The sequence below is a fragment of the Lissotriton vulgaris genome, chromosome 10, assembly GCF_964263255.1.
Source record: "Lissotriton vulgaris chromosome 10, aLisVul1.2, whole genome shotgun sequence".
Taxonomy (NCBI): Eukaryota; Metazoa; Chordata; class Amphibia; order Caudata; family Salamandridae; genus Lissotriton; species Lissotriton vulgaris.
The window spans coordinates 40,885,812-40,957,900 of NC_141698.1; the positions used below are offsets into that span (position 1 = coordinate 40,885,812).

At 41.9% G+C, this 72,089-nt stretch overlaps 1 protein-coding gene across 1 annotated transcript; it reads left to right on the forward strand.

Annotated features, from left to right (window-relative positions):
- Nucleotides 1–14,554: 14,554 nt before the first annotated feature.
- LOC147684488 (olfactory receptor 1F1-like) lies at nt 14,555–22,114 on the forward strand. The gene is made up of 3 exons (XM_086939656.1): nt 14,555–15,450; nt 19,391–19,462; nt 21,280–22,114. Exons 1-3 carry the CDS (start codon nt 14,555–14,557, stop codon nt 22,112–22,114), a joined length of 1,803 nt encoding a protein of 600 aa, XP_086795782.1.
- Nucleotides 22,115–72,089: the final 49,975 nt, after the last annotated feature.

A 72,089-nucleotide genomic window follows, 5' to 3' on the forward strand; every position in this document is an offset into this window, starting at 1 on the left:
TGCCTGTATTTCCTTTTGACCTTTATATTTTTCACCATAGTATCACCCAGAAGGCTGTAATTGTCTGATGCTTCTCAAAAGAGAACTCATGTATCCTAGTAATCAGGCAGCTTAATAATGAATCTGGATACAGATCTTTCGCAACCGCTCTTGCAGCCAAAGACCGAATATCATAAGTTCTGATATTTATTCACTGGGGGAAACTTTCCAACATAAGACACCGTTCCTTTTAGTTTACCTAAAGTTTTTCTCTTTTTTGAGGGAACAAGACTCATTTTATTGATAAAAAAAAATTACATTGAATATTTAGTGAACATCAATTCTTTACAATTACAATGTGGATATTACCACAGTTAAGACAGTCTAGCACTTCCTCGATTGTTGTAATTACTTGTCTCTCACTGATGTGTTCACCTCAAGCAGCCATGGACACCACTCTGATCTCCTCTCCTAGAAATTCAAAGGGAAATCAGTTCAGCACATTTCACCAAATTGCAGCAATCATTCTAAATTCAGTAAAATTATTTCAAAGGGGCTTGGTATTACCACTTCTAGGGTACTCCATTCTCTTTCCCTTGCTCACTGACAAGACTCATTTTGTCGATTAAAAAAGAAACACATTGAATATTTAGTGATGATTAATTCTTTACAATTACAATGTGGATATTACCACAGTTCAGATAGTCTAGCACTTCCTGGATTGTAATTGGTTGTCTCTCACTGATGTGTTCACCTCAAGTAGCCATGGACACCACTCCGATCTCCTCTTCTAGAAATTCAAAGGGAAGCCAATTCAGCACATTTCACCAAATTGCAGCAAACATTCCAAATTCAGTCAACCTATTGGTATTACCACTTCTAGGGTACGCCATTCTCTTTCCCTTGCCTACACAATTATTTTGTGAATAAATATTAATAGCATTTTCAATGGGCAGCCTTTATTTAAGATATACTGAACATGGTCTCTTTTTTATAAGATTTTTAGTAAGCTTTTACCCATTAGATTAGACCCCTGCGACACCCTAGCAGCCAGGGCCGAACTCGGAAACGAATCCTGCGCTGGCAAACTGCTCAGCCGCCCCCCAGTCCCCCCATGTTTGTGCAGCGGAGCTGTTGGCTAGGGCCGATTTCGGCTGATTTTGTTACCCCCGGTAACAAAAACGGCCCTATAGGGGCCCAAACCAGCCCCCAACCTGGTGGCCCAACAGGGAAACACCCAGTGCCCGCTATGGCCAGTCCGGCCTTGTAGCAGCCTACCCTCCTTCCCTTCCACTTGCAGTCAAGTAATCAGCCTTCTACTGGTAGGAAAACATCCAGTCTGATAGAGGCCACCATATCCTCCTCTAAATACGTTAAAAAAAAGCACTTCCTTCTAGTACTGGAATGTAGAAGGTACGAAATACAACCAATCAGATGCTACACACAGCCTAAAAACTGCCATTGCGATAAAAATTGGCTAAACACCCTTCCCTCTGATTGACTTATCTACTCCCAGCTGCATAATCTATGGTGACAGGGAGATATTCACATTAAGGATTTCCTTTAGAAATAGTGCAATTTCTGGCCCCAATATATTGAGGCGCGAACACAAACAGAACATTTGGACCAAGTCTCCACTTGGTTCCTGACAACAAGAGCATCATGTCCCAGCCACCCCACGCCATTTAGCTATTTTGGTGGGAGTAAAGTATAAGTCGAAATTGTCTTATAATGTTGGGTTTGTAGATTGGATGTACATGAAATTGATTCTCCCATTTCCAAAAGATTCCAAGAAGCAGGAGTTATCCATGTCCCCCCTGCCATTTAGTACCATGTTTTTCCAGTTCATCATAGACACATACATTTGTATTCTGAGTAATTGGTTCCCCTTGTTGAAATCTCCACCACGGGTAGCCAAGAAAAGCCTGCTAATCCCCCCACCTTTCTTAACAAAAAATCCCTTAGTTGTAGATAGTTAAAAAAATCTTGAGTCCCTATATTAAATTTAGCTCGAATCTTTTCAAATTATGCCATATGATTCCCAGAGATCAGATATCCTAACCTTCCCAGACCAACTTGTTGCAATTTAGATAAGCAACCGTCATGGAATAATTCGGCCAGTTGACTATTTAGATGCATAGGGGTATACCAACTACATCAATCTATTACCAGGTTCTTCCGAATTCCGGACCAGTGTCTGAACGCCGCCATCAAAGTCTTGAACTGTCTGAAAGTTTTCTAACAAGCATCCTTTAGCTGCGGTCCCGATCGCTACCTCAAATATTGCTGAGGCATACCCCTCATTCGCCTCCTTTCCTTCCTTGTTATCGAAGAGAGGGTGAAGATATGGAAAAGCTGCTGTTAGGTAATACAATTTAAAAACAAATCCTTCTTACTGGGTTTCTCAGTTTATGTGGACCTCCAAGGAGTTCATTAATCATAAAAATACATTTAATTGAATTGAAAATTGAATTGAATACCCTTAACAAAAGTTTTCAATTGCATGGGGACCAACAAATAGCCTTTAAACCCTGCATCCCAGAATTAATTAATTGGAGAATGCGCCATCGTGTGACAACAATCTGGGCGCACAAAAAAAGAGGACTCCTTATACTTTCATTTAGCCTCGAGCAGGCTTTCTCACACATGGCTTCCACTCTCACCTCAATCAATGTAGGTAGCTTTTGGGTTTATTCTTTAGTTCAGGTTGTGTTCGCTACTAACCTACCCTGGAGAGGGAAGTAGGGAAAGGGGAGAGGCCTGCTGTGCACCTACTTAGTTGCTGTTTTGTATCCCCTCCAATGATTGTTAACATGTTCTCATTGTTTTATCCTACTTATTTGTGACTACAGCAGTGGTTCTATGTAGACATCTAAATTTAACTATTGTTGATTAATAGTTCATGCTGACTTAGATTAAAATTATGTTTTCACTTAATAGTTTTGCTGGATAAGCCTGTTTCTTATGTCTATCCTTCCTAGGTTTCAAGACCAGATACGCACAAAGTGGATGAAAAGTAGTACTGCTCACATCTCACACCTCAGAGAGGCAGCCATGAAAAGTTCAAAACAGTAAATCACAACAAGGTGTGGGAGAGGGGATTAGAGAGGTTGATACCAGGGAGTAAATTCTGTGGAGACAGTGGATGTTATCACTATCGATACATTGTTGGGTTCCGGCTTTGCTGACTGAAAGTTGTAAAATTATCCCAAATCCTAGCTGAAAGATTGGCTGCATTGATCTGCAGCTAAGCAGACACTTGGGTTACAACATGCAAAATCTATACCTTCCTTTAATTGACTGCAAATGTCAACCACTTTTGCAATATTCATTCTTGCACACACTCTCTCCATTTAGAGTTGTAGTCTTAGTTAGCACCCTGGCAAGAGGGATTGCTTTGGAGAAAACATTTACACACAGCTAAGCCTTGACTAAATTCTGAAATACCTTTGCTTCTTTGTCTTGGAAGCTTAGGTTCTGTAAAGCACAACAGGTGTTGGCCTGCACAGGTGTTTGGCCTTCACTTTTGAATTTGCCCAAAGATTCATCCAAAATGTCCCATTGGGCTACATACTCTTATCTCAGAATTATACACTCTTGAATCAGGCTAGGGGTAAAAATTACTATTCCCACTCCAGTAAGTGCAACAGTAGGGAAAGTGCTGGATAGCGTAGGGGTTAAAATTATAATTCACATTCCAGAGAGTGCAACAGTAGGGAAAGCGTTTTATAGAGGTAAAAATTACTATTCCCACTCCAGTGAGTGCAACGGTATGTAAAGAGTTGGATTGCGGAGGGGTAACAATTACTATTCCCACTCCAGTGAATGCAGCAGTAGGGAAAGCGTTGGACAACTTAGATGTTAAAAATAACATACTTATAAATGAAATAAATATTGTAATTAAATAATGATTTATTAATACATTTAGAGAAAAAAACTACAAATAAATCAAAAAACTATATTTACTTTAATAATTTTAAATACTTCCCACCCTGTTCCCCAATAAACACACACCACATAACATTTCACAAAATTAAATAAATTTTCAATTAATCCATTAATAAACATGTATTTGCAATTAATAATTAAATAATAAACAAACATATTAATTATCAATACTAATAAATAATCTTTAATACAATGTTATGGCAAATTTATAATTAATTAACAAAAAAAATCAATGCCAATAAATGATATTAAATAAAAATTAATAACCAATTAATAATTAATTAACAAAAACATAATTATCAATACTCAATTTTTCTTAATTAATTACAAATAGTTTGCTTCCCTCCCTATTCCCCTATAAACCCACAACCCACTCTAATAATAAATGAATACACATAAAATAATTATCAATTAATAATAATTAATTACCTATTAATAATTAATTAACAATAAATTAATTAATAATAACAATAATTAAAGATGAATAATTACTTAATTAAAATTAAATTACTTTCCACCCTATTTCCCAATAAACCCACAACCTGCTACGGTACACAAACGCACAATTGACGTTTAAAAAATGTACTAATTTCTAAAAAATGTATACATATATTTAAAAAAACAGTATAATACTTAACAAAAAATATAGAACACATACACATTAAATACATACTAAAATACATGACACTCATATACATATTGATATTATTAACATCGATAATATAACTATCGATATTACTAACATCGATATTTGCAACATCGATATTTCTTAACTTTGATATTCTGGTTGTAGATATTTTGATTTCGATATTTGGTCCCTACGATATTTAAAACTCAACATAACTGTGATTCGATATTTAAAAATCGATAATTTGACTATTCACCAGACAAAAATCCTGTCAGGACCAGGGATCTCACTTTGTTTGTGCCCAAACAAAGTTTACAAGTCTTTCTCCATAAGAAGAAAGACTCCCCCGCCCAAAGAAGTTAATGGTAGACTTACCTGCTCTGAGATTAGACGTGGTCCTGTGAAACCACTGCTCAGGAGCAACAAGATTCTGCTGCTTTCTTTCAGCTAACTGGACTGACAAGTGGTGATTGCCTAGGCATGTCCCTATTCATAGAGAGAGCATGGCCAGGCTGACGCAGTACCTCGCAAGAAGTCGTAGGGTCCAAGTTAGCCACTAGAGCACCATCAAGGCACACCTTGAAGATCCTTCTCTGCCTAGTACAGAAGGTTTTAGGACTGTACTGTGGGCCCAGCAATAATGTCCTTAGGCCTATTTTAAGCCTTAATCATTGTCTTGCCATGCAGGCTTCCTGCTGCACAGATTCTTGGCACTCGGCATGAGGGTGGATGTTATTGTACCTATCTCATCTCCCACCAGTTCAAGGTGACTGCAACTTTGACCCAGTTACCATCCTTTTCATTTGTGAAAGTTTTTGAGAATTTACTTGTGACTTTACAATGTTATTGTACATTCCTACTTTACCAGTTAGACTGTGTGGTTAGGCAACATAAGTGTCAAAACTATGTGGGAATGAGTCCACTCAGAATATGTTGCCTTAGTACCTGGCTAGCTCACAGTATGCCATCTGGGCCCCTAAACTAACAGGCTACCATATGGAGTCTGCAAACTCAGAACATACCAACCCAAAGTCTCAGAAAGAATTAATTAAAACAGTTCTTACCCTTTCGTTAGTAACTTCGGCATGCCCAAAGAAATACACAAGTACAAAAATTGGCGTTTAAAATGCTAATTGAGGCAATTGAACTCTTTGTAAAATATATTTGCTGTAATGGTTAACAGAATGAAGCAAAACAATGTCACCTGCTCGACAAGAAAGGTGAACAGAATGAACAATTCAACCATTGTACATTTGCATTGGATTATATCAATACAAATAATTGTAATCCTACCTAGTGCTACCTATCCTAGAAAGTATAGGGTGCATGCATCTACCAGGAACCTTAGAGTGGTCTAACTTTCCATTATCTGTGTATGTATGTCAACAGACAGCCAGTCTTGGTATAAGGCAGGCCGCCGTCCTTTTCAGGATAAGGAAGGAATTCAGCTGAGCTTGAATTCAGGCACGGATGACCATGACAAGTCCATGGAAACATTCCTGTGCCTAAACAAAGGCTTGGTCCCGTTTACATATTAAACTGGCTACATGTGTTCAGTGCCTCAGCTCTGTACCGGTCGTATACCCAAACCTAGCAGTCGCCTAACAATAATCAACAAGGAGAGCCTGGCCAGTGTACCAGGACCTTGTACAGAATGTTCTAGAGATAATAATGTGCCTACGAGAGAATGGGTATATAAAGAAATACTTTCTGAGTACATATGCTGGTGTGCAAGCAAATGCACTCTAAAAGTCACAGTTTAAAAGATGTCAACTTAAAATGTGAGCATGTAAAATAAAAGTGTTTGTGTTCAAGGCCTCGTAACCATACAACAATGTAACTCTCTAAATTGCTTCTGAATCCCTGTTCAAAACAGGCCTCAACTCCCATACACCTGTCCTGCCTGATCTCTGAAAGATATGTCAAAACAAATTTGTAAGACAAATGTCCTAAATTAGAGTTTGGCATAGAGGGTACTCTGTTGCAACTGTGATGGAGAACCCACTCCGCCAAACCCTTGAACTGGCCACCTGGTTTGCAGGCATGAGGAACTTAGGTAGGTCAACGTCGGAGGCTACTCTGGATCCATTACTTACATACTCTTCTGATGGCCCAGCAAATAATGTGCTGTCAGAGGTTTATGTCAGTGTTCTAGGCTGCATCACTCACCTGAATTCCAGGTGGTTCCTATGGGGTTATGCTGGACCCATACTTCACCCAAGCATCGGTACCTGAGGGGAAGGGGGAATGGGAGTAGGTTCTTTTTTACCGTGTCACTGTGCTGCTGCTTTAAGCACTGATCACTGTCCATCTGCTTTAGCACCTCAGATTGTTGAAGAGCTACTACATTATCTGTCAATGGAAAATATACAATTATCTCTGTTTCCTCACAAGTGTACACATAGTACACATTGATCTAGAGTTGTTCTGAATCTCACCCTAAAATACACAGTATATCACTTAGGAACTACACCCTGTTCTTCTCAAGGTTAATGGAATAATGCGCCCTATATGGAGGAATGCACTGAACATGTGCTTGAGTTATGATGATCAGGGAACAGGCATCATGAGATCATCAAAATTTGTCCAATAACCGTATTAGATCTTTGATGATAAAAATGTCTTCAAAGGTCAAGATTTGTAGATGTAGCACTGCGTGCAACATGCCAAAAGCTCAAGGGGCAGATTTACAAGCCCTGTACGCCACATTTGCGCCGCCGTTGCATCACTTTGGTGACACAGCTGTGGCGCAAAGCCAGTGCCATGCTGCGGGGTGTTTACAACGTGACACATCTAGGGAAATGTGTCACGTTGTAAAGCCCTGCGCCACATGTGGGCATTCTGGCACCGGGGTGGCGTTCCAGCGCAGGAACCCCTCGGAAAAGCAGCTGAGTGAAATCTACAAGATTTCACTTAGTCTCTTTTACGGCCATGCTGTGCCAAAACCCTGCGCCTGCTTGAAGCAGGCGTAAGGGTTGACGCAGCATGTTAGGAATCGGGGCACCCTGAGCCTTGCTGGAGCTTCGTTGCGCTTGCGATGCTACTCCAGCAAATCGCCGCCTTTCCGCCGGGGGATGCGGCACGCATCTGCCTATCCGTGCGCCAGGGTGCGATGCATTGTAAATGCAGCACATCAATGGTGGCGCACGGGTGGTTTGGCGTGTCGCAACTGTTCTGGCGCATCCCTGCTGATTAGCAGAGATGCACCAGAAGTTGTAAATCTGCCCCCATGTCGTTAGTACGTATATGTGGGTCTCTGTCTTGAAATGCGAGTCTTAATAGCGCGTGCAACCGCAACAACCAAAACAAATTCGTCCTCTTTTTAAAAATGCGAGTCTCTGTAGTGCTAGCAATGTCAACAACCAAGGTCTTTGCATCTTTTTGTGAATAAGGGTCTCTATAGCGCTAATGATAGCAAATATGTGGACTGTGAGCCATGCTAAGGGTGTGTCATCAAACCTTGCTATTGCCTTTGTTTATTCTTGGCTTTTTTCTTGCAGGAAGACCAGCGAAGGCCAGAGTCCGAAGCTTCAGGTCGTTAGGAGGTGGAGCTGCTGTGAGGATGTCATAGCGGAAGTTGCATGGGATCTGGGAGCCTTTGAAACCAGGAGCAGGTACGTGGAGCAAATGCGAGGAGGCCACGCATCACCATGCATGTGGAAGCGGCTTTTACAGCCCCTTGTGCACATGGAAGGCAGAGGAACATGCTGCTGTTGGACACTGGTGTAACGGAAAGTGAGGGGGCCTTTCAGCATGGTACTTAGAGGGGCCCCTCTGGGCTCAATCGGGAGCTCGCCGGCCAGAGTGCAGTGCCAAGGGGGCCTCTTGGACCTAGGGGCCCCCTCAACGCGAGGGCTGCGGGGGCCTGTGTTACGCCCCTGCCGTTGGAGCAGGTTCTGGAGCGTCTAGGTGTGGCTGAGCTCCGCCATTGTATGTAACACGTTGATGAGCACTCGTGTGAGCCAAATGTAACCCAGCCGGGTGCTTCTAGAGTGTTCAGAGTTCTGTATTTCAGTGCACCAGGGATATTTCAAATAAACAATAAATCACAAGTACAGCATACATCATAAGTCCACCACTGCCACCGGAAATTTCATGTCAATATGGTGTACATACGCTGTAACCCAAAGAATGCACATCAAAAACTTTCAGTAAAGCACTTCATAAACCTCGGGGTGCTCTTTTAAAGAAAAAAGGACTCGGTTTTTGAGGAATCTTAGCGCATGAGTTGTAGATTATAGAGACATCCTGTAGTGAGTGCTGGAACCCTGACAGTTTAAATATATATGAATGGGCACCCAATTCAGAGTGGTCATGCTATATGTTATTTGCTGTTATATGTTTGTCCCCTCCAGTAAGCCCAGTCACCACCGAAAAAAACCTAGGGGTGAAACTGGACGCTGATATGTCCATGAAGTCCCAGGTCCAATCAGTGGCCGGCACTTGTTTTGGGCTATTAAAAAATATGAGGAATTTCCTCCCCTTGCTTCCAATTTTGCATAGGAGAACTGTGGTCCTAGCGCTGATTACGTCAAGGTTGGATAATGTCGGAAGAGGGAGAACATGGCGGCCAGCTATTGGCGGGTCACGGGAGCTCCTCCAGGCATGTGTGGGAAATGGATGTTTTCCTGCCAGCTACCAGGCAGAAAAACATGTAGAAAAGGTGCGAGAGTTGGATGAATTGAAATAACATACAGAGGATAGAGGATTATCATTACAAACTGTGAAATACATCCAGTGGCTCAGAAGTCAGAGGCCGGGAGTCGAGTGCAGCGGAGTCTGCGGATCGGTGGTGTAGTCTCGACAGGCGTTGTTCCAGGAGGCAGAGCTCTATGCCGAGGGCAGAGTTGAGTCGAGTGGAGAAAATAGCAGAAAATCTGATTTTGGCAATTGATACGGTAAACGGATTTGAGACCTTATCACTGTCTTATTCTGGCTCCCCCCCCCCCCCACACTCTTATTTGAGAGTTTTTTTAAGAGTGATAGGGTGTAAGGGCAAAGGCAGCCATGGCTGGCGGAGGGGGCAGTGAACAGCGTTGGTCTAGAGCCGCGCTGGAAGTAAAAAGAGGGAGAAAGGCAGCGACAAGACTCCCATACCATGGAGGAGGGGGTGGGGACAGCCCAAAAATACAACGTAGATCAATTGGAGAGCTGTACACAGATAGTCCCGAAAACGCCGGGGGAAGTATCGAAAAAAGACAGGTCTACAGCAGAGTTTCAAATTACAGGGAGAAAAGAAGCCCAAAAGGGGTCAGGAAGTCGAAAAAGCTACATTTAAAACAAAAAGTAGAGGTTACACACATTAGTAAGCCTAAGCAGGGCGGGCAAGGAAGATTCACATTAAGGAGTGCTAAGAGGGGTACGGCCTTGGCAGGACAGGGGCAAGTAAAAGTGGTGGTGGAGGTGGAGGGGAAGGACGTGAAGGAGAGGAGAGGAGGAAAGAGAAGTCTCTGAGTTCAAAACTCCAATAGCAAGAACCCCTGTAATAAGAGAACAGAGAGTGGCCAAGCAAAAGGAGCTGATAAAAGACTGTATGACTAAAACCCAGAAGGTGAAGGTGACTCCCTCTCTTAGGATCTTTTTAAAGGTGTTGTCAAGGACACTAACACTGATGGAAGGTAGGGCGATAAGTAGTGAGACAGATAAGAGTATGGAGGGACAGTTGGATCATGAAATGGAGAAATTACCAGGGGAGTGGAGTGATATGTGTAGTCCCAACAGGGTCACAATACTGCAAGAAGAAGGTCAAAAAGATCTGGAGAGCGTAGAAAAAGCAAAAGAGATAAGAAATAGGCCCACTACGCGCCCACCATTGGAGCAAGATGAGGGAACTTAGATAAGGGGGACAGAAGAACCTAATTGAAAGTCAGAAATTGAACACAAAAGAGGGAAATTATAAGACTCAAAGCGAACAGGGGGAAGAAGTCAACACGGGGAGCAGGCCTGCGTGACCTGATAGCAACACTTACGTCCGAGAATAGAAGTTGGTTTGAGCTGTCTGAAGGGAACCAAAAAGAGATTAAATCCGCTTTTGAGGCTCTAGAGAAAAAATTGGGTGCTCTTACAGAAAGAACAACAGTTTTAGAGGCAACAGTAGAGGAACTCAAGGGCAAGATACAGATAAATGAAGAAGAAATAAAAGCCTTGAGATTGAGAGAACATAGGTGTCATGATTGGGGGGAAAGGATAAAGAAAAACTAAAGGAGAAACAATCTATGAATTTTAAATGTGCCAGAAGGAGCGGAGGGAGATGACCTGAAAGGTATGGTAGTTAAATTGCTTAAAACATGGCTCAATCTAGAAGAGACAGGGCAACAGTTGGGTAGTCAGAGAGCTCATTGGGATCCTTTCAGGCTTAATCCAAACCGAAGTAAACCTAGGAGGATTTTGGTAAATTTCCTTACTTATCTATCTGAAAGAGAAGGCATTATCCTGCGCTCTGAAAATGAAAACTGTAAAGGTAGATGGGATATCTTGCGAAATTAGGTCAGATGTTTCCTACATTACCTCCAACAGGCAATGGGAGTTGGGCAAGAGAATTGACCAGTTGAGGGAGTTAGGAGCCTCCGTGCAGATGAAATTCCCGGCGGTGCTAAAAGTTATGACGAATATCAAGATGTACAATTTCAGAGACGTGAGTGAAGTGGATGACTTTATAGGATCCTGTAAATAGATTTAATAGATTTGTAAATAGACACATAAAAGAGATAGCGAGTTAGGAAGAGCAATTATTAGTGATTTGAAATGCAATAAAGGTAGAGACAAAAACACACATGGGGGGAAACCCATAGGCTTAGACTTAGGCTATTAGAAAGGGAAGGTTCTCTATGGAGGGGAGGGGAAAGGGTAGAGGTCACTGGGTGTGGAACATTAGGGAAAAAGAACAACATTCCTCTGAAGTGTCGGATGTACTAGTTGAGAAGATTACTAAAATAGAAAAATGGGAGAGGGACAGAGATTGAGCCTGAAGATGTTGTTTTGGAATGTTAATGGGTTAAGGGTGAGGCCAAGGAGAGAGCGTATCCTCCAGTAAATAAAAAATTGTAAAGCCCAGGTATGTGTGCTTCAGGAGACGCATTTGTCTGAGAAAGAGTGTAAGAAAATATTTAAGTCACAAAAGTGGGTGAAACACATGGTGTGTACTAAGCAAACTTTCATAACTAAAGGAGTGGTGATAATAATAAAACAAGACCCAAAAATTTCTATTAAACAAAGTAATTCAGACACATGTGGTAGATGGGTAGTAGCAAAATTAAAAGTTAGGGCGCATGGTTTTACGTTAGCAGGGTATTACGGGCCTAATCTGGACAATAATGCACCACTGCAAGAATTAGCAGTGGAGTTAGCCTGCTCCTCAGACCCAATTATTTGGGCGGGGGATTTTAATGTGACATTAGACAGTACCTTGGATAGTTCAGCTGGTAGTAGAGCAAGTGTAAACCAAAAAAGGAAGGGGCAGATAAAATCTATGATGAAGGAACTGGGATTATAAAATAGTTGGCGATGGAGGATGGGGGATAAAAGAGGATACACGTACGTAATCAAGAAATATCATCACCAGTCGAGGATAGATTATATTTTGTTGGACTTAGGTTTACGGGAACACGCCATTAATATTACACATGTCCGGATCCACCTGTCAGATCATTCCACAATGCTATTGGAGATTTTTCTCAAGGAAGATAGTTCCCCTCCACGATGGACGTTAGATCGTATCCTGCGATTGGATAAGGAAATTGTGAGGAGATTAAAGGGGGATACAGAAGAATTCTTCTACCTAAATTGGGGTACAGTGCCGGCAGGGTTGGTGTGGGACTCTTACAAATCATACTTGAGGGGGAAGCTAATAAATTATGTGGTTGGGAAGATGAGAGTCTTTCAGGAAGAGATAAGAGTAGTGGAGGATAGGATGAGAGTACTAGAGGGAGAGTTGGTAAACAACATTCAGAGAGAGTCTAGACAGTTTGAATTAACTGAGTTGAAAATTAAACTTGCTGGTATTCTAGATAAAAGGGCGAGGGAAAGGTGGGAGATAAGCAAGCTAACGCAATTTGAGTATGGGGAAAATTGCGGAAAATTGTTAGCTTGGCAGACAAGAAAAGATCAGGTGAAAATACGAATACAAGAAATTAAATGTCAGAATACAGGTAAGGTTTTAACTAATAAAAAAGAGTTTGAGGAGGCTTTCTTTAAATATTTTAGTACTGTGCATGAAGAGGATTTGGTGCCATCTAAAGAAGAGAGAAATAGGTGGTTTAGTGGGGGTGCGACAGTGGCATTGGCAGAGAAAAACAGCAGTGTTGTGATGGGGTTAGGGAAGCCTCTTTGCTTCCTACTTCCGTTCCAATCAATCACGAGAGAGGACGAAGGAGAGATGCAGTGACTGGTATGTTTATTTTTATTTTTCTATTCCACCGCCGATCTGTGCGAGCCACCACTGTATACCACATTATAATCAAACCTACTGACTGCCAAATTGTGTTAATCTCTAAAGATGTTGCCACCGTCCCATGTATTATTGATAGTTATAAAACCTACGGCCATAAGTCATATCTTTTTCTTTTTACAAGAATTTAGAACACGTTAGTGCCCTTATGTTGTACTTTTTTGCCCATTTGAGCTATAGGCGCATGCGTGTGAGTAGATGTAAAACAGCAATGGTGTAAATTCCGCTCTTAAATACATTGATCTCAGAGCTGCACCCACAGTAAGGGGAAGATCTTTTTCAATGTCAGGTATGTAGATTCCCATTTGCACCCAAGATTACACTTGCATTTTTTTTTAAATCAACTTATGTCCGACTGTTACAGATTTTACAAATCACGTAATTTATTTATTTATGGGTTTTTAAATTGCATGGTGATCCAAGTGTTCAGAGAAGAGGGTTTTAAGCTGGGACATTGGCCAAGGAGGCTGTAATGGTGAGAGGAGAGGAGACATAGAGTGTTAGGTGGAGTGAAAATAAAAGAAGTCTACGGCTGCCACCATCGGTAGAAGAAAAGACGGCCATACTGATAGCACAAGTTGCAGAACAGCACTACACCCTCTTCATTGTGGCAGCACACAGCAGTTTGAGACTGAAGAGTACACAACTGCTGCAGGGCTAAAAGCAGTCTGGAGCACACCATGTTCCAATGGTTTTCAAACATAATGTCCTAACAAGCTGCATGGAGAGCAGCCAGAAATCAAGCAGAGGAACCTGTTAAATATTCCAGTATTGACAAGTTTTCCTGACATAATGTTCTTTGGAATTTAGAATTTGCCATCATTTTTCAAATTTCCCTGGGAAAAAACAAATTCTTTGCCATAACAGGTTTTAGACCCAATCTGATTTTGGTTGTTGTCACTGGGTAATATATTGTGCCTTAAATTAACCCTATGCCAGTAAATGCCCAGCAAAATAATGTTGATTAGTAGAAATATGGGTGCATTCTTTCAGCATAATATGTTCATTGCCATATTTTTATGTTTCAATACTTTCATAGCACTTCAATGCATACATGTTATGTTGAGATTTAGATGTCACTCACCTTTTTGATTGGAACACAAAGTTTGCTAATTGGTCACAAAAGGTTGGGGCCCCTGCCATATTAGTTGATCTGGCCCCTTGGATCCTTTTATTAGGGTACTATTTACAATTAGTCTGATTTCATCTGGACTTGATAAATTACTGAAGGTGCCAATAGTATCTGTAAATAACATCACCAAATACCCTGACTGGCACTGCCAACCTCCATTAACACACGGAAAAGGTATCTGTTCCAATGTAGCAGATTGTTCTTCACCCCCTGTCTTTGCATGCACCACCCATGAACATAGGACTTGGCCAAAGACGGTAGCTTTTGTGTAGTTCAGCAGGCATTTGTAGTGAACTTCAATATTGTATTTCTTTCATTGAGTCAAAGACCTAAACATTTGTCATATTTGCTGCATTTCTATCATAGTGTATTACTGATGTCTCTTCTGGCCTCTTGTTACAGGCAGGTTGACTCAGTAGAGATGGATAATCATACCCTTGTGGATATCTTCATTCTTCTGGGACTGTCGAGTAATCCCAAGCATGATAGTTTCCTCTCTGTGTTCTTCTTCATCATGTATTCCACCACCCTGACTGGAAATGTTGCCATTATCTCAGTGATCATCAGAAGTCATCAATTACACACACCTATGTATTTCTTCCTCAGCAATCTGTCCTTGGTGGACCTCTGCTTGACAACAGCTATAGTGCCCAAACTGCTGTTTAATCTCATTTCTGGGCAAAAGACCATTTCATTCTATGGTTGCATCATCCAGATGTTTTTCTTCTTCTGTGCTGGAGTTATGGACGGCTTCCTCCTTGCGGTGATGGCATTTGACCGATACTTAGCAATCTGCGACCCCATGCACTATACAACCATCATGAGCTGGAGATTGTGTGCCCTACTGGTGGCTGGGTCTTGGGTGATAGTGTGCTTACATTCATTGATGAATATAGTTATGATTGCTAGGTTATCTTTCTGCAGCTCCAATGTAATCCAACATTTCTTCTGTGATGTCCTACCTTTGCTGAAGCTTTCATGCTCTAACACTTTTGCAATTGAGATGATCATTTTTACTGAGGGCTCCTTCGTCACCATGGGGCCCATGATATTCATTCTGATATCATACATCAGAATCATTTCCACTATACTTAAGACACAATCTTCAAAGGGGAAAGGCAAAGCATTCTCCACGTGCACATCACACCTTACTGCTGTTGCATTGTTCTACGGTGCAATTATCTTCATGTACCTCCAGCCATCCTCAAATTACTCCTTAGAATATGGCAAAACAATCAGTGTTATATACACTGTAGTGACTCCAATGCTAAATCCATTCATCTACAGCTTGAGGAACAAGGAGGTCAAAGGGGCTCTTCAGAAAATCTGGATTAGATGCTGAGACTGTTTAGATACAGACATGAGGATGTGATGAGGGCATAGTCATAGTAATTTTATTGTACAGTCAATTAAAATGTTACCAACAAAAAGTCCTTAAAAACCCAAAATATTTTACTTTTTAAAAGCATACATTAGAGACTAAAATGTTGACTGAGTAATAGTCTGTTAGGATATAAATATATAAAATATATTATGGAGGGCGACAGCAATATAAAATATGACATTTTTGAATAAACTATATTATAGATTATTTTGGCAATCAGACAAAGATGCAAGATCATACATATCAGTTTGTTAGAAAAATACAATATGGGTTTAACCAGCAAATTAAAGTTCCACGTGCTGCATCAATTTTGGATAACCTATGTATCAAGTCCTTTGATGTCAGACAAAAGTACAGACTTAGAAAGGGAAGAATGCAAAGAAATATTGTGTCTGATTTTTTGCGCTGCGTGACATCATTGGCAACCAATATTTTTTCTGCAAACCTTAGGAATTTTGTAAACCAGCAGTCAAAATAGAGTCTATTGCTTTTGGACTTGTGATCTCCACCTGCCTGCAGGTCCGGATACCATGTTGATTATTAGGACTGAGCATAGGCATGTGATGTGTGTAGTGTTTTCTTCCCCAGAACTGCACAGTCTGCCTCGGACATTTTTAGTGGGCCTTTTCCATGTCTTTATATGGACTTTGCCTGGATGGGGTCAAAGCAATAGAGCATAAAGTCGACTCTCAATTGTTTTGACCAGCCAGCCTCGAAGTTAAGTTTCTTGTACTCATTTAAGCCATCCAGGTGTGCAATCTGGAAGATAAGGACTCTTTGAGCAAATTTTCTTTCATGATCCCATTGATAATTTATTTTTAAAGAAACATGGAGATATGGGATTTTCCCACATTGAGTGTACACCAAAGACTTTGATAACTAGGTCTAGATACCAGCGCGCTGGAGTGCCTTCATATATTTGCAGTTCCTGCCAGAGCGCTTGGAACAATTGATTTTCTGAGTAAGACCTGATTCTCCTCCTTGTTTTCATGTAGACCCCTTTATTTGCTATTAGCTGTTTTAATAAGCTGAAATCCAGCCTTATCTGTGCTGGAAAAGTATTTGGAGGGAGGTGAAACAGGAATCTGATTGAGTTTATGATTGCTGCTTCTCTGCCATGAAGGGCTTCACTGTCATCAGAGAGCCTCGAGATGAGTTTTGCTGCTAATATTTTCTATCAGCGAAAAGAACTCCAAGATATCTATATGTTTTTACAGTGCAAGAACCATTTATGACATTTCTGGATCCGGCTGCTGACTTCCACAATCTTATTCTTCTTCAATTTTATTTTCATGCAATTATCTAGGTAATATTGGAATAATTTATCTATAAGGCGTTGTAGGCCAATTTTTTTCTGACTGAGGAGAATCACATCATCAGTGTATAAAAGAGTTGAAATGTGCATGACACCTAATTTTGAGGCATGCACATTTACTGCGTCCATGGGATTGAGTCGGTCAAAAATGGTTGAAAAAATGTGGTGCCAGGACATAAACTTGCTTTAAACCCTGGAAAGTTTATAGTTTCCTGGAAAAAATTGAGCCATCTCTATTTCTCACCCCTGCCCAGGTACTTGTGTATAAAAGCTGTATGGCTTCATAGAGGTGAGTCGGAATGCCCCAAAATGACAGCGTTTGCCAAAGAAGGTTGCACTGCACAGTCAAATGCAGCCTTAAGATCATTATAGCAGAGGTACACCAGTTGATTTTTAGGTCGAGCCTTTGCAGCGCGCATGCGCTGCAAAGGAAAACGACCTTTTCCGAGCACTTAGGCATTTCTGGCAAGCACGTGCATGCGTTCCATTGCCTTCATTGGCAACGCGTGCACGTCAGGAGATTCACTCACGGGAGCACGCGGCCCATCTGGTCGCAATTGTCGCCTCCCGCAAGTGAATCCCTCCCCCCTGCTGCGGCGCAAGCACTTTTTTTCTTGTTTGAAATGACACAGCTCAGCCCTTCTAAATTTCTTGCAGCGCTGAGCTGCATAATTTCTTTGTAAATGTCCGAAGTATGAACTGCAAAATATCGAAAGAATCAGGGTTCAGTGGGCCCATCCGGGCCCAGGCCTCAGTGCTTCTGGAGATACTGCACCAATGGAAACTACGCCTCGAGGAAGCCGAGGAAATGTACATTTCAATGCGTATAGACAACAATACGAGAGGGATGTAGCAAAGTGTGTTAGCTGTGACAGTAACAATGGCTGCAGGCTTATTCTAATCCAGGGTTTTTCCGCTCTTAGAGAAATACGGTCGTACTGTAACAATGCATGTATTAACATATTTGTCAGCCCTACAGTCGAGGTAGGCCCCTTGTCTCGTGACTGCGGTTGTTTTTTTGCACACACACTTAAGTCCCAGGTTTGTAAACAAGAGCGCCAACATTTTCTGTTCCGTCAGTTCACATGATGGTTCCTGTCCATAGGAAATGTACGCTGGCTATTTCTAGGGCGAGCAGGAAGGAAAGGGGTTGAGCACTCGTTGTACGAAAGCATCGAGGGAACAGATGTAGCCTCTCTCTAGTTGTTGGTGTCTTGGCCCCAGGCCAGATAGTGCCTACGCAGCCACGCATGGACTGTTCTAGGCTTTTTTGGGTCCCGGCTAGAAAAGGAATGTGCATACATCGTAATAACACAGGAAATGACATCACATGAAATGCCATCATTTAACTATGAGTCTCCTTCCCCTTACTGGACGAACACAGGAAACCACAAGAAAATTAACGCAACACAATACGATTTGTTTGTTTGTTTTTGTACATTTGTTTTAGATTTATGAGGTGATGAGTTGTAACAATACAGAGTCTGTATATACTTTTTTTGCCAATAATTCATAAGCAATTAAAAAACTGATGTCCAATGAGAATTTATAATGTTGTTGTTTAATCGATCTTCTCTTTTCCCACTGCTTATTTTTTGAGTACTTGTTCTTTATGAGAAGGTAGTTTCCCCATGGAAAGGGAGCTGCTAGGTCAGCGCTGTCTTCACCTTACTTATGGACATTAGTCCCAGTGACTCATTACCGGAGTTGCAGTTCTTGCCTTTCCCACATATCCGATGCTGCTGGCATTTTCTTTCTTGGCCCCACCTAGCTTTCAATCTCTGGGGCTGTGAGGCTTGTGATGCTGCTGATGACTTTAATTCCTGGGCACTAGAGGGGAGTTGCGGTGGGCTGTATTGCTGCAGGCAACCAAAAAACTACAAAGGGGTGGCTCTGATCAGTATGGCTGAGCCAATATCCTAAATAACAAAGAGAAAATACCAGTACTGATACCAAAGGATAGTTAACATATGTTATAACAGAACCTGAAAAAGTAATTCAAGACTGGGAGCTGATTAGTAGCTTTTATTATTTTGTTCAATTTTGTCAAAGAGCAACTATATTCTTGAAAAACTTGTTCAAAAAAATGAACAATAATACATGCTAGGTACAAAAATAGAAAATAAGGGAATCTTTCACCATATCAACCATGTCACAGGCATACGACATTCAACCATTCAGGGGCAAAAAAAGGGGGGGGGGCTGCAAGGGAATTGTAACATGTGCAATATATTACAGTGAACAATATTTACAAAGAACAAACAGGCACAAGAATGCTGGGGGAAAAAACCACGGTCTGCAAAGTATTTTAAAGAGTGTCACTAGAAAATTATTCATACAAAAAGTACATCCCTTAAACAAGTTCGAATATTCTCAGTATTTTGATTAAAAAAGAAGAAATGAACGAGGTAATGTACAGGAAGTAGTGATAAGCAACAGAGCGATTTAGATGAGCTTATCACCCATGCAGACTCGAGAGTGGCAGGGGCCTACGCGTTTCGAATCCTGTTGGTCTAGAAGTATTCTCTTCAGGGCCATTGGTTTTATCTAGAAAAGGAAAAAGTAGATTTTAGAGGGAAAGTTTATAAGAGATGTGCATTCAGTAAATCGACATCAGATTCTTCACTCAGGTCGCACCCCCTCCTCCACAGCTTACCAAATAGCGAAAAATGCATCCAGGTAATAAAATTCACAGCATCTTGGCTGGGGGGGAAACAGTACCTACAAATGGTCAAGACAGACATTGAGTACCTTGGGGACCTAATCAGGGTGGCGGAAGAATAAGAAACTGGGGAAGTTTTTAATCTTACCTGCCTTAGTAGTAGACGGGAATGCTATGCTAGAGGCACAGTCAAAAACACTTGGAAGGACGAAAGTTTTACCTGTAAATAAGTGAGCGAGTATATAATCAGGGCGGGTTTCTTACTAATGAGGAGCGAGACGTTCTGAGATAACTACTGAAGTTCTTACCTACTATCCTAGGACCTTTATTTTGGAGTACAACGCCGTCGGAATGAAAGTCAATACTGGCACGAAGTCTGTAGAAGAGTAATGGAGCAAAAGCTTCAGTTTACAGAGACCGCCTAAGGATACTAAAGTATCGATGTGTAACTACTGAAGTTTCTTACCGGAAACACTGAACGTTCAGTGTAGAAATTACTTTAGCCAACACTTTATCTAGAGTTGTATTGGGGAGCCTAAAAAGAACCAACTTTGGGCCCGTAAGAACAGTTGGAATGTTAACCGCCAGTGATTACATGAAACTTCAAGAAAACAATGCGGCTTACCGTAGTTATTTACGACGGGCGTGGTCCGCCGAACGCGGCTTGCTGGTTACGGATAAAACAAGGTCCCTAAAAAATGTAACATGCCGAGAGTCAGGGGAACATTAATCAAGGTGGGAGGGACTAAATTTGAAAAGGTCATAGGCGTATTACCGTCAGCGCGGCGCTGCACGCAGAGGGCATTTTTGAAACTTACTACGGCAAAAACAACGGGGTAAAAGTTAGTTACAAAGCGGGAAAGGGAGACTAACATCACGAGACATGCAGTCTGATAATACTCACATTGGAATCACTAATCCAGAACTTCAAGCGACGGCGTGGCGAGGGTGCTGCACTCTGGCTCAAGCGCCTTAGATAGCCGAGCTACCGTCTGACCGCCCATATATCTGGGTCAAGAATTAGTATACGCCCACTATGGTTCCCGGTAGTCTGCTTTGAGACTGAAAACCAGGACCGGATTTCCAGGTCCACAATGGTTTCCAGTAGTGACCTAGAAACGAAGAACCATAAGAGGAGTAAATATATGTGAAACGAACCTGGTTATAATTTAAATATTTCGCTTAGTTCATTCAGCCCAGACACTGCTGTGTCAAATTTGACTATTAAGAAAGCTTCCCGTTTCGACAATGCAAGATTTTGATCGCCACCACGAGGGTTTTTTTCCACTTTGGAAATCACAGTCCATTTTAGGTCACTTACAGTATGTTGCATCCGCGTCCAGTGGAGCACCAAAGGGGCGTTTTCGACCTTCCTTTTGATTCTCGATTTATGTTGCGAGATCCGATGACGGATTTCCTGATTGGTTTTGCCTATGTACAGTAGACGACCAGGGCATGTGATGCCATAAACAACAAACTTGCTCTTACAGTTACTAAAGGATTCGTGTTTCCAGAAGATTCCGTTATGTTGGAACAGTGAACCCTCAACAGAAGATTCACAACAGAGGCAAGTGCCACATCTATGGTGCCCAAGAATAGGGGGCATCCCCATCATTTGACGTAGCGTTGCGAGGTTCTGTTGTTCATTTATTTGAAGTAAGGTTAGACCGTACGCTACCTTCATAAGTTGCATTGATTGTGCGATTGTGTCCCATGTACATGCTAATCTTAAACCTTTCCTATCTAGGCCCTTAAACCCCTCTTGTTCTTTTTATTTTTTCTCAGAGTAATGGCAGAAAAAGACACCTTCGCCTATACAGAGGATCACATCAGAAACTTCCTCAGTGACCCACCTGTTTTCTCCTCAGTTACCCTAAGTGAGACAGCTACTACATCTAACGAATCTGATAAATTAATCCGTCTTAAGAAGAAGCAGATAAGGACAGACCTCCATGGTCACTTCTTGTTGCAACACCTCCGGGAAGGCACCATTCCTGCTGGTTTACAAATTAAAAATATACCTGTAATTTTTACAGAGGACCCGATATTTAAGAAAGGTTTTTCTATGATAGACACTAAATGCAGTAGAGATTTGATGGTTTTAACAGTTGAGACAGCTGCCCGTATATCAAAAGAAGAACTAGCCGAAATCTCCAAACTAGAGTCAGAAATAAGCATTAATCCAACCATAGCTGACGCCAAGGCACTCTTGGAGAAAGTTAATAAAGAAGTCCAAGAATTCAAAGATTACACGATAACTCCAAAATCCAACCAATTTGAGAAGGATAAAAAAGGTTTTTCATTAGATAACATATACCCTTACTTGCAAGCCGACTTTTATTCCAAGGCGGAATCGAGACGTTTCCTTCAAGGAAACCAAGGAAGATCACGTAAGCAGTTTATTTCCTTCAGTGATACATCGTCATCAGGAACTGACAGTGAATCTACCAGTAATTACAACCGTCCAAATAGGAACCGTAACTGGAACGCTAACCAGCAACAACAAAACCAATCGTCAAACCCCCATTTTTTAGGGAGAGGTCAAACATTGCCCAGGGGTCGAGTGAGAATCAACACCCCGTGGGAAATGAAAACCAGACGGCAGCACTACAAAAACTAGATGCGTCGCCTATTTTCAATTTATCTAAAAAAGTTCTAACATCTGACGAGGAAAGCGTGTTGGCAAAAGGCCTGTCATTTGTCCCCTCAAAAAGAACGGACTTTGTTAAAATGAAGTCAGAATTCATCGAATTTTGCAGGAAATTAAGATTGACCCTGTTTTTCAAGGCAACCCCCATCAATCAGCCAATGGAGGTTACTGGCCTTAGGAATAAATCCACTTTTTGCCCCCAGCAAGTAAAGTTCCAAAAAACCTTTTGACCTTTGAAAAAAGTGTTTTGTCGGCCATATCGGCTATGGAAAAAGAGAGGAAATATGTAAAATTTAATACCACCAAGGCACAGATGACAGCTCTAAACAACCTAAAAACCGACAGCACGGTCATAATAAAGCAGGCCGACAAAGGCGGTGCTATTGTAGTGTGGGACATCAATGACTATACAACTGAAGTCATGAGACAGCTAGCAGACAGTAGCTGTTACCGTAAAATAAACAAAGACCCAACTACAGACCTCCAAAACGAACTTTTTGCTATCATACAAGAAGGTTCTGATTTAGGTTTTGTTGGGCCAAAAGAACTTGAATACCTTAAAATTCAACATCCGAAAGTGCCGATGTTTTACGTATTACCTAAGATTCATAAAGATCCTGACCATCCTCCTGGCAGACCCATCGTCGCAGGGTGTGGTTCTGTGCTAGAGCCAGCAGCCAAATATGTAGACTGTTTTCTAAAAGAATTCATGATCAGTGTCAAATCCTATATCCAGGATACCACTGATTTTATCAACAAACTAGAAAGCATTGAGTTCAGTGAAAACAGAGACAGACTAGTTACTTTGGACGTAACTGCTTTATATACACAGATCCCTCAAGATTAGGCAATAGCAGTACTCACACATTATCTTGACTCCAGACCAAGACCGACGCAGGTGCCCACCAAATTCATTGTGGACTTACCAGCTTTCGCCTTAAAGAAGAACTACTTCTGTTTTAATGGCGAATACTACTACCAAGTCAAGGGGGTAGCCATGGGCTGCCCCTTCGCACCGGAATTGGCGGTACTATTTATGGCAATGTATGAAGAGGCGTACATTTATCACAACAACCCTTTCATTCAATACATCGGAGCGTGGCTCCGGTTTATTGATGATGTTTTTATGACTTGGACGGGTGATAGTGACACTCTTGATCAGTTCCATCAATGGTTGAATGACAGAAATGCAGATATAAAATTCAGCATTTCCAGTTCAACTAGGAGGATTGCATTCCTAGACGTGGAGGTCTTCCCTTTTGAAGGGAAACTGGCGACCACCCTATACAGCAAACCCACTGACAGAAATAAGTCTTTGATGTTTTCAAGTAATCATCCTAGGAACCTCAAGGAAAATCTCCCCTATGGGCAGTTCTTGCGAGCTCGCAGGAACTGCACGTTTAAAGAAGATTTTCAACATCACTCAGCAAAATTAACATCCAAATTGTGTGATAGGGGGTACCCTAAGAAACTCGTGAAGAGCTGTATGAAGAGAGCACAATGGACACCACGTGAGACCACTCTGGAGCGCAAAACCAAACCTGAACTAAAACGACAGGTTTGTGTCACGACATATTGCCCGAATGCCAACCATCTGAAAAAAGTCACAAAGCAGAATTGGCATTTAGTGAAAGATCTGGATGACAGTCTTGTAGATATGCCCCTATTTGCTTTTAAAAAAGAAAATAACATTGCCAACCACATAGTTCGGGCTGCTATGCCAGCACCCAAACCTGCGACGCTACGTCAAATGATGGGGATGCCCCCTATTCTTGGGCACCATAGATGTGGCACTTGCCTCTGTTGTGAATCTTCTGTTGAGGGTTCACTGTTCCAACATAACGGAATCTTCTGGAAACACGAATCCTTTAGTAACTGTAAGAGCAAGTTTGTTGTTTATGGCATCACATGCCCTTGTCGTCTACTGTACATAGGCAAAACCAATCAGGAAATCCGTCATCGGATCTCGCAACATAAATCGAGAATCAAAAGGAAGGTCGAAAACGCCCCTTTGGTGCTCCACTGGACGCGGATGCAACATACTGTAAGTGACCTAAAATGGACTGTGATTTCAAAAGTGGAAAAAAACCCTCGTGGTGGCGATCAAAATCTTGCATTGTCGAAACGGGAAGCTTTCTTAATAGTCAAATTTGACACAGCAGTGTCTGGGCTGAATGAACTAAGCGAAATATTTAAATTATAACCAGGTTCGTTTCACATATATTTACTCCTCTTATGGTTCTTCGTTTCTAGGTCACTACTGGAAACCATTGTGGACCTGGAAATCCGGTCCTGGTTTTCCGTCTCAAAGCAGACTACCGGGAACCATAGTGGGCGTATACTAATTCTTGACCCAGATATATGGGCGGTCAGACGGTAGCTCGGCTATCTAAGGCGCTTGAGCCAGAGTGCAGCACCCTCGCCACGCCGTCGCTTGAAGTTCTGGATTAGTGATTCCAATGTGAGTATTATCAGACTGCATGTCTCGTGGTGTTAGTCTCCCTCTCCCGCTTTGTAACTAACTTTTACCCCGTTGTTTTTGCCGTACTACTTTCAAAAAGGCCCTCTGCGTGCAGCGCCGCGCTAACGGTAATACGCCTATGACCTTCAAATTTAGTCCCTCCCACCTTGATTAATGTTCCCCTGACTCTCAGCATGTTACATTTTTTAGGGACCTTGATTTATCCGTAACCAGCAAGCCGCGTTCGGCGGACCACGCCCGTCGTAAATAACTACGGTAAGCCGCATTGTTTTCTTGAAGTTTCATGTAATCACTGGCGGTTAACATTCCAACTGTTCTTACGGGCCCAACGTTGGTTCTTTTTTAGGCTCCCCAATACAACTCTAGATAAAGTGTTGACTAAAGTAATTTCTACACTGAACGTTCAGTGTTTCCGGTAAGAAACTTCAGTAGTTACACATCAATACTTTAGTATCCTTAGGCGGTCTCTGTAAACTGAAGCTTTTGCTCCATTACTCTTCTACAGACTTCGTGCCAGTATTGACTTTCATTCCGACGGCGTTGTACTCCAAAATAAAGGTCCTAGGATAGTAGGTAAGAACTTCAGTAGTTATCTCAGAACGTCTCGCTCCTCATTAGTAAGAAACTCGCCCTGATTATATACACGCTCACTTATTTACAGGTAAAACTTTCGTCCTTCCAAGTGTTTTTGACTGTGCCTCTAGCATAGCATTCCCGTCTACTACTAAGGCAGGTAAGATTAAAAACTTCCCCAGTTTCTTATTCTTCCGCCACCCTGATTAGGTCCCCAAGGTACTCAATGTCTGTCTTGACCATTTGTAGGTACTGTTTCCCCCCCAGCCACGATGCTGTGAATTTTATTACCTGGATGCATTTTTCGCTATTTGGTAAGCTGTGGAGGAGGGGGTGCGACCTGAGTGAAGAATCTGATGTCGATTTACTGAATGCACATCTCTTATAAACTTTCCCTCTAAAATCTACTTTTTCCTTTTCTAGATAAAACCAATGGCCCTGAAGAGAATCCTTCTAGACCAACAGGATTCGAAACGCGTAGGCCCCTGCCACTCTCGAGTCTGCATGGGTTATAAGCTCATCTAAATCGCTCTGTTGCTTATCACTACTTCCTGTACATTACCTCGTTCATTTCTTCTTTTTTAATCAAAATACTGAGAATATTCGAACTTGTTTAAGGGATGTACTTTTTGTATGAATAATTTTCTAGTGACACTCTTTAAAATACTTTGCAGACCGTGGTTTTTTCCCCCAGCATTCTTGTGCCTGTTTGTTCTTTGTAAATATTGTTCACTGTAATATATTGCACATGTTACAATTCCCTTGCAGCCCCCCGCCCCTTTTTTTGGCCCTGAATGGTTGAATGTCGTATTGCTGCAGGAGCCTGTTGTCCTAGACTTGGCCTATGGCTTGCAGTGCCTCAGTGTGGCCGACTTTACTGGTGCCGCAGACACCAGCATTTTCTGGCTGTCCAGGCTGCTCTCACTGCAGCTGTGTGGGCACGGATCTCGCACTGGCTGCCCACTATGAAGTGGGAAGGACAGTTAGCAGGGCCCGATCTGCGGCGGAAATGGAAAGACAAGGAAACATATTTAGGAATATGATTTTATTCAGAAGAAGAGAGTGACCAAAAGAAAAGTTACTTTTGTCTATGAAAAGTAAAAACACTTTTCAAACTGGCAAAAGAGATACTGTTTCTGATGAATAAATATAAACTACAGGCAACTTGTGAAATTAAAATGTTATGGCTGGGCATGTTCTTTTGTACTGGTCTTCATTTAGGTAATTATGCAAAATTTGATTAGCCAATTTATTGACTTATTAAAGCGGCAGAAAATAGCTGTGAAGTATTTATTACTTCCCAATAGCCAGAGCCAAAATAGGCCCAAGTATATTAAAAGGAAAAATAATCTGAGGAGACAGCACTGAAAGGAAAATACTCCACACTTGGGGGCATATTTAGGGGGCCATAATGATGTGAATTGGAAGTGACCTACGCAGTCTTGTCGGGGTCAGTCTGACTGGCCGAAGTCACGTTGGAAGCAATCGCTCCGACCGCAGTATTATGATGCCTAACAATACATGGCTCACTGACCGATAGGGGTTCTTCTGACTCTGACTGGAAATTTTGACTGCAAAGCTCTCAGGAAGGTCCAATGAAGCCTATTGGAGAACATTCCGGGCGTGGCATAGCCCCCCTATTATGAAGCATATTTCCAACATGATGTCTGTGTCGATCCACCCACCTCGTCAGAGCTGGCGGAAGGGGATGCCCATAAGGCCTAATTAAACAACAACACACATTTCTCACCACATTCACTGTGCAGCTATGGAGCCCATCGTGCATGTCATCCAGCTACTATACATGATCTTTTAATTTGAGAATATGAACCATCGTGAAGTCGGCACCGGTAAGTCACACACCTACCCTTACATAAGTCACCCCAAAGCGAAGCTGCAGTAAGGTTAAAGTGTCCTGTAGCATGTTGTGCATGGGAAATGAGGGAATGTCAGCATCGGGTATCCACAGTGCGAACTGGAAATACAGGTACAGACCCATCTTAAAGATCAGAGTAGAAATGGGCATGGGCGCATAGATACATGTACAAATTAATATATGGATGAGTACACCATAGCTCTACATGCCGCATGTCAAGGCAACATAACATCAATGCACACACAAATGTATGTGCCACAGAAAAACATACACTGCCACCAGGGCCGGTCCTAGGTTTTCTTGGGCCTCTGGAAGAACCAGAACATGCGAGCCCCCTAAAAATTGCCTTGGATGCAATATCACAGGCAGTCACATCACAGCAATTGACTCCTGTTGCCCATTCATTCTCAGGCATGGTTGAAACAGCTTTGTAAGAAGTTACTTATCTAGGGCCAGATGTAGGTAATCTCAATTTACCTATTCTTAAATACTGAATTTTACCGATTCAGTATTTCAGGAATAGGTAAATGGGATGTAGATAATTTTTCGGTAAAAATTACCGAATCGGTAAGATTCGTTAATTAAGAATCGGTATTTACTGATTCGGTATTTACCGAATCGGAAAATACTGATTTAGTAATTGCCATTAATTCCTATTGGCCTGGAGGCCCATAGGAATGAATGGGAATTACCGATTCGGTAAATACCGAATCGGTAAATACCGATCGGTAATAGGGGGAACCCTTTCAAGGGTGGCAGGGTGTCACATTGACACCCTGTTGCACCCCTGAATAGTGCATGGGTGCACATGTGGCACAAATACATGCCCTAAGAGCATGTATGTCTGCCACATGGCACTGAATAAAAAGCAAAACATTGCTTTTTAAAAGGAATTCGTTATTTACCACCAACTAATAGTTGGTGGTAAATAACGAATCCTTAAATGTAAGAAGCACTCACTTGAGTGCTCCCTACATTACAGATTCAGTAATTGACCAAATCGGTATTTTAAGAATTCGGTAATTTACCGATTTCTTAAATTACCGATTCGGTAAATTACAGAATCCTGAAATGTTGCCTCCTACTTCTGATAAGCCTAATACCGGTCGGTAATGGCCGAAATTCGGTAATTTCGGCCGTTACCGACCAGTATTAGGCTTCCTACATCTGGCCCCTAGTGTGGTTACCTGTAAAGTGGCCAACAATACCTATAAACCCCTAATAAAAAAGTAGAAATAGATTAAAGCCCCGTCATGTGGAAATAAAATACATCCACCCAATTGGAAGGAATAGTAAGCCCATAGGTCCTTTCATAACTGATATTTCGTACTCTGAAGCACCAATTGTTGCAAGATTAATGGATATTTGCAATACAAAAAACAATGTCATGATATCAAGGCTGGTCTGGCAACACCCCCCATCATCACAATTGGGCACGCTTAAATCCAGTGTCCAGATGAGCTTTGCAGTGTCAAATCAGCACTCCACCAGAGCCTCCACTCTCCATGATCTGAGCCCTACCGCAGGGCAGGTTGCCAGGTCAGTACAGGGTGTCTCAAGCAGCATGGGATGATGTGTTTGTCAGTACTAAAAAAGGTGGAAGGATCCAGTCCATCTCAATACCGGGTCTGATCCATCTGACTCCCTTCCATACAAGCACCCGCATGCATCCCAGTCTGCTTGCCCGCAGAACTTAGTCCTGGACATTGTGCCTGCACTATCTTGTGGGTCAGAATGTTTTGTCAGAATGGACTTAACTGCCTCTAGTATCCCCCAACACTGTTCACTCAGGCCAGACAGCAGGGCATGAGCTATGTCCAAGTGTCCCGTCAGGACATGTGTAACAAATGCAGCCATATTTCTTAGAAAGGTCTTGAGAAATAGGAGTGCACACAGAGCAGGGGTTAAATCTACAGTCACATAAAGGATGGATCCAGATCAAAAACCTTTTGAAAGGAAGACACACATCTTCAAACGAAGTGAATTTCGCACATGGAAAATAAAGAAACAGGAAATTAAAATTGTTGGAATAAGTCTCTATATATGTAGCTGCACGTGTGTTAAAAGTCATTTTAATCATTTCCAGCCTCTTACTATCTTACTTAACTTATTCTGCATGGTCAAAGCTACCTCTCCTATCAATGCTGTACATTTCACCTAACCTCTTGCTCAGTCTATTACCTATTTTGTGCTGGTCTGATCCCTCTGCCATCCAGCTCACCCTACATGTTCATTTCTCAATGGCTCCTTTATCCACAAGACTCTTACATACTCTCTCTACTAATGCCAATCTGAAATCTGATGACCCTTTACCGCTCATCATTCCACACAGCCTCTCACTTTCTCTTTCTGATCCTGTCCCCTTTACATACCCACCTCTGTTCTCTTCCCTACTCTTCACCTCTCTTTTTTCATCACCTGTCCCCTTCATGCTGTACTCTCAATGCTCTGTACTTATCACCTCTTCTGCAGCCACTAACCATAGCGTGTGGATTCTGCCTCTCTTACCTCCATCTCTCCCCTTTCCTAAAGCTTTGTCACATTCACTTTCTGAATGGTACACACTTATATCCACCTCTTTCAAACACTCTGTTAAAAGTTAGGCCGCAAACGTCAACATTATCGGCGCCATCTTGCCCTTTTTGAGCCCATTCGTGCGCGTAAGCGGCAGCCATTTTGAGCACCATGGCCTCCCTGCCCCTCGCTGATAGCCAGCGCGTCTCTCTCTCTCTCTCTCCTAACCTCGCGAGCATCCCCCGCACACTGACAACCCCCGCTCTCTCATGCCTTGGGTCATAAACCCCTCTCCAGCGCAGCTCTGCCTCGGAATCCCAACCTGTTCCCAGCGCGACACCTCCCTTCATTCCTTTCATGGTCCCGGGTCCTTTGATACAACCCCCCTTTTCCTGTGTGCCCGTTTGTCTCCCTTGTTCCCAGGCCTCCACCTGGCCCTGCGGATACTGTTTATTGCCCCCCCCGTACAGTAGGAAGCTTCCCCCATTAAAGGACCCTCGAATTGATCAAAGCCCCCACCCTATGAGATCCGATCAACCCCACACATTCCGTGAATCGGCGGAATGTCCAGCTGCGCGATAATCATCACCTGTTGTGACCGGGGTGGGGACTTCAACTGTAAATGTGGGTGGGAACGGGCCTGAAGGGGAGATTCCGAGGATGTCCTTTCATACTTCAAAGCATTGCAAGAATGTGTTACATGCAATAAAGATCATAAACTTGTGTATAAGAGGCCAAGCCTCAGAGATGCGGCTAGAGCACCTCGAGAAGATACCCCTGTTGTCTGATTTGATGTGTTCTGCTCCGTCGGAATAAAACTTCTGTTTCCTGCCTTCCGGTCTCCAGCGCCTGCCTCTGTGTTTGGTAACTTGAATGGGTATAGAGGCGGTTAACGCCGGGCAACTCTGAAAAAGGTCATCTGCCCGTACCTTTTTCTACAACTCTACACATCTCTGACCCTACCTCTTACTTTTCTCAATGATTTTGCCCTTCTTTATGTCCCTCTCACCATTCACTCAATGCCCTCTGCTCAAGTTCTCCTAATAGTCTTTTACTTCTATTGCTCTTATATGTCTACACCTCCCATCCATGTACTGCCCTATACTTCTCAGCTCTCATGTGGTTTGTGGGGCAGAGCTGATCTCAGATCCAGAATTGCAAATTTTTGTCTGTGATCGGGAGACACTGGGGCTGTCCTTAAAGTGCATCGGCCCACTCACACTGCTGGCCATAAACTAGATCTAGTTTCTAAAAATGTGTTGCACCTCCAAGTTAGTTCCACTCTTCCATTAACTTGGTCAGATCACTTCATGCTCAGTTTCCAAATGTCTCTCAATGTGATTCAAAGCAGTAGGAACAATAAACCTCAAGGGCTAACCAAGCCCTGGAAGAATGTCTCTGAGTCCTCCTTCTTCTCCATATTCCCACTCATCATGTCCTAGAATACCCAGACATCAACAGTGTGCTTACTAGCTTTCAGGAGTTTCTTTAGCAGACTTTGAACATAATAGCACCTTTAAGACCTAATCACCACAAGTCCACCAGACCCCCTGCACCATGGTTTACTGAGTAACTTTAGCAAGAGAAATCAGTTTGTAGGAAACTAAAAAAAAATGGGGTATTCCAAAAGCCCACTCAGACAAAACGATCTACAAATTAATCCTAAAAACTATTCAAACAAATTTACAGCCCTGTGATAGTCGCATCCCATCAATAGAATTGACAGCGCTGGAAATCCCAACAAAAAACTCTTCTAAAATGTACTTAGTTGACAGCTTGCACTCCCCCTGCTCTGACATCTCATCGACCATGTAATGGATTAGCTAACCATTGGGAGTATTACATTGAGAATTCTTCCTTTGATCCTGCTCCCCCTTGTATAGTGGTGGGACTTGCCAACTCTCTTAGACCCAGCATCACTGCCCTGTGCATACTCTCACTGGATATTGCCATAATGCCGCAAGTTCGGAAAGTAGCACAGGTAATGCACAGACAGAACAAGCCTAGTGCTGACACTTTGCTTCTACCAAACTATAGGCATATCTCCCTTCTCCCTTACCTGGGCAAAATTATGAAATGACTAGTTAACCAACAACCAACTCACCATCTGATATCTAATACCCTAATGGGCACCACACAATCTGAGTTGCGAGCCTTCCATAGCACGGAAATAGCGCTGATGGGAGTATAAGATCTCAAACGCTCACACTGGATAAGGGCTGCCCAGCCATGCTGCTGTTGTTTGAATTTTCAGTTCCCTTCTACACCATCTCACAAACAATTTTGATTCAAAGGCTCGCTGATATTGGAGTCGGTGGCAAAGCCCTAGAATGAATTCAAAGATTACTCATCAATCGCACACAGGTCATCAAGTTAGGCTCTGTTAAATCTCGGGTCATGGCACTAGGCAGAGGAGTCCCCCTGAGCTCATCTTCAAGCCCAGTAGTCTTTAATATCTATGTGGCACCGGCGGCTGAGGATTGTATGTTAGTTCATAGGCTGATGACTCTGTTATGTTATGTTATGTTATGTTGAGGGTCTCTTATACTGCGCATGACTCACCCGGGGGCATCTCAGCGCCAACTAGACACACCTGAAAGGGGGAAAGATTGGATACCAAAGCTTATGAGATATTAAAACAAGAAAGCTTTCAAGAGTTTCCTAAAAACCAGGTAGGAAGTGGACCTACGCAAGGCTTCTGGCAGGGAATTCCAATATTTGGGGGCAACATACGAGACGGCTTTCCCACCTGAACGTGACCGCCAAATACATGGGATCATCAGCAGAGCCTTTCCATTCGATCTTAAGTTGGGACAGGAAGTTTGTTTGCAGAGTTTATTTTGCAAGTATTTAGGGCCTATTCCATTAATACCTCTGAAGGTAAGGCAGCACATCTTAAAAAAAGATCTCTTTTTCACTGGGAGCCAGTAAAGCTCTCTCAACAGAGGAAGAGATGGCGAGCCCGGAGGATGATTTAATACCATCCGGGCTGCCGTATTTTGGATGACTTGGAGTTTTGCTATCAAGGTCTCACCTATTTCTGCCAATAAGGCATTTTCATAATCCAAACAGCTCGCCACCATCGCCTGGACCACCATTCTACAATGTTTCAGTGGTAAATATGGAATGATTCTACGTAGTATTCGGAGGCTATAATAGCACAAACTTATAATGTTTCTGACGTTGTCCTTTATGGTCAAATTGTCATCCAGTTTTATTCCTAGGCTTTTTACTGATGTTGAAGGGGTGGGTGCCATGCCTAACTGGGCAGGCCACCAGTCAGCCAAGTTTATGTCCTGCGCTTTCCCCAGAAACATCAACTCTGTTTTCTCAGGATTTAGTTGGAGGCATGATTCTGCCATACAATTTGAGATAGCCAACATTCCCGCCGAGAAGCGCACTTTCTCCTCTTCTAAATTTGACCCAATGGGAAAGATCAGTTGAGTGTTGTCTGCATATGAGACGACCTCAAACCCGTAGCGTTGCACAATCTTAGCCAATGGGGCCAAATAAACGCTGAAGAGAGTAGGGCTCAAGCATGGGACCTGCGAACTCCCTTGTCAAGTTGACATTTTTTTGACCTGAAGGGGCCCAACATAACCAGTTGTTTCCTTTCGGCCAAGAAGCTCATTAGCCATTTCAGAGCAAGATCCCCCACCCCACAGTCCTGGAGACACTCCACAAGCAGTTGATGGGACACAGTATCGAATGCTGTGGAGAGGTCCAAGAGAATGAGCATTGCAGATCCTCCTTTGTCCAGGGTCCATCTAATTGTATCTGTGACTGCCAGTAAGGCAGTCTCGGTCCAAAAGCCCGACCGAAAGTCAGATTGCGATAGATCCAAGATGTTATTAGACTCTAGATAGTGGCTCAATTGCTTATTTATGTGGGTTTGCAGTATTTTCCACAACAAGCAATGATATCGGTCTGTAGTTGTTCAGGACCTTGGGATCTGCTGTTTGTTTTTTAAGAATAGGGCCGACATGGGCTTCTTTCCACGCCATTGGAATGATGTCATTGGCAATAGAGGAGTTGAAAAACTCCTGAATTGAAGGAGCACAGATAATAGCAATCAGGGCCATCGTATTTGGAGGACATATGTCAGTAGGAGACCCTGATTTTGATGCTTGAAGATGGCTACTTACATCTTCTAGTGAAATAGGGCCAAAATGATTAAGAGTGTACCCAGATGTTGGCACCAAAGTGTCATAACAATCAATAGAGTTATCAAAGGGAGTATTCTTGGTGGAGAAATTTTCATATATTAGAGAGATTTTATTCTGAAAGTAAGATGCTATAGCCTCACAGAGCTCCTGTGTTTCTACGGGTAATTGTTTACATGCTAGAGGAGAAGCAAAACCACTAACAATATCAAACAATGCCTTAGATGAATTCCTCACCTGTTCTATTTGCAGCTGTATGAATACACATCTGGCAGTTTTGATATTTTGAGGGTAGCACGCTAAGGCCACTTTATAACTCAGCTTATCCACCTCTTCTTTTGATCGTCTCTCCAGGGTTTTACATCGAGATTTCTCCATTTTTAAAGACCCCGAGTACCATGGAGCTGATTTCCACTGGAGACCAAGTTTCTTATTACCCTCAGGAATCACCGCATCCAGAGTCTGACTCATGGCCAGGTAAAATCTGGACAGTAGAACGTCGGTGTCCTGAGGTTTTTGATCATCAACATCCTTAACCTTAAGTGGAAACTTTTCCTTTAATGCTTCAGGGGTAAGCTTCTGCCAAGTTCTACCTCTTTGTGATTTTAGAAGTACGGACGACTGTCTATTGGAAGACTTAAGTCCCAGAGAACAGGAGAAAAGGATCAAATAATGATCCGTCCATGTCAAAGTGTGCGAGAAAAGAAACTGTAAATGTTTCATATTTGAGAATACTAGATCCAATGTATTCCCAGCATTATGAGTAGGGCCACATACATATTGAAGCAGACCCATATCTAAACGTGAGGTCAACTGATAGACTTCCGGGTCGTGTAAGGCTTCTTTGTGATAATTAAAGTCACCCAGTAGAATAAAGCTACTAGATGCCAGGTCCTGCGTGGCTATGAATTCTGTCAAATAGTTGACAAAATTCGATTTCGGGCCAGGTGGACGATATAAAAGCCCTTTTATATCGTCCACCTGGCCCGAAATCGAATGTCCCAAGTTTCAGTCGGTGAAATGGAAACCCTAAAAATGCCCATTTCCACCATGTCATTCCTAATCGTGGATAACCATTGGACTTTTAGGTGATCTTTAAAGACTATTCCAATACCCCCTCCTAGTTTCCCCTCTCTGTCTAGATGGATGAACTTATAACCATCAGGGATTGCTATATTAATTACTGGAGCATTATGGGGGGTTAACCAAGTTTCTGTTAAAAAGCAAATGTCTGGGGAATGAGTGGACAGCATGTCCCAGATTTGAACAGCATGCTTTACCTGAGATATAACGTTACATAGGATGTAACTAGGTCCACTATGGCGTCGCTGACCATGTTCTTTAATACCGGTCTTCCCAATCAGACACTGATATTTGCAGGTATATCAACATACAGGCCCTTCTAGTGCTGCAGGTAGTTTAATGGGGCAAGTATGTGTCCCATCTTGGATGTTAGAGGCCGCAGTACCAATCCCAGGCAATATTTCACTAGGATAAGTTGTAATACCTGTGGACTGGGGTCTTTGAGCCAATTTAGCAGCATTTCCGCCTCCCAACTCAAACTGGCGCGGACAGGCGCAGATGGGCTGAGCGAATGGGAGGATGGAGTCATTTTATGCCCAATGTCAGGTGGTGCAAAAAGAAACTAGCCCGCTGACTTCGCTTCCCCTAAGATGGCACCCAATGTCAGCGCTGGGAAATTTTCCAAAGTCTCCCAACAGCTCCTAATCGGCAGTGGAGCAGAGTATGGCAAAGAACAGCGGGTGTTGCAAAGCAGTATAGTACACAATATTAAAAATATAACAACCAAGGAGTTAAAAACCTTGCGGTTAAGATTCCCGACTTTCCGCCTCAGGAATCGTCTAGTTTGCGTGCGAGCAGACTTGTTCTGCTTGTATGCCTAATGTCAGGTGGTGCAAAAAGAAACTAGCCCGCTGACTTCGCTTCCTCTAAGATGGCGCCCAATGTTAGTGCTGGGAAGTTTTCCAAAGTCTCCCCACAGCTCCTAATCGGCTGTGGACCAGTGTATGGCAGGGAACAGCAGGTGATGCAAAGCAGTATAGTACACAATATTAAAAATACTCTCAATTGATCATCTCCATTACCCCAAACCAGACTCCACTAAACTGAAGTTCAGAGAGAATATGAGGAAAATCCCCTCTTGGATATCCCACAACTACTTACAACGCAATGACAAAAAAAGTGCTATTAGGCGGGGCACATGACTACAGAATGAGCGTTTGCTGGCAATAGGAATTAGCAACTACGGCCCCAACAAACATGGGCATTCAAATTGACGATACCCTTGCAATGAAAGGGCATGTGAAATCTGCATGTTGCATCTTTTTTTGGTTCAATATGCGTGTTAAGAAAACTGTTCAAATGGTTGCCTCTACACACAATAAAGACTCTCAGGCAGGCACTAGTGTTGAGCTGCTCATATTTTGGTAATGCACTCATGGCAGCAGGCAATGACCCTCTCCTGTCTAGACTTCAGGTTATCAATAACACTGCTGGCCAATTTGTCTTTACACTCCATCCCTGCACACCTTCTGTACACATGGTTAAATCACTGCACTGGCTTACCATTAGAAAGCTAGTGACTTTCAAAGTCATGTGCCCAGTACACAGAGCTCTGACAGGGAAAGGACCGATGTATCTCCAAACTAAACTGTCAATTTACCAGAATTTGAAATCTAAGGATCAACTCTTGCTCTTCCCATGTTTTATTTGCACAGGGTTGTATATCCTTTTCCTATCTGGGCCCTCTTGATTGGAACATGCTTCTGCTTCACATTCCCATGTGCTCTGACTTAGCACAATCTACTACTGTCATTATTGAGACTCCTACAAATCGCTATGGAAGAAAGTCACTTGTTTATCACCAAAGTGAATTGTCAATTACAGCCTCTTCCAAAGACAAACTTTCAGGCTTCTCAGGTACAATGTATGGTGTTCATTCTCTAATCCAGTTGTCATCATATGCCTCAAGTAACATCATTTCTAATGTGTAGTAATATGTGAAAAGCACAATCATGTTTCCCAATTGGCTGGAAAAGGAGGCCACATACTCATGATACCCATCTCTATGAGTCTCCACTCCAAATCCCTTGTGAACCTAAGCTAATCAAGATCATGTTGTGACAAACAAAATCAATCAGTTACACACAAAAAACACTAGACTGATCCACTCCACCAAAAACCTCAAGTCCTAACCCTTGTGCATGTGCTACTGTTTGCATGTGACATATCCTATCTGGACATATAGACAGACTCCACCTACTTGTCACACTAAAACACCTTGACAACCTTAACCCACACATAACTGACATGACCTTCTGACAGCACAATACACCCCCTATTACACAGGTTACCATGCTCAAGTCTAGTGCATCATATTTCTGGATGGACAACCAAATGCAGGGCCATGTGTGCCCAACACAGAATACAAAGGCACACCGTGTCAGGATGATATGGCCCACTTACATGTTAAAGATAATGTAAATGGACAGACTCACATACCCTAACAGTGGGTTGACCCCAGAAGTTCAGGTCCATCCCTATGCATTGTAGTATAAAACACAACAATCACACCATATAAAAACAAGATTTCTTAGAATTCCGGAGAAAATGGAGGGTGAAAATGTACGGGCGTTTGTAATAAAACTATTCAAGGAGTCTATGCCCGAAGTAAAGAACTGGAACTGGGATGTCGAAATTCAACGTGCCCACAGGATGCCGTTTAATATCCCTCTCAAACCCGGGGTATACACTCGAGCAATCCTAGTTTACTTTGGGAACTTTTTGCTAAGGCAGACAGTTGCCGAGAAAGCGAGACCTGACCATAAGCTGATTTATAATGACCTTTCCTATTTTACAAGACCTGACTTTTGCCACGCAATGGTTGAAAGGTGCTGGCGGTTGCGATCAAAGATTAAGCCTTTTCAAGACAAAGGAGCCCAAGCTTACCTGAACAACCCTGCTAGGCTGAAAATTGTGCGAGGTAGTCAGACAAAATTCTTCCAGTCTGAGATTAAAGCAAAGACCTATCTCGATGAACTGACATAAAAAGGATTGATTAGACAGATGATTCCATTATATTCTACAGTTACTTCTGGGTTTGAAAAGTTTACAGCACAGAGAATCGTCGACTAGTTGCAGAATGTTTTGTGGATATGCCTTACTGGGCTTGGGCTTGGGTAAATATTCAGTAGCACTCTGTTAGAATTTATTCACCCTTTTTCCTCTTCTCTTTCTTTTCTCTGGCTATATTTTCCTTTTTATACATATCTTATATATTAGAAGGCGGTAGCTCAAGATGTTGTGCCGCAGCTACATCACCCAGACTCTGGTTAAGTTTGAATGCCTACTGGTGGGGGAGGGTGGTTACGGGGTGGGTCGGGAGGGGGGGTTTGAAAGGGGGTTACAGAAAAAAAACAAAAAAGAATCAGGTTTACTAGCAAGAGACTTTTTGTGTAAGAATCATTGTCAATGTTATCAATGTTGTCGATACTGCCGCAGCTATTTAACTAAATTAAAAGTAATTAGTAAGGAGCCAGAGCAATGTGCTAAGCAATACTTATTGAAAATTTTACAGCTAACTGTTCCTATAAGCAATGGGTAGGTTAAGTGTCCAAACATGGAATGTAGGGGGTCATTTGTCTGGCGATAAACGACGTCGATTGGGTGAACTAATAAACTTACATCCTGTAGATATACTTTGTCTCCAAGAGACACATTTGCCTTGGGCAAAGAGATCCTCACTAAACATCAATGGGTATAATTTGTTGATAACATCTACCCAATCATCAAATATAAGGGGTGTAGCAATCCTAGCGAAAAAACGTCTTGGTTTGGGAGTACGTCATCTTTCAGATCCCCACGGTAGATGGGCCATTGTTAAACTTGCAATTGGTATCACTATTTGCACCATTTATGCTTCCAACCTTGATGATCCTGCAGTGTTTGAGGTGCTAGAACTTGAACTTGCCACCTGGCAGGGCCCACTAATTTTATGTGGCGACTTTAACATATCACTTCATCCACTGCTTTGTCACTCCGGTTTGAAACAGAAATATGTTGGTCGCAAACCTAAGGTATATACGGCTCCTAAAAAACAGGTATAAAGCTTCGGTTTAGTTGATGTATGGGTGCAAAATAATCCTCAGGACCCAGGTTATACATACTTCTCACATCCACATCAAAAACACGTCCGGATTGATTATATGTTGGTATCTAGTGACCTAGCACCTCAATCATTAATAAACAAACCTCCGAAAATTATTTCAGATCATAATTCACTTGTTCTCTTGACTACATATGGCGCCTCAATTACACAACAAAGACCTTGGTCGTTTGACAGGAAGCTTCTGTCTAATAACGAATACATTGCGTTTATTAAAAAATGGACGGAAGAATTTTTTAATATCAACCGGTTTAGTGCCTCGAGAAATATTGTGTGGGACTGCTTTAAATCCGCACATAGGGGGGAAACCATAAGCTTCCAAAAAAATGCCAGAAAGAAATTAAGAAATGAATATGAGCTAAAGGTTTCAGCCCTGGCTAAAGTCGAAGAAGAACACACCCTAATGATCTCGCAGGGACAAGATGCTAGCCGCTTGATGTATCAAGTAGCAGTTCTGAAGTCTGAACTAAACTCCAGTCTCAGCCAAAAAGCCGCCCAAACGTATAGAACCCACAGGAAAAAAGTTTATGAGAGTGGTGAAAAGGTTAGCAGGCAGCTGGCACTCTGAACCCGTCAGAAGAATGTAATAAATAACATCCCCTCAATAACAGATAGCGGGCAGACGTACACCCAAGCGGCCGACATTATCTATCGGTTTCAACAATTTTATCAAAAATTGTATTCGGAGGAAATGACTGCAACCGAGAATGACATAGAAGGGTATCTCGATAATCTTCTTACTAATCCCGAAGCTGTGAGACTGCTAGATGACATTACCAGGGAAGAGCTAGAAACTGAAATCACACTTGCCGAGGTGATAGCGGCACTATCTTCACTAGTGCCCGGTAAAGAGGCTGGCCCAGACAAACTGCCAATCGACCTCTATAAAATTCTGGGTCATCAATTATGTCCCCTTCTTCATGACTTATTTCTAGGGGTACAGTGGAATGGGGTTCCCCCAGAGTCCTGGGATGAGGCTAATATAATTGTTTTTCTGAAGAAAGGGAAACCTCCCGAGCAACTAACCTCGTACCGCCCTATATCCTTAAACAATTCGGTACTCCACATTATATGCCAAAGTGATGGCAATCAGGCTCAGTGGGGTCATTGAGCACCTTGTCTCTCCATGGCAGCATGGTTTCGTCCCGGGTAAGGGGACTACTGACCATACACGCCATGCCACAGCCCTGTTTGATGCCATGTCTGCCGCGGGGAGTCCAATGTCAATGATCCTACTGGACGCCGAGAAAGCCTTCGATCGCGTCTCATGGAACTTTCTGTGGATAGCCTTGTATCGTAAAAATTTCGGCCCCAAATTTGTGAAATCAATCAAGTCTATGTATCTACGCCCCAAAGCTAAACTCCAAATGTTAGGATTAGAATCTGGATGTATCAACATTGCAAGAGGTACTAGGCAGGGGTGTCCATGTTCACCCCTGCTCTTTGCTCTGTATATCAATCCGCTAATTTTTAAATTTTTGGAGAGTAATATTATTAAACCAGTGCTCAGTGGTCATGTTGAGACAAAAGTATTGGCTTATGCCGATGATATTGCGGTCATTACACCGCACCCGATTGAGGCTATCCGTGAATTTGAGAAGCTGACAATAGAATACGGTAACTGCTCGGGATATTCCCTTAATACAGGAAAAACAGTTATTTTGTGCACTGACAACACTGTATGTTTGGATCAAAGGAAATCCGAGAAGGCTACCTATCTTGGTGTAACCATCTGCTCTAACACTAAACAATTAATGAAGCTTAATTTTGATCCTCTCCTTGTTAAGATAAAGACGAATCTGGACAGGATAAACAGTCTTCACCTTTCAATTATAGGCAGAGCCAATTTTCTAAAAATGAATGTGTTACCTAGATGTTTATATTTATTTCGAGCGATTCCTCTAGCTGTGGAGCATAAAACATTATTACTGATTAGTTCTCTTATGTCCAAATTTGTCTGGCATCATGGTAAGATCCGGAGATCTCATAGTCTCATGTCGCTTCCACTCCATAGAGGTGGCCTCACTTTACCTAATATTATTTTTTATCATTGGGCAGCATTTTTTAAACAACTCACCCCTTTAATTAACTTTCCAACTGAAGAAAGTATGATGGACATTGATCCAATACCTTCAATTTATGAGCTCTTAATTGGTCATGAAACAAAAGGCTTATTTTTATAAACCGAAGTCAAGTATTACAAGAAATTTACGGGAGAAATCATAATCAGTGCCTGGAATATTTGGGATAAGATTACTAAGCATATGCAATTTGGGAAAATAAATGTGTATACACCTCTATGGCACTCAAATCTAACACATGGTCTTGAGTTTGATCTAATCGCAAGGAAATGGGAAAGGCTGGGTATTAAAACTGTCAATGACTTTTTGCTAAATGACTTTGATACAACCTTTTCTGATCTGAAAATGAAATATGATTTGTCTAACGAAGATTTTCTCAAGTTTGCGCAAGTATTTGCTAAACTTAAAGCTAAAGAGTCTTTGATTTGTTTGTCAAGAATTGAAATTATTGATTTTATGCTTAGAGTAAATACTAGAATAGGAACATTCTACAATATTCTTTTGACTAAAACTCATGATGACCTAGAAAAAATCGAAACAAAATGGGCGACTAAATTAAATAATCCTAATGTAGATAGAGTTTTGGAGCTGAGCCACAATCTTTTCATGGCTAGCAATTTGAAAGCACAGCTTTTTAAAACCCTATTTGATCTCTATTATACCCCGGACAAACTGTTTGCTTGGGGTAAACGAGAGAATGACTTATGTCCCAGATGTTCACAAGGACCTGCGACTCTTATCCACATGTTTAGTAACTGCCCTGAGCTGGTTCCAATTAAAAGTATGATCTCTGCATTTTGGGGAGAGATATTTGGCCAGAAATTGCCTGAGTCGGAAACCCTCTTTTTACTGGGACATGATCACTCCTTAAAATTATCGAAAACCGAAGAAAGATTGCTCTTTATTGGCACAGCAGTATTAAGGTTAATTTTGTCTCCTCGCTGGAAAGAGCCCGACCCCCTCAGCTTTCAGATGTGGCTAGCCCGCTTTTTAGCGGTTTATAGCTATGAAGTGGCCATTTATGATACTAGGGGATATAAATCAAGGAAGCGGGGGATGCAATTTGGCGACCGGTTACCAACTGGAAAGCAGGCCTAACCCCTGCCTCTGGGAGTACCTGATTTGGCTGATTCCAACACATATTGTTTATAGCCCTGCTGGATCAAAATTGAGTACATATTACCCCAGCCTATACCTTCTCATATTTCTTTTATCGCCCTGCTGTTTCTTATTTTTTCTTTTTTTTTTCTTTTCATTCTCATTTAGTTAAGTATCTCTTAAGTGTTTATGCTGTATTTATAATTATTGCTCCATGGTGCTCCATGGTGTTGCTATTCAGGTATGTCTTTGTTTGTTCTATTATAATGTCTCTTGCTGCTTCCTGATTCAAATATTTTTTTTTTTTAAAACAAGATTTCTAAACCTGGGACACCTTTTCATGGACTTGTACTAGGTCCTCATCCAACAATCACATAGGACAATCATGTATTAGTAAGGAAAGAAACACATTTTTACTTACTGAGCAATGTCTTGGATCCACACATGCAATCCACATGATATAGCCAACTAATGTGAATGTCATGACAAACATCCAAATGTTACTGCACAGTAGGTCACAGTGCATAGATATCTTGCCTAAATCGCATCTCACTTTTAAGGGGAGTGCTGGTAGACAACATGGCCAGGACACTGTCTGATATGTACCCACCTCACTATCCCCCTATGCACAGGACATTGAAAATCAGTAACAACTGGGGCCAAAGGACATTGGCACAAAGTGTCAGACGCCTGGGCCATTGTTGTCATTGGACGCACTGAACAAGAGCTATTGAATGCACAGTCATTGGACCACTTCTATTGAGTCACATATTGAAATTGACACACTGCTCTACATATATGTGTGGCTAAAGTTACTATCCTGTATGCAGAGTCAATATTCCTCTAAGTGTATTAATCAGAAAGTTGCCTTTGAGAATATAAAATACATATGCAGCATATATCTCACAGAGTGTTGTTCTTTGACACACTTGCACAATGGATTTCTGAATATGCATTGACTTTGTGAAAATGCACAATCCAATGCAAGGACTTCACTCGTCCAGCTGGCAGAAGAGTTAGGCGCCAACAATGTCGCTTCCGCTGAAAACATTCAGCTTTTGTTCAAATGGAAGAAGCATGAGTCTGCTACTGCGCATGTTAAAACCTGTCTTGCAGCTTTGTTCATTGGCTCACTTCCGCCCAGCTTAAATGTAATGAAGACAGAACTGAAACTTACTTTTTGGCACTTTTCCCCCTCTGTTTTGGCATACTTTTTGGCCGGATGAGTCCCCTAAGCCAACTCCTTGTGGCCTCCCGGTCAAAAATCTTGGAATCTGGTTTGATGAAAAGCTTATCTTTGGCAGCCAAATCAGCAAACTGACAGGTACCTGTTTCGGTATTCTGAAAGTACTTAAACTGTCTTTGCCTTTTCTCCCCCTATCAGCAAAATAAATGGTTATCCGTGTCCTTGTGACCTTCCGTATTGATTATGCTAACACACTTTATGTGGGTCTACCAGGCTTCCTGCTGGACAAATTGCAGGTGTTCAAGAATGCTGCTGCCAGAATGCTGCTTGGCCTCCAGAAACAAACCAGTGTCAGGCAGCATCTGCATAGTCTTCATTGGCTCCCAGTGAGAGCAAGGGTTAAGTTGAAGGCCACAGTAATGGCCCATGCTGCCCTGTACGAGAATGGCCCTGTCTATTGATGTAATCAATAAGAAGCTGGATCTTCCTTGTTGATTAAGCAAGTTACTTTATTGAATTAAGATGATAAGACACAAGATACAACATCTATCTTAGGAAGCGTTTCCAGTTTTACATAGACACATGTGCTTGTCTAACATGCTAAGGGCAATAACGGCCAGATTCTGCCTGAAAAGGAAAGGCGGCAGTCCCCTGGCTGTTTGACCTACGCAGCCTACAGGATCCTATTCAATTCAGAAAGAAGCTAAAAACTTTTGTTTTCAACTGAACTGTCCTACGTTTGTTTTGTGTTTATTTATTTGGTGTACGTGGGCTTGCGCCGGGACACTCTTCTGAGTAGCTGTGCGCGTTACAAACTCTGCTAACATAACATAACAAAGTGTTGGCCCTTTAGCACACACTCCAACACAAACATCATTTAAAAATGGACTCCCAGACTATGTAGGCATAGAAATCTACATAATATCCTAATGTAGTGATCATCCTCCATGTGCTATATGCTATTCTTGGCACACTAACATCACTGTACATACACATCACAAATTATACATAAATGACACTTACCAGCAAATGCTATTTTTAGACACTGGAATTTCAAAAGCAGAAAGAAGATGCTTTATTCAGCATATGGAAATCTATGGGTAAATAAAAGGCCAATCACCAGTCCAAATAGCTCAGGATTGTGGGCCTGCAGATAGTTTCAAATACAAACTTGCTACGAGCATTCTGGCAAAGGGAGGGACATCTAGGGGGCATTACAGACACCAAAATAAGAAAACTACAGCGGGGTGGTTGGGACCATGGGAGGGCTGGGCTTAGGATTGGAGGGGTCAGCTACATAAGAAGGATGGCATGACGGCGTTTGGGGGGAGCTGGGCTTTACCATCCTGGGCATCATGTACCCCTGAAGGTTGGTGAAGGGAATGGGGTGGACAATTTTTTTAGCTTTAGATTTTTTAACAGTAGATGTGCTGGGGTAGGATGGGAAGAGGATCTTCTGGGTTTAGAGGGGGGTGCCTGTTTCTCTGTTTGTGAGCCATGTGGTGCAGTGGGTGCTGTGTCTGTGTGCATGTCAGTGGAAGTAAGTGTGGTGTCTGTCTGCTGAGTGTGAGTGTATTTGCCCTTATGTCTGTGTGTTTGTGTGCTGCGTGTGGATGTTGATGTAGGTGCATGCTTATGTGTGCGTGTGCTTTGGTCAGGCATGGGAAGAGGGACTGTGAATGAGGAAGAGGCAGGAGGGGGTGGGAAAGCTGTATTTGGGATAAGGGTGCCATGTGTCTGGAGGCTAGAGCTTAATTAGATCTATGTACAGACGACATGTCCGACTGAATTCCCTCCAGGAAAGATAACATCGGTGTAAGTTGAGTAGTATGCACCTGAAGGATTCTTAGCACTGCCATCTGCCCCACAGAAATCTGCCTAAAGAGGTCAATGGCCTACCCACTCAGGGTAGCAGGGGAGACAGAGGCAGGGGTGAGGTACCTGGAGTTAAGGAGATGCCGCCTCTTTTTGAGGAGCAGCCACAGACCGGTGGCTGGGGAGCAGTCTGGAGGGTGTAGATGGTAGGTAGGGTGTGGAATCAGATGGAGTTGACATAGGTCCAGGGGAATCCACCTGGGAATTCTAGCTGGAGTCGGATGACAACAACATTGCTGTTAAGTCCGTCAGTTCCTCAGTGACGCTTCCGTCGCCCACTGTGCCACTGGTTCCCTCTTGCTCAATGTCAGCATGAGAACCACTGAGGCCAGCTGCTTCCCCAACTGTCGTGGCACTGGCTCCTTCGCAGCCCTGGTCTGATGCTGTAAAAAAGAGGTAAATGTAATTTAGTTGATGTGTTGATAAGTAATTGCTGCATAGGTCGTAATACAACTCAGATTACCCAACAACATCATTTGAAATTGTAGGACAAATTTCAAAAATGTGCAGTCAATGGCAGATGATATCAAGAAACAAGACCTGTGCACACTTGGTGTCTGGAACATAGACATTTTCATCATGCTCACTATCTTAACCATATGTAACAACTGATGTCCAGTCTCTCATTCCTAATGCTCTTGTCTCATACTGTACTTAATTCATGTAATCTAGTGAGTGTTGTGTAGTTTCTATAAACCCTATACAAGATCTGCACGTTTAGACAGCATATACTGAAGGATTGGTGTTAGACTGATTCTTTTACACCCCCACCGGGTATGTTGGCCTTCTGTATCAGCTAGCTCATAGTCCTACAGTACCAGTGGAGTCAAGCTTTTCTGGCTGATGAGGGCTCAAAGCTCAACACTGTTCCAAGGATGCTTGTTTACTGTCCAGCGAGGACCTGCCCTGGCAGTTCGGACTAGACTGTCATTGCCCATTGGCCGCAAGGTCAAGACAGATTTGCATATGGCTGGGTCCAAACTGGAATGGCATGAAGCGCAAAAAACAATGGATTTAGGCCCAGATCTCTGTACTGGGGAATGTATGACATTGTTCTGCATTCTGTTCATCAATTGTTCTTTTTACATTTCTCACCCCCGAGTGGGACTGGTATGCCCAGACGTGGATCCCTTGCTCTCCATGCCACTAGAGTCAAGCTATCCTGGCTGATGAGGGCTGAAAGCCCGAAACCGGTCCTTGGATGCTTGTTTCCAGTCCAGAGAGGACCTGGCCCAGCAGTTTGGACTGGACTGTTCCCATTGGGCACAGGTTCAAGACTGACTTGCATATGGCTTGGTCCAAACTGTCATGGCATGATGAGCAAAAAAACAATGGATTTAGGCCCAGGTCTCTGTACCTGGGTGAATGTAGGTCATTGTTCTGCATTCTGTCCATCAATTGTTCTTTTTGCATTTGTCACCCCGAGTGGGTCGGGTAGGCCCAGACGTGGGTTCCGTGCTCTCCATGCGATTTGGAGTCAAGCTCTCCTGGCTGATGAGGGCTGAAAGCCCGAAACCCGTCCTTGGATGCTTGTTTCCAGTCCAGGGAGGACCTGGCCCGGCAGTTTGGACTGGACTGTTCCCATTGGGCACAGGTTCAAGACTGACTTGCATATGGCTGGGTCCAAACTGGAATGGCATGGTGAGCAAAAAAACTATAGATTTAGGCCCAGTTCTCTGTACTGGGATGAATGTTTCACATTGTTCTGCATTCTGTCCATCAATTGTACCCGATCCTGGAGACTGCAGCTACGCAGGCAAACTTTGACATTCCCGCTACCCTGAGCCCGCCCAAGACATTAGCACCTTGCCTGCGGCGCATGAGGTGAGGGGATTGGTGGTGACCAGGGGGCGGTGCTCCTGCTGCCTATTGTGTTCTCTGGCCCCGGATACTTCAACTATGTGGGCGGACGTCGGGGATGCTACTACCTGGCCCTGTATCCGCACACAACATTACTGGCTTGCCTGCAGAGAATGAGGGGGGATCAGTGGTGTTCCAGGGCTCTGAGCTCTTGCTGACTGTTGAGCCACCTGGCCCTGGAGATTGCAGAAGCGCAGACCGACATTGGTGTTCTGGTTGCCCTGCTCTGTGTCCCCCCGAGATCCTGCCTACAGCCCATGGGGTGATGTTGGTGCGCTCTGCTTGACCTGCTGTGGTACGGAGTGCCTGGGTCTTTGGTTGGGCTGTAGATTGCATTGAGGCCTTACAGCCGGGCCTGCTGAAATATCTATATCATTGGTACCAGGGCACTGCCTTATCCCTGGATCCCACGTGACACATTCCATAGGTATTTCTTGGATCTCAGTTCTCAGGTTCATTACCTATAAGGATTCTGATCGCAGTTGTTTGCTTCAGGCGTGGCAGTATCAGGGATAGACTGTTAACTTCTTCACAACCTGGAAGGGTTGTCCTGACATTGTCTCCCCTACTTTGCAGCCCCTCTCTAATGTGCTGAGGCTTCTAGCACACGGCCATTGCTGCAGTGGTTGGTTGGGCTGGGGATCCTCGGTGCCCCTTGTATCCTTTACTGGGAGCTCTTGGCTGCGGGAGTCATGGGGTACTATTGAAAATGACTTGATATTGAATTGTAAGGGGTCACTTTCAATTGATTTTATGAATTTTAAACCATCTGTTCATTTTGAGCCCACATTGGGAGAAATTGAGCCCCCGCTAGCGAGGAAACTGTATTTACAGTGTAGACATGGTTGTCTTCCACTAAATCACTGTAGAAGAAATAGGAGTAGAGAAGGGGAGCGTGGTGTAGATGAGTGTTATCCCTGCTGTCTAGGGAAGGCTGAGACTCCTGATCACGTCTTATTTTTTTGCCCCCTCTACTCCCAATCTCAACATAAATGGATAGCTTCCTTTAGTAAAAATCTGAGAGTAAGGAGATATAAGGAGGCATTTAGAATAATGAGGTCTAACACGACACACATGATACTTTTTTGTGTAGCAAAGTTCCCAATGGCCCTATGGATAAGGGGTGCCAAGTATTCTTCTTCTGAAAGTGGCAATGCAGTGTTACCCATGATGTAATACATACTATTAAACTATTTTTACATTTTTAATTCCTTTTTAAAAGAAGCTGTAACATATGCAATTGTTTTTTCTGTAATAACGAACATTTATGAAGTCTGTTGTTATAATTAATAATGTAAAATGTTTAATTATGTTGCTACTTTGTGGATCTACCTCTATTTTGCACAAATATTAGCTCATGTTAATCTATTAATAATATTAAGACTGTAGACAGATTGTGATTGCTTACTTAGGGTGACATATTTTATTGTATTGTGTGTTTGTCATTGTCTTTTTTATGGTGTACTTTTATGATCCGCAGAGATCGAAATTAAGTCTTTTGAATTGTATGTACTGTGGTGCCCGAGCAACCTTTGGCCGATGACCGGTGGAGCTGTCCCACGCAGCAATAGAGAGGTTTGGCCCTGGTCACCCCTCGGCCAGCACCTACCCAGCCGTTAGTCAGACACTGTTTTTCCTCGTCTCCCCGTTGTGCCTCCTACACCCTCCCCCTCCTCTTCCCTCCATTATTCTCCATCTACCTCCGTAACTCCTTCCCTCTCCCCCCGGATCTTCTCTCCCCTTGCCTATCATTTTTTCCTCATTTTATGCTATACTTTCGTACTCATGTGATTCCTGTAACTACGGTCCAGTAACTGATGTAACTCTGTAATCATGTTCTGAAACAATGTTTCTTCCTCATGTAAAGTGCTCTGATACCTCAGGGTCTAGCCAGAGCTATATTACACTCGATAAAGAAATAAAATAATTGTTCTTTTTGCATTGGTAGAGTTATATGGTCATGGAATAACCATTCTGTGGACGGTGATTCTGCCACTGTAAAAGCTAACCTGTCCAGTTTTTCAAAATGCAGCATTGTCTATTTGGCTCCCCTTTGTGCCATTTGTATCTGTTTTTCTGTTAGATTCTATACAGAAAACATAGATGCGCTGTTGATAAAATGCCAAGGCACATAGCCTGTGCGCATAATTGTAGCGGCCAGCTTAATAACATAATAAAACACAATTGTGATTGTCCATGCTGTTGTATGGACAAATCCTGTTCTAGTTCATCAATCGTAGAAGATACAATGTTGCCCAGTGAATAAATCCTGGAAGTTAACACGGGCATACCATTGTCAACTACGGCTAAGGCTTTCTCTAAGTTAGTCCTGTCTATTTCTCGTAACCTCTCCACAGCTTCTTGTTGGGAGATTTCGTTATAGACAGCACATAAGAAACATTTTTGGCGAGGCTTTATGGGACCCAATAAAAAATCCCATAGGTTCACATCCTCTGTAAGTAAGGATAAGTATTGTTTCACCTGTGTATGTGTTGAGGTTTTAAGCCAATATAGGCATACCCTCCCAACACTGTATGATGTCACTACCCCTGGATTTTCTCTCTGTACATAGCGTGGATCTGGCCTGTGTATACTAAACCCTTTAGCTGTACCTTTGAACCGTTCCAGACATATATGAGTGTCTGTGGGCCAAATCAACCATTCCTTCCAATTGTGGTCTGATCTATTGAATTGCATGATGTCCTCTGTCGTAATCCCTTCTTGTGATGTAAGGTTACCCTCGGTATGTGACGGTGTTGGCATCTGAGATGTGTTCAAATCCTTGTTGGCTATTCCAAGACTGGTAGTTTGTTGCACAGTGTCATTCAAAAACATGATTTGCTCTAAATAGCACTTCTGTTCCCCAGACTTGCCAGTCACTAGAACCCCAGACTGATTTTGTATCTATTGTGTCTTTCCATCAGTCGAATCCTTGTTTGGGCAACTGGGTAATAAAGGAAGCAGAGTAAATCTGTTTGGTGTTTGTCAACGTATTTTTCTGTGCTGATGTTGGCGCAACCTTATAATAATAGGAGGCTGGGTCAGACGTGTTAAACCCTGCAAAATATGAACATTTCTGTGAAAATGTTTTTGAACTGCTCTTTGCGGTGTTGGGCAATGTTCCCACTGGTGATATGTGAAAACAATTCTAGGATTAGCAGATTAGTGGAAAAAATGATGACCATAATGCTGATAGCAATACATTGTGTCCAAATCTGATGTGTCTTTGAAAAATTCATTAGTTGAAAAGGCAGAAGATTGTTCTAAATCAGACAACATATTCTTTACAGTTTCATAATCCAAACAACGGAAAATGTACTGGAGGTAATTATATAATTTAAGGATATTTTAAATAAATGCTGTATTTTTAACCACATGGCTGCTGCGGGGATTTTTGCGCTGTGCTGCAAATTGCTCTTTTGCTGCATTTATGACGAGCTCAGCTCGTCATCAGCACACGACACCCGTGGGTGATGACGAGCTGAGCTCGTCATCAGCATCGAAAGGGTTAAAAGTTCGCTTGGTCCAAATATATCATACTCAACCTTGCCCCACACTATACCATCAGGTATAGGAACTGCTGTAATGATGAAATGATGACAAGTCTCTTTGTTCACGATGTGATGAAAGGTGAGGTTTCAGAATCAGATTTACTTTTGACGCTGCAGAGCATTGTCTAAGATAAGTTCCATTAATAAGCATGCTAAAAACTGTTACTATCCAGAAAAGAAAGAAAAGTATCCCAGTAATTACCGATAGTGCTAGCCAAGGTGATAGCAGGTGTGTCTGTTTAAGAAAGATGAAAAAGTCTTTGATTTGCTGGCGATGAATTTTTTGGCCTTGCATCGTTTCAGGTTCACTTGGCTCCAATGAAAAGGTATCGAAGTCGATGAAATAGCCATATGCAGATCGATCTATTTTTGGTAGTTCCGCAGGTTTTGTTGATCTTGTACATGACTCTTGTTGAGGCATGTTGATGTAGACATCAGTGTTTGGTTGAATAGAAATTTGTCTTTCATTTTAATTTCGAATTTGAGTTTGAACTTCAGTTTCAGGAGGAACGAGTTCCATGGCATTATTGCATAGTCCATAATTCTGTGCTAGGGACTCTTTGAACGTGATGGGTCTTTCTGTTTGAACTTCCTGTATAGTAGCGAGAGGAGGGCAGTGGCTACTCAGGAGTCCACAAGGCCGACTATTCAGCTTCAGCCGCATAGTGTGGTTTTATCAAGTGAATGGCGACAAATCTTTTCTCCTTTTTTCCGGTAAGAGGTAGCAAAAGTACAGTTCTTGTTCCTTCAACTGCCAGGACAGGTACAGGCTTTCTGTATTCTTTTTTGTCGTCCACTATTTTTTCTCTGACCAGATCTACAACTTTTTGGATCCAGACAGGTCTTGCTGTGACTGACTTGACTTCCCCAGTGGCGGTCCTCTTTACCTGGACCTTGCTTTGTAGTGCCCTGGATTCATTCAGGTCCTGTAAAACAACCAAACGTTTATGGATGTCAAAAAAGGTTTTTCATCCACCACTGTGCCTTCACAATCAAGATCAGTTACCCACATTTGTATCCCAAAAGGGAACTCATAAGGAGTGACACCCCCTAGAGAACTTCTTGGCATGTTGTTTAATGCCATTTGTACTCCCTATAAATGTTTGACCCAACTACCGCCCAAACCTAGTACTCTCACTGTTAAAGATTGCTTTAAGTCCTGGTTTTTCGTTTCTACTACCGAATTTCAATTGGGATGGTACGGAGAGGAGTCCTGCTATGCTACACCAAAACCTCCCATGACTTTCTTGTAAGCCCGAGAGCTAAACGCGGGGACATGGTCAGAATGTAATATGCCAATTGCGTATATCCCTATAAAGACTCGCAAATCTTTGATAACAATTTGATCGTCAGCCGAGTGTGTAAGGGGCCACAGTGGGCCAAATAAACACATGCAAGTGGTTTGTCTGATATTAATAATGGTATCTGCGCTGGACGTGCTATGGTGGAGCCTTTCATCTGCTGGCAGATATCACATTTTAAGACATAAGCTTTAGTCTGCTTTGTTAATCCTGGACACCAATAGCGTGGTTTCAGCAAAGAAACACTCGCCATAACCCCCACATGCACAGTACCCAGACCCTTGTGTGCTGCTAATAATAAGCCTAATCTGTGGTCCATGTTTGTTATTACTCTATCCCCCACTCCAGGAATGTGAGCAAATGGAACATTGTTTACATCTAACTTGTAGGAGTACTTGAGTGGAAATCTTTTTGGAAGTGCTGATTTAATGCATTTAGCAATAACTGCAATCATAATCGCACCATATATTCTCGTTTTTAGAACCAGTTATTGCAGCTACTGAACGTGAACGCCATCATATTGATGGCTCAGTATGTGTATCACATGAGCTCTTGGTAGTTAGTTTTTCAACTCCACTACCTGTTCCCATAGCGTTTTGTGCTTAATTGTGCCACATTTTGCATCTTTTAACCTATTTTGCCCCAGTGGTGTACGTATTCATTGTACAACTGTACACAGTAAAACTAATCACACACAATTAGTGTTGGGAATTCTTGATAGATATTTACCAGTGCCAGTAACAGAGCTTTTTATTCTGCCAACTGCGCCGTGCAATCTCCTAGAGACAGTGTTTTTTTACAACTTGGATTTAATTTTCCATCCTTCATATGACCTTTTATGATTGGGCATGTAGCGCTATATTGATGCTTAATTCCAATGGCCAGCGGAGCAGAACCATCAGTATATATTATGCATTCATACTGATCTAGAGGCATAATCTCATTTGGGAAAGGAAATACTTGTTCGTATTGTAGAAATGCTTGTGTTTTTAGACTTGGGCCGTACCTGTATTCCCCGACTGTTGCCGTGAGGGAATTAGCCCATTATATCCATCTTGGATGTAGGGCTTTCATGTTAGGGGCACTTGAATTTGTCGCAGCCTCCTTGACTGGTAATGCAGTCACAACGATAATTTGTTTCCCCAGTGCTAGTGTTTTTTCTCTTACTACAGTAGTCTGTACCGCTGTCAGAGTTCTTTCTGATAATGCGAAACGCATCTCAGAATTTGTGTTCAGATGTAACTTGTATGCTATTGGTACTGTTTCTCCTTCATTGCATGTTAGGTAGGTGTACCCTGATTGATCCACAACTAAAAGGATCACCAGGTTGTGGACATTCATGCATGTTTTTAAATGTTTAGATGCTATCATGTTCACTTGTAGGGAACGTAGGATATCTGTGTGTTCCTGTGTCGTTTGCCTAACTGAGAAATCAAGTCTTATTAGATCGTTGAAAGGTTTAACCCTTTCTACATAATCCAAAATGTATGTTATAACAAAGTTCAGGAATCCCAGGATCGATTGTACATTTTTCAATGATTTTGGAGGCACCTTTCTTTAAAAGTTAGCTGCCAAGCTTTTCCCTTCACCTGAGAGCTCATATCCCAGAAATAAAACATTGAGGTGGGCTATCTTTGATTTCTTTTTTTATTACATTTGTAGCCTTCAGAGGCAAATCCCAATAATATTGTATTCACCCTTGTCAAGTTTTCCTCCAGGTCATCATCTGGTAGATAAATATCATCCACATTGGGCAATGCCTCTTCATCCAGCTTTTGAATTAATTCAGTTACTCTGGCCGAAAACAACCCAGGGATGTTGCAATACCCCTTGGGGAGTCAACAAAATTTCCACTTGGAGCCTAACGTGGAAAATTTGGTTAAATAACTGCTTTGAGGCACTATATTCTGGCAGAAAAAATCAATTGAGATATCTAGTGTTGTTTTGTATTTCTTTTGCCCAATGTTATTCATTAATGCGGCGCTGTGTGCGTTTTGTACTGCAAATGTTTTTGTGCAAATGTTTAAATTTCTGTAATCCAAAGCTAAGCGATATGAGTTGTTGGGTTTCATTACGGGAAACAAAGGATTATGCATTTGAGAGGTGAAAGTTTCAATCACCCCTTGATATTCAAGTAATCTCATTCAGGAAAGGAAAACTTGTTCGTATTGCAGAAATGCTTGTGTTTTTAGACTTGGGCCGTACCTGTATTCCCCGACTGTTACCGTGAGAGAATTAGCCCATTATATCCATCTTGGATGTAGGGCTTTCGCGTAAGGGGCACTTGAATGTGTCGCAGCCTCCATGACTGGTAATGGAGTCACAACGATAATTTGTTTCCCCTGTGCTAGTGTTTTTTCTCTTACTAAAGTAGTCTGTACCGCTGTCAGAGTTCTTTCTGTTACTGCGAAACGCATCTCAGCATTTGTGTTCAGATGTGACTTGTATGCTATTGGTACTGTTTCTCCTTCATTGCATGTTAGGTAGGTGTACCCTGATTGATCCACAACTAAAAGGATCACCAGGTTGTGGACATTCATGCATGTTTTTCAATGTTTAGATGCTATCATGTTCACTTGTAGGGAACGTAGGATATCTGTGTGTTCCTGTGTCGTTTGCCTGACTGAGAAATCAGGTCTTATTAGATCGTTGAAAGGTTTAACCCTTTCTACATAATCCAAAATGTATGTTATGCCAAAGTTCAGGAATCCCAGGATCGATTGTAAATTTTTCAATGATTTTGGAGGCACCTTTTTTAAAAAGTTAGCTGCCAAGCTTTTCCCTTCACCTGAGAGCTCATATCCCAGAAATAAAACATTGAGGTGGGCTATCTTTGATTTCTTTTTTTATTACATTTGTAGCCTTCAGAGGCAAATCCCAATAATATTGTATTCACCCTTGTCAAGTGTTCCTCCAGGTCATCATCTGGTAGATAAATATCATCCACATTGGGCAATGCCTCTTCATTCAGCTTTTGAAATAATTCAGTTACTCTGGCCGAAAACAACTCAGGGATGTTGCAATACCCCTTGGGGAGTCAACAAAATTTCCACTTGGAGCCTAACGTGGAAAATTTGGTTAAATAACTGCTTTGAGGCACTATATTCTGGCAGAAAAAATCAATTGAGATATCTAGTGTTGTTTTGTATTTCTTTTGCCCGATGTTATTCATTAATGCGGCGCTGTGTGCGTTTTGTACTGCAAATGTTTTTGTGCAAATGTTTAAATTTCTGTAATCCAAAACTAAGCGATATGAGTTGTTGGGTTTCATTACGGGAAACAAAGGATTATGCATTTGAGAGGTGAAAGTTTCAATCACCCCTTGATATTCAAGTAATCTCATTCGGGAAAGGAAATACTTGTTCGTATTGCAGAAATGCTTGTGTTTTTAGACTTGGGCCGTACCTGTATTCCCCAACTGTTACCGTGAGAGAATTAGCCCATTATATCCATCTTGGATGTAGGGCATTCGCGTTAGGGGCACTTGAATGTGTCGCAGCCTCCATGACTGGTAATGGAGTCACGACGATAATTTGTTTCCCCTGTGCTAGTGTTTTTTCTCTTACTAAAGTAGTCTGTACCGCTGTCAGAGTTCTTTCTGTTAATGCGAAACGCATCTCAGCATTTGTGTACAGATGTGACTTGTATGCTATTGGTACTGTTTCTCCTTCATTGCATGTTAGGTAGGTGTACCCTGATTGATCCACAACTAAAAGGATCACCAGGTTGTGGACATTCATGCATGTTTTTTAATGTTTAGATGCTATCATGTTCACTTGTAGGGAACGTAGGATATCTGTGTGTTCCTGTGTCGTTTGCCTGACTGAGAAATCAGGTCTTATTAGATCGTTGAAAGGTTTAACCCTTTCTACATAATCCAAAATGTATGTTATGCCAAAGTTCAGGAATACCAGGATCGATTGTAAATTTTTCAATGATTTTGAAGGCACCTTTTTTATAAAGTTAGCTGCCAAGCTTTTCCCTTCACCTGAGAGCTCATATCCCAGAAATAAAACACTGAGGTGGGCTATCTTTGATTTCTTTTTTTTATTACATTTGTAGCCTTCAGAGGCAAATCCCAATAATATTGTATTCACCCTGGTCAAGTGTTCCTCCAGGTCATCATCTGTTAATATAAATATCATCCACATAGGACAATACCTCTTCATCCAGCTTTTGAAATAATTCAGTTACTCTGGCCGAAAACAACCCAGGGCTGTTGCAATACCCCTTGGGGAGTCGACAAAATTTCCACTGGGAGCCTAACGTGGAACATTTGGTGAAATAACTGCTTTGAGGCACTATATTCTGGCAGAAAAATTCAATTGAGATATCTAGTGTTGTTTTGTATTTCTTATGCCCAATGTTATTCATTATTGCGGCGCTGTGTGCGTTTTGTACTGCAAATGTTTTTGTGCAAATGTTTACATTTCTGTAATCCAAAACTAAGTGATATGAGTTGTTGGGTTTCATTACGGGAAACAACGGATTATGCATTTGAGAGGTGAAAGTTTCAATCACACCTTGATATTCAAGTTGATCTAAGATCTCCCTAACATATTTTTTATCTTCCTGCTTCATTGGATACATACTGCTTCTGTTGAGTCAGAGTAGTTTTTAATGGTATTATGGTATTATTTGGTGGGTTGAATCCACATCCCATCCAACATGGTTTTGATATAATGCAGGTTCCAGGGCCACAGCCCACTCCTGTGCATTTGTATATTTTAGATACTTGGGAACAGGTTCGGAAAAGACTGGCAAAATTACTGTTTCCCCCAGGGCAAACCATGATGAATGCTGCTGGCCAATATTTTTCAGCTAAAAGGATGTTGTAGCCAAACGTCCGGTTCTCCCACAAGAGACCTCCAACTTTCCTGGACTTGTCCCACTCCATTTGGACTGTTATTTCATATAATATGTGGCATGCTTACCTCAGAATCAGGTGTATCCAACGTGATATAATCATTCACGTCCACTGTCATCAGAAATTCCATCAGGTTCTTTCGAGCTATCGTTACTCCTGCTGCACGGTCTAGCATTGTCAGAGCCGATTCTACATGCAGTTGTCGAGTCCTCAGAATTCTGGGCATGTCTGATCTTTATACCTACAACTTTCATCTTTTTGAATTGAGGTTTGGTTTTCGGTTTATCTTCTCTTTTGGACTGTAGTCTGGAGTGTGTTGCTTGTCTCTGGACTTTGTACGCTATTCTTGTCTGTCTGACCGTCCTTCCCCCTTGGAGTTTTTTGTTTAACACCTGAAAGGAACAAGAGGAACGTGTATCAGTATACTGATTCCTGTCAGGTTTTCTAATATTGTCCCTATTTCTTAGATTATACCTCCTTTTGGAAGGCTCCTGTGGAGTATACCTACCTCAGGATTGGGAACTATTTTCTTTATTCTTTTGTTTTTTGGTATTGTCTCACTTCTTCTTTGATGAAGCAGGTGCCTGCTTGAAGGTGTCCTTTTCTGGACTACCCATCAGCTGAGGTTTTACTGCTTTTCCCCCAAACTGCCTCTGCCTAATTCTGCATATGCAGTCTCAATTATTTTGGGTAATTCATAATCCTGTTCTAAAGGACTGAACTCCCTTAGGCGTTGATGGATTGCCACTGATGCTGCTTACCCTTTAATATTTGCTTATGTTATTGCTGATAACTGGAAAAAATTACCAAGTAATTTCATCCCTAAGTTTAGAGCAGGTTCTGCTCCATACTCATTCGGCATTTGTCTAAATACATCTGGTATTCCTGCTATTGATGATATACCATGAGTTCTGGTATTTGTGGCAGTGAAAACTGTACCACAAGAGGTACAATCCTCTATCTGTGGTGTTATCCCAATGGCAAAGCAGATTGTTAACATTCTGTGTTTATCAAATGGGCTGGTATTTGGGAATACTGCTTCAAGCTGTGTTATTTTTTTTGAGCTAACCAGAATGGTATTTGTTCACATTTTGCTGCATTTTTCCCATTACTGCGTGTAATGTTTGTTGTGTGATTTTATTTGCTGTATTATGAACTTGACTCGTTGTTGTAGTCGTTGCTGGCTGAACTTTGAATATCCTCAACACGAACTGTGTCATATTTCTGTACAGTTTTATTATTTCTTTATGAAATGCGTAGGCCGCTAGCACTGGACATGTTGCTCCTTTTCTTCCGACCGAGCTGGTAAGTTAGTGGAACTTCAATGTTCTCATAGGGACAATATTTGTCTGGTACTTCACCTTCTGTGTAGAAATGAAATGTTTTTGCTCTTGCATTTGCAACCGGTAATGTAATCCATGAATAGAATACCTCTTTTCTAAATTATATGTTTGCCTCAATCACGAAAGCTACCGATCCACACTTGGCTGTTAAACCATGTGCACCTAGTTTAATGGTAACAGCATTTATAACATTTTCTGTAATGTGAATTGTATCTTCCTCATCTGCCGAGAGCTACAATCTTGTGCAACAATATTTTCTGACTCAGTCATTGCTTTAGTAAAGAACAGCTTTCCAATGGAGCGAAGATAAGGTGTAATGTACAATTTAGGAACAATGTGTCCTTCAAGCTTGATTAACCTGCAGCCAATAAATAGGATTTTCCTACTCAGCTGCGGCGGGGTTTTGCATCTTCCTACTCCAGATGTCTCTGGAGAAATGTGAGTAGGGGTCTCTGAGATTAGCATGGCTGAGCTACTCAGTTTTGACTGTTAAATAAGTACCCAACCAACATTGGCGGTGCCATGTTGTGCAGTTCCTATAAAACCTATACAGGACCTGCACGTTTGGATAGCATACACTGTAGGATTGTTGTTAGACTGATTGTTTTACACCCCCAACAGGTATGTTGGCCTTCTGAATCAGCTAGCTCACAAGACCCCTAGGATCTCCTCTTACCAAGGAGAGAATAGTTATTGGTAACCATCGAACATGACAACCCTGATTCCTCAGGACCGTGGAAACAGTGTACTACTTTGCTCACTTTGTCTCAGAGATACACAGAATAAACAGTCTGGATGTTTTTCAATAGGCATTTATTGAACAGTCGTTATTCTAGTATAAAATAGGTGAGCTGCAACAACCACTAGACAGTAACAGATATACATGCTTAGAAGCACTATGAAAGTAAAAGGATGCTAGAGTTTTACCATCTTGCGAGAATCATGAATACATACGAGTATATAAAATACATGATAATGTGCAATAGTGCGTACTCCTACAATGCCTCCCTAACTAGATGTACCTGAGTGTACCTAGTATGTGTGTAGGTCACAGGGATAGGTCTGTGTCAGTTACATTTTCCGATGTCATCCAATGGCTTCAATAGCTGCATGACACTCCGCCTACCGCCCAGTTATAAAATCTGCAGTCCGCGAGTAGTTTTCAAATATAACTAATTGTAGTGTACCACATCAGTGTACACAGGAGGCGGACCCAATCAGTGACCCGCAACTGTCACCATAAAAAGTTACAGCCCATGACTGTATGCCTATATGTGGGTCCCATGCTCTCCATGCCACTGGAGTCAAGCTAGCCTGGCTGATGAGCGTGTTACCCCCAAACCAGTCCCGAGATGCTTGTTTGCGGTCCAGGGAAGACCTGGTTTGGAAGTTCAGGCTGGACTGTTTCCATTAAGAACAGGTCAAGACCTGTTGGCCCATGGCTGGGTCTGAAATGAGGTGGTAAAGTGAGCTAAGAAATGCTCATGGATTAAACCCGATCTGTGACTGGGGGGTGTGTTTGAAAAGATTGAGCGCTCCATACATCATCTCTTTGTGTTTGCTTTGTGTTGTTGGGATACACCATACCTGGATGTATTATACAGGAAGCACTTCCACTCCATCAATGCCCCGGTGGTGTGTTTGCCTGATATGTCTATTTCTCACATCTGTGCCAGATTTCCAGGGTCTGCCCATGACTCATATATTCCAAGTAACAGTGTCATACCCCATTGGATGAGTCAACTGTTACCTGAGCAGGCCTAGCTTGTTGGTAAGTAATGTTTCATAAGAATGTTGTTGAGATCTGAATATGTTGGTTGACGATTGATCTTCCATGTAGGCGACTCTGGATACCCCAACCAGCCTTGGTTACTCACAGCATTGCGCAATCCAGTCACACTAGGAGAAGTCTGCTTTAATGGGGACCATGGATGAACAAGGCGGATAGTGAAGGGGACTTTTGGACTACTGTAGGCAAGATTCTGCAGTCTTGATAAGACCGGAGGAGCTCTCCAATATGCCCCAGGAAAGGTGTGCCAGATTGTCGTTACCTGCTGCATGCTACACAATCTAGCAAATCGAAACATATCCCTCTAATTGAGGAGGAAGGAGATCAGCAGGTGCAACCGATTAAGGGTGTAGGCCTGGTCAATGGGACAGTGGTGATGAGGCAGGAGTGGACTTGCGACAACAGCTTATTCACAACTTCTTCCCATGAATGTAAGTATGCAATCATATGATATCACAAGTCAACATTGCTTGTTGTTGTGTAGTTGTGTGGACTATGTGTATGTACACATCAGAGGGTCTGATAAGTGTGCTAAGGTTTGTGGAAGACTGGTTTTGGATCTGGTAATAGTTACATGCACAGTGTGTCAGTCAAGTCTAACTAGTGTTAACAATGACATTGTTCGGGCTGAAGTTTCATTTTCCTTTGATCTTCTGAGACATGAGTTTTGAGTGATAACCTGTGTTAATATATTATTTGTTTCTGTTACCGTTGCCATGTCAATAACTGAGGGAATCTTCTGGCATCTGACACTGTGTCTGAGACCAACCTGGACATGGATTTATGGTAGATATGTCTGGCACAGAATCTATTCAAACCTATCAGTCCTCTTTGGTTTTTGTTTTGGCTACTAATTGTGTATGGTATTAATGTTTTTTGTGATCTGGTACCAGGTTGTATCAGCAAAATAAAAATGTGTTACACATTGAAGTGTGCATTGTGTGATGTAGGCCATCCGAACAAGTGGTTTAGTCTCAAATTGTCTATTGACACAGATTGTTGAGTTGGATGTCTATCTGTGAACATGTACTTTGGATAACAGTTTGTAGGATACACTGATTGTGTATTTCTATCTTGTAGTGCTAAGTTAGATTGACTTTGTGACACATAAGGGGCAACTTACATATACTTGTTGACCTAGGTTCTTCTCACTGTCATCACAGTAATCACACGAGAACCACATTTTGAGGTAGATGTCAGACACACACAATGAGCCAGTATTGTTGTGAACAGTGTTTTATTTTGCAAACATGGTGAGTTGGTTATGAGACACATTAGGGGCACATGAAAAAAAAGTAAATGATGAGTGAAGTTGCCAATGTTTGAAGATAAAATCCAATAGATGATAGCTACATTTATTTGAGTCCAAAGTCCAATATTGCCCTTCCTTCAGATGTGGAACAGTTTGCATAGACAGTCAGCAAAGTAAAATCTCAACGGACATTGGAGGACATCATGTGCACCTTTTTTTGCTGCCTGGAGGTTGAGCATTGCCATCTGACCCTCCCTTATCTTTCCTAGGATGGGGTGGGGGACACAGCAACTTCAGGCTCCTGGGGGACTGGGGAAACTCTGCCTGTCTCAACGTCCCTTCCTGTGGCTTGTGCAGATGTCGAGGGCACAGATGGAGTAGGCACACATGGAGGGGAACTTTGATGAGCATATGCCTGATGGAGAGTGGAACTGATCTCACTCAGCACCTGTATGACCTCGTCAAGTTGTTGGTTGTGACCCTCTGTCAGGGTAGGGGTCACCTGGATGTTGCTAGCTGAGGCGGGAGTTGTCGCTGTGGACCCTGCTGGGTATGCTGGTGCTGTCTGCCGGCCAAAACCTGATGGCCATGGTTGCTCCTCCTTGTCCGATGGTACAGGATAGTCTTCACTGCTGGTGAGCTCATTCTGCGTTGGTCTGGGCCTGGCTATTGTCATCATTGACCATGGAGGTGCTCCCAGATTGGCTTTTGGGTACAGAAATGACACAGTCAATTATGTGATTGTCCATTGCACCTCATCAGGTACACATTAAGTACATGCCTGGATCACCAAACAGTTTAACATGGATGAATTGACATCTTTATCCATGATATTATCCTAGATTTGGCATGACAAATGCTACTTTTACAAGATTGGGGTTCTGTTCCAGCTATATGCTAACATGGTCTTGTACTTTGGTTTTCTTTTAACATGTCCACTGACATTGACTTCCACCTGTCAATCTGTAGATTAGACTGGCAGAATAGAGAGCTTCACAACTGAAGAATGTGCATGACGTACATGATCTTTCATTGAACATTGTAGTTGTTGGTATTCCTGTGTACTATGAACAGTCCATGTATCACCAGGCACATTGGTTGGAATGTTTACACCCTCACATTCTGTGTAATTCCCATCAAAATGTAGTCATGGTGTGAGAGATGTGCTCATTGTTTTCAAATCGTGAGTCTTGGTTACACCCTCCTAATTGTTCAAAAGTGTAAGTACATAGCATTGTGTATACACAGCTCAGGGATTTGTAAGTTACAATCCATAGTTAGGTGTGATGTGAATGTGTTTGAAGGTACTTTACAGAGGATTTTGTTTGTGAGCTAGGGTTATGAGGACTGCTGGGATTTGCGGCCAGTGCAGTGAGTCCTTCTCCTCCCTCTTCCTGCCTGTGAGGGGAAGTGTAGTGGCAAGATGGCTGTCACAGGTGCCTCATGTTTGAATTGACCACATCTCCCATCAGAGCCTGCACTCCAAACACCAGGCACCTGTGTCAGCCATGTTGCTACTACACTTCCCTTTACTGTTAAGAAACCATAGGCCCAGGTGGGCTGGGTGGGAGGAGAGTGCTATTGCAATGCCCACAACTCCCATCAGTCCCTGTCCCACAATACTCCCCTCAACCAACCCACCTGTGCCTTTGTTTTCCTAACTGTGAGGGGAAGTGTGATAGCAAGATAGCTGGCACAGGAGCAAGTAGTTAGATTTGGCCAAAACTCCCATCAGGCCCTGACCCACAAATACTCCTCCAAACCAGTCCACCTGGATCTATGGGTTCTTGCCTGTGAGGGGAAGTGTAGTGGCAAGATAGCTGACACAGTTGCCAGTAGTTAGATTTGGCCACAAGAGAGAAAGTAGAGATGCTCCATATTTGCAATGATATAGAGCATTTCTGCTAACTCCATGTGCTGATGCAATTTGAGCTGCCTAGCAACAGTTCAGGAACGCTTGCATCGCAGCGCAAGGCTGTCTGTGTCATGGGCAGGATTCTTTTAAATGCATATTTCTGTGTTTATGTCCACTGCAGAATGGATCCCACATGGAAAAAGTATATAACAAGGAGAAATAAAGATATTCCTCCCAATCCAACCCATTTTTGCTTTAACACAGGTTTACAAGTCTTGTTTAAAAATACATAAATGGATGCATTGGAACGCCCATGCTCCACCCTTGTAACACCTTCCTGATGCAAAGTAATGCAAGGCAGAGCTATGACCTGAGTTGCATCACTTTGTATTCACTAAACCACACAAAGTCATGCAAAATGGCTTTGCGTTGCCTAGTCATCATCATCATCATGAATAACTTTATTCGATTCGAAAAGAACCATAAAAAGTATACATTTTTAACATACAAAGCTTCACAAACGGTATTTCTTATCCAAGGCTCAGGCAAGCAACATACGGGAAATCACAGACACATTATCAATGGACATTTTCTTCTGTATAAAACTTGTATAAATCATTCCAATGGTTCTAAAAATACTAACCTGCTAAAATACATCTAAAACACAATCTGACATGTATAAAGTGCACTGTACATTTTAAATTAAAATATCACATATGTGAATTAGTTAGCCACTCCTGCCAACCCACTTGCTTTTACAACCATGATTGAATATTTACATATTTTATTAGCTATAAAGGCCAATATAAAATGTTGCTATACTTTATCAATCTGTGGCATCACATATATCAGAAGGTAGGCCTCTCACACCAACCTACTTAGTTTTTATAAGATAGCTACCAAAGGAATGTGCAAATAAGCTTAATATATCCATATCATTTATCAGTTTTATTAGTTTCCTTTTCTTACAATCTGAAATACAAGATATTAAAACCAGTTTTCCTGCTATTAGTAACGATTTCTAATTAAAAGTGCCAATCTGATAAAGCTAAGCACAGCACTACATATAGCCGGGGTTTGCAACGATCCTAAATGCTCAAAACCTTCTTTAAAATTACAGGGACTGATTTCTCTTAAAATCGGTTTAATAAATCGGACTCTTGGAGTTTTATAAAGTGTGCAAAAAAGTGCAAAGTGCATTGTTTGGCTTCATTATCACATGGGCAGGGGGGTAGCCTCTCACACCAACCCCCTTGCTTTGGGAAAGCTACTAAAAAGTGCAGTGCATTTAATCGAAATCTGGTCAGATAAAAACGCCATTGCGTATGTATAGTAAATGATGGATAAAATTGATGCTGTAATTTGACTCTCTGATTTAACAAATATTCATTATTTTTTGACGAACCCAAAGTATTACAAAATGCATTCTTAATCACAGACCTTGTTTCCGATGTAATAGAAGCTGGGTTATCATAAAAGTTTCCAAGGCCAATTTCATAAAAAGTTTCCTTCATGTGGCGCAGCCATGGGATCTGCATTGCATGCTCCAACTTTAGACAGTCTTTCAGAATTTCTTTTGAGAGCTGCAAATCCTCTGAAAATCAAATCTTCCCCCACAGGAGTAATGGGGACACATGAATGATATCGCTCATGAAATCTAAACCCAACTCTGTGTGACAAAAAGTGTTTGGGGAACTATTTGACACTGATAAGAGACGTTTTAAAAATTTGTTCTCCATAACTTGTAGTTGGGCACACTTATGATATCCCCATCCCCCTGCTCCATAAGTCGCGACGGGCAAACATTTGGACTTATACAGAGTCTTCCGTTCTGCGATTGGTTTTGGCCTAATTTGCTTGCAAAACGGAAGAGTGCCTATATTGATCTCATGGTCTTTTGTAAACGTGATGTTATTAATGGATCCCAACTCAAATTTGTATTAAAAAGATTACCCAAGTAATTAAAATTTGGGACCTTCTCAATAATCAATTTATCAACAACAAATCTACGAGTTATTGTCCCACTTGGTCCGCAAACCATTGTGAAGGATTTTGTAAAATTGACCTTAAGATCTAAACCCAGCATAAATTCATTAAAAGCTTCCAAACATGTTTGCATACTGTTTGCAGTTAGGGTCATTAACACTGTATCATCCGCATAGGATAACAAAGGTATTTGTTTACCATTTATTTTAGGAAAGTCTGAACCTTTTTCCATTTAGAATTTTTCCAAGCCGTTTGTATAAACTAAAAACAAGAAGGGGGCCAGGATGCAGCTCTGGTAGACACCCTCGGTCGATGGAATGGGCCCTGTCTTCTCACCTCCTGGGCCATATCTAATGGCCACAGAGGTGGCAGCATGTAATCTGCGCCGCAGGGTGACCAAGGATTCCTCAAAACCCATGTCCTCCATTAGCAACCACAATTTCCCCCTGCATACAGTATCAAAGGCACTGGATAAGTCCATGAAGGCCAGGTGCAGCGAGGCATTCCTGGCCTTCACGTAGTTACCCATGATCATGGCCAAATTGAGACACTGCTCGGCTGTCCCCCTACCACTTCTAAACCCGTACTGAGAGTCCCCAATAAGTCCAGAGGAGTCTGCCCATGTCTCCAGACGGGCCAATATCACTCTCCCCATTAAATTACATGAGGCATCGATTAAAGAAATTGGCCTATACCAGCCAGGATCACTTTTTTTCCCCTTTTTTAAAAATCGGGACAACTACTGCCTCTTTCCAAGATGATGGAATGCGCCCGACAATAATTGCTTTGAAGACATTTAACAACAATGGTGCCCACACATAAGAATTATTTTTAAAAAGATCAAGTGGTACAGCATCAGGACCTGGTGCCTTAAGGGGAATGCCTTTTCTCAGCGCCTCCTCTACTTCACCCAGAGAGAGTGAGAGGCTGAGTTGTTGTGCAGTTTTACTATTAAAATCAATATCATCCTCCCACTCATTTATCAAAGTAGCACCCTTTGAGTTAAAAATCTTAGAGTAGTGGGTCTCCCAAGTCTCCTCAGCTAAATGGGCAATGATGTTTCTTTTTTCATTACTAAGGAAGGGGCAATTTATTACCTCCCAAAATAATCTATTGTCCCTCAAATCGAACGCTTTCTCAAGATCATCCCAGGCCTACTTTTTCAACTCCATCTTCCACTTATCAATAGATTCCTTGTAAATTGGCCTTGCCCTTTTTACCATTTCCTTGTCCCGGGGAACTCGATGCAGGGCCTTCTTCAGTAATGTTTGTGCTGCAGAGCATCCAGCATCAAACCATTTGTAATCCAGAGAATCACCCTTCCCAGCAGGTTTCAGGAGGTAAGTGGCCACACTCTCACAAAGGGTTTCAAAGTTCTTAACTATCTGTTCAGGCTCGCAGGCAGTCGTTAAGCAAATGTCCACTTGTGGACAATTGGCTTTAAAAATAGTTTCCTCCAGTTTTTTTGGGTCGATCCTATCCCATTTCAACCTAAGACCTTGATTTTGGGTGTATTTCATTGGATGTTCCGACGACAGCTTCCTCTCAACTACAGTGCTTCAGCGTTAAGGCAAGGGGATTAGGGTCACTAGCAGGATTTACCTCTATTCTAAAATCATCAATAAGATGAACATACCTACTGGAGATCAAAATACAATCTATTGTACTCATTTGGCCCCTGGTCCCTTGAAAAGTAGGTATCGGCACCAATGAAGCACCAATCGACATATCCAACATACAAAGATCGTTTATCACAATGATAATATTCAGTGCATCTCCCTGTTTTGTATGTTGGAAATGCGCGAGTGGTTGCTCGTTTGTATCAAAACAACCGCAAGCCCTAGTCCCACTTTGGTGGCATGTGGAGCAATTAAAGTCTCCTAGCCACATGATACACAAAGGTGAATAAGTGTCAACCACTTTAGCTATTTCTGCCTGTAGGCCATCAATAACAGATGTATTATGAGTGTCAAAAATATTGTAATACCAATTTATTAGGAGGAGAGGGACAGGAAACAAATTTGTAATTAAAACCAATTGATACCATGGGGATGTCACTATTTTATGTGTTTTCAATAGGTTATGTTTTACCGAGATGAAAGTCATTAGACCGCCTTTTGGCCTCCCTGCCAATAAAGATTCAGCGTGAACAACAAGTGTATGATATCCATCCAGATCTTGGTTACTTCTGCTCCAGGTTTCTTGGAGACAGATTATGTCATATGTTTTTATATATTTTATCCCTGCCTCATCTCGCAATTTTCGTGAGATGCCTGCCACATTCCATGAAATTAAGCGAAAAGTACGTCTATCGGGTTGAATACTTATTAATTCAAGATTTTTATTTTGCCTAATTGTGCTGGGCCGTTCGCCTAGTAAATGCCAAAAATGATTTGGCTTTAGGCTATGCTACAAACCTGATGCAAATCCAACAAAAAAGCATCGTAAATATGGGATATGGAAGTAGTACATAGATTTCCTCATACTAATTCATATGAGCAACCTTTCTAATAAATTGATTTACTGCAGTAATCCATGTTGGGGCGAGTGACATTGGGAAGTAGTTTTTTTTATTTTACAACCATTACTAAGGTTTAATGAAACTATTCATTGTTGGCGATGTTGCCAACCATGCAACCTCCTAAAAATCCTCAAATAAACAGTGAGGATGCATGCAAGGTCCTTAAGAAGTAGTCATCTTACCCTGCAATTGTACTGGAAATTAATTCTGCCATCCACCAGGACACCCGAGTCCCATGATTCCTTCAGGAAAGAGAGAACAATGTTTTGTTTCAGTGTCCTTTCATAATATGAATTATCATCATCTGTTAGTTTAAAAGAAAGTAACTAATCTGATCAAGCAAAACTAGATTTCATCTCTATTCGTGTGTCAAGCACTGTTGATGCTTTACTTCCTTTATTCCCTCCCTGGTTTTTGTTCTCAGTTTGGTTATTTATCCATAATGTTTCTTTACTAGGTCTTTTCATTAAATAAATTAACTTGTGAGAGCCAAATTCAGAATGTAGGTGTTCATAGATATGAAAGCCCAGGGTCAAAAGATTTTTTCTCATTCGTTATATTGGGGTCAATCAAATTATTGATAGTACCCAAGATCAGTGATGATTCTCTTGCGAAATTAAGGTAAGGCTCACAGGAAAAATGTATGCCCCTAGACCACCATCCCTTGTTACAACCCCCCACTTCACACCAGTTTAAAAATCTGACACACTCGCCTGCTGGAGAGAATCAAATGAGTCAGGACACTTCCACTATTCATTTGTAGGGTATTTTGGACTAAATGAAGTTAGCAGTCTTTCAAACTCAATTCAACTACAGTTTTGTTCCCTAATAGGGTAATAAAGTTACATAATATATTTTGGACCAATCCTCAAAGGGCAGGTTTATGATCCATCAAAAACCCTAGAGTGAATCCCGCCCTTCTGTTTTGTTTCTCTGTTTACCACTGCTATCCATTTCCTTGGCTACTCTATAGGGGTACCGGCCTATGGTTAAGTGTCACATGGTCACCAGACTGTGACAGTCAGCCACTGTTGATGGTAATTGAAGGGAATCCTAGGGTTCCTCGGAAATCTGCATAGTTTTAGTACAAGGAGTGAGAGAATTTTTTTTCATAAACTCTCCCAAAAATTAAAATGCTGCAACAATTTGTAAACAAAACAAAAAAAGTACTTAGCCAATTTCTGAAATGAAAATGTAATTCAAATGCATAGTTTGCCATAAAAAATAAAAAGCATTCCAGTGCTTAATTTGAGCCAGTGGTTTCCAGTGGGGCCGACCAGCACTCATTTTTGTGGACCAACACATTTTTCCTCTTTAGACTTTGGCCAAGAGCAAGGTAAAAAAAAACAAACACAAGGAAAAGGAGGAAAAGAAAGACGGAAAAAAACATCACAAAGGGAGAACGCAGAAACCTGCAAGTGGGCTTTAAGTAGGTCTTTAAAAGGGGTGTGGCCTGTCTAATTAAGGGCACGGCTTGTACAAGTAAACTAGGTTTCTGTGATCCAAATAGTGTGCCACCCGACTGGTATTTTGGTGCAAGGTTAAGTAAAATATATGAAGTACAAACGGGAACTAAATTTCTGGTATAGATAACCTAAATATTTTTTACAACAATTATTCAGAAATCAATCAGTGTTTTGTGCCAGATAAGATAAGGACATGAAAACAGGGCCTTCTAAGGACTAGTTTCAATGTTCATTTTGAATTATCAATTGGTTTGAGATCTGGGATGACCGCTCCACTCACCGCCCTTCTTGCAAGAAAGAGATATGAAGGGGCAGAAATGTTCTGGTAGTGAGTTAGTGAAAATTTAGATGGATTCAAGAATATGTATTCTCACTCTGACATGTATTAGTACCAGTCACAGCATTCTGAGCAGAGTTTTGGGCACAGACACTCACTCTTTTACAAATTATGTAGTTACATTAATTATTTTGGCTTTGTGGCTTCATAAAGAAAATTAGCTCCAAGAACGAAATCACATTTAGAATATACTTAATTATTTTCTGTGTATTTCCGAGCAGAACAAGTTAATCACATTTAATACGTCCTATATTTTTACTTCATCACACTGCTTCTTTCTTACTTCTCTTTGGCCAGCAGGCCCTTTATGGCAAAGGACTGGCCACAAAAATATATCAGTGATTGGCAAAGGTTCCTTGTAGGAATCAGCTCATTTTATTTTCAATATAGAAAAAGATTACATTTCCCTACTGTTTTTATGAAGTCCTCTTTACATACTATGTTATTAGTGTTTTCTTGTTATGACATATATGGTTTATTACAAAAATGCTAAGATGTTAGGAGAAGAGTCACCTCCATTTAAGCCCATTGATGGCACTATGTGGCATGGTACAAACATTAAATAAAATAAACCTATGAATCAAAGCATAGGGTGCTTGTGTATCCTTCAGTTCTTAAGTCACAACATCATTAAACTGAAATATGTGCACTGTATTACATAATCTGCCATCTGCTGCTCCCTATACACAAGAGACACCTGTGAAGAGGAAGGAGAGTCCCAATGCCCTCACACTCCGCTTAAATACCTGCTTATCTTGCAGCCAGAGCTCTGTGCTGACAGTGCTGCCTGCATTCATCATTCACAGATTCAGAGCAGTGCTGCGTATTCAGGAGAAGGGACTGAGCAGTCTATGTATGTGAGTCACAGTGTGAGAGTGGAGGGGCTGTGTAGTTTAGAACCTATATAGTGATATTGTGTTTCTGTTATTGCAATTGTCCCAAACAATTATAATGCTCTTCCAGTGTGCACTGCTCCGTTCTTTGTACAGTTATAGACAGACAATTCTTGATTGAAGGAAGGGGTTTCCAGGTGATTGTAAATGTTTCTGTAACTAACGACATGAATTGCTAACCCCATGAATGATTATTTTGCAGCAGACATCTTCGTTGTAGTGAACGTTGGAGCCTGTGTAGGCATTTTTCCAGACACAAGTCTTGAGTTCTCCCTTCTAGGCATCAGTAGTTTATTCAATGCCACACAATAAATAGCATAATGACTTCTCTGTCCTTTATCTGTACATTTCATGGATTGTACCTGGTAGCTGCCATCTGAGGGACCAGCAGTACACCTAGAGCGTATTGGAGCACCACTGCAGCTTCACACAGTCCTTACCATGACGGCATGCTTTAAATCTGTGCTTTTCAATGGTATACTCCAACTTTATTACATGCATAAATATTGCAATCCACGATATATCGCATTCTAAGTTTATGTTAAGTGGACATGGAGTTAAGAATAGTAAAAATACACTTACCTTGACGATGTAGTGGTAGGCAATGGAGTGAACATGATATTATATTATTATCCTCGAAATAGGTTTTTATGCATGAGGTTCAAAGTTGCCACATTGATATTGGTACTGCATGAAGAAGTAATCTAGGCAGTATCACTCTTTCAGGCGATCTGCAACATGGAAGCCTTGTTTTTGTCTGTGCAGCCTATAGCAGGCAATTGTACAAGATTTATTAAGTCAGGTGAGATAAAAAATGGACCATCACTCACAGTCCTCATGATAGAGTCAACAGGAAACTCCACTACCTACTTTAATGAGGTAAGATTTAAGGGTTAAAGTTGTGACAGATGTCTAACAGTAAAATTGTGCCTATTGTATCAGTATGTTGTCTTTGAAAGGACCATTGAAAGTGTGTAATTGAGCAAATGTGTACAAACACAATCCCCAGCACACGTCGAGTTCAAGTGAAACTTTTCAGTTAACAGTACATCCTATTAGCACAATTCATGTGAAATAATCAAGATTCTTTTTTTCTCTTCTTAGTTCTTTAATTTTGTAGATCCTCAACCAGCCTCCAACAGCCGACACATGTTTTATCGCATACAGGGAGGTTATCCCGCGACGTTTTCAAGGCTGTATGAGTACAAACACATAACACAAAACCACTGTAGTTCCTTAAATTCAGTATTACACGGACTACAAACATCTCTATCCAAAATTACAAGAAAAATACATTTTCATGCACAAGATGGAATTGCCTCGCAAGACCAAATGAATATCCCAAAATCGGGAAAATGAGGGTAAACTGTAACCCAAGAGGAAAATGGAGAAAAGAAAACCTATTGACAAGGTGATATTCAAGTGCGTGTCACAACTCACCAAATAAGTGATAATCAAAAGGTTGTGTGAGTCATTGGATGTGGTGAAGGTAAATCCAAGCATATGATTGGAGTATGTGCGACAACTGACGTGTCAGTAAAAAGATTATTTTGTAATCCCTAAATTTCTGGGGTAAGTGAAAGCACCATAAATACCTATGTCTTCTCAGTAAAAAGCCTCTGTAAGTAAAGACAAATTGCCAATCAGCAATCAATTAAGCAAATGATTGTACTCAAAATCATTCCTGGTACAAATCTAAAAGATACCTACTCAATTTGTGGTGATATTTCCAACCCACAAAGGGTTTCAGATTTGGCAACGTCCTCAAACTTATTTTCTCTATAAATATCCAAGGATCCGGATAGGTCCCGTTATCAAACTCTGTAAGAAAATCATGACCCGAGATTACTAAATAAATAACTGTGTTCGTGACAAAACCCTGACATATCAA

Excerpts from the sequence above, each read along its gene's own strand:
- LOC147684488 (XM_086939656.1), top strand. The coding sequence starts at position 14,555 with ATGGATAATCATACCCTTGTGGATATCTTCATTCTTCTGGGACTGTCG. Across the intron at positions 15,451-19,390 it reads AAGGAGGTCAAAGGGGCTCT|AAAAGTAGATTTTAGAGGGA; the intron begins TCAGAAAATCTG and ends TCTAGAAAAGGA. Across the intron at positions 19,463-21,279 it reads ACATCAGATTCTTCACTCAG|AGTAATGGCAGAAAAAGACA; the intron begins GTCGCACCCCCT and ends ATTTTTTCTCAG.